We start from the raw sequence: 62,253 nt of genomic DNA, 5'->3' as shown, positions 1-62,253 counted from the left end.
CTAGTCCCCTGTCGGACAGCCTATAGCCCAGAAAATCCACCTCCGTCACGTCGAATTGGCACTTCTCCAGTTTGGCGTAGAGCCTGTGTTCCCGTAGCCTCTGCAGGACTTCCTTAACGTCGCTCTCGTGAGCCTCCGGCGATTCCGAGAAGATCAGAATGTCGTCGAGGAAACATACGCACTTCTTGTAGAGGAGTCCCGCTAGCACATGATGCATAAAAGCTTGGAAAAAGTGGGAGCCATTTTGGAGACCAAACGGCATAACTCTGTATTCGTAAGTGCCCAACGGTGTGAACATGGCCGTCTTCCACTCATCACCCTCTTGCACGCGTATGAGGGCAAAAAAATGCACTTGGGCAAAAAAAATGAGAGGCACAAATACAAGATGGGTGACACCTGGCTTGAGAGCAGTACATGTGAAAAGGATCTAGGAGTCTTGGTTGACCACAAACTTGACATGAGCCAACAGTGTGACGCGGCAGCTAAAAAAGCCAATGCAATTCTGGGCTGCATCAATAGGAGTATAGCATCTAGATCAAGGGAAGTAATAGTGCCACTGTATTCTGCTCTGGTCAGACCACACCTGGAGTACTGTGTCCAGTTCTGGGCACCACAATTCAAGAAGGACACTGACAAACTGGAACGTGTCCAGAAGAGGGCAACCAAAATGGTCAAAGGCCTGGAAACGATGCCTTATGAGGAACGGCTAAGGGAGCTGGGCATGTTTAGCCTGGAGAAGAGGAGGTTAAGGGGTGATATGATAGTCATGTTCAAATATATAAAAGGATGTCACATAGAGGAGGGAGAAAGGTTGTTTTCTACTGCTCCAGAGAAGCGGACACGGAGCAATGGATCCAAACTACAAGAAAGAAGATTCCACCTAAACATTAGGAAGAACTTCCTGACAGTAAGAGCTGTTCGACAGTGGAATTTGCTGCCAAGGAGTGTGGTGGAGTCTCCTACTTTGGAGGTCTTTAAGCAGAGGCTTGACAACCATATGTCAGGAGTGCTCTGATGGTGTTTCCTGCTTGGCAGGGGGTTGGACTCGATGGCCCTTGTGGTCTCTTCCAACTCTATGATTCTATGATTCTATGATTCTATGATTCTATGAGATTGTATGCGCCGCGGAGATCCAACTTGGTGAAGATCTTCCCTTTCCGCACCGTCCCGAGCAGGTCGTCAATCTTGGGCATGGGGAAGGCTGCAGGCTTTGTTTTCGAGTTTATGAAGCGATAGTCTACGATCAGCCTTTTTTGGGGCGTGTCCTTCTTCTTCACGAAAAACACAGGACTGCCCCCTACAGGCTTCGATTCTCGGATGAATCCCCGCTGCAGGTTGTGAGCTATGAACTCCTTGAGCTCCTGCAGCTCGTCCTCGGACATGGAATACAGCTTCGCAGTCAGTAGCATTGTCTCCGGCAAGAAGTCAATTGCGCAGTCGTAGGGCCGGTGGGGTGGCAACTGGTCAGCCTCCTTCTCGCAGAAGACCTCCAAAAACCCCTTGTACTTGAGGGGTACAGCTTGCGCCATGCTGAGTCTCAGCTGCTGCCCTTCCTCCGGGCCCTCCTCCTCTTGACCGGTCTGGATGCAATGCTGCGCGCAGTATGACGAGCCGAAGGTGAGCTGCCGCTGGTACCACGCCATGGTTGGGCTGTGCCTATCCAGCCAACTCATGCCTAACACTATAGGCGTGTCTGACAGGCGGGTGACGTTGAAACTGATGATTTCTCGGTGATTGCCAATCTGCATCACCATGGGTGGCGTCTGTTGCACCACCTGCCCACCCAGCAACTTCCTGCCATCCACCGTGACGACGTTCAAAGGCAGCGTGGCTGGTAGGAGCTCTATGCGATGCTGCTTGACGAAGTGCACCCCCACGAAGTCTGCATTGCTCCCACTGTCAATTGTAATGGGGACTTCTAGGGTGCGTCCATTAGGTAGTTGGAGAGTTGCAGTGAGCTGCACCACTGGCTTAGGTGGCAGGGGGTCTGTAGGCTGCAAAGGCGCTGGGGACTGCCCTACTGACTTGCCTGGCTGTGCCCCAGCATTTCTGCTTCCAGCCAGGCATTGTCGTTTCCCTGAAATTGCTCTTCATGTTGTGCTGCTGCAGTTACTGTTGCTAAGGCTGCAGTGTGCTGCCGGAGCCTCTGGGGACACTCTTTGGCCATGTGCGTCCCACTGTCACAGATGTAACACTTCCTGTTCCCTCTAGGAGGCTTTGTCTTGACTGCTCCGGACGCTGGGGCTCCAGCCGCTGACTGGGCCTTTGCACTCCCCAGTTCCATCGGTTCCTCCCCTGCCTGCAGCTGAGGTGAGGGACGCGTACGTCCTGGATCTCTGGGAAAGAGAAGAGGCACTCTAGACGGTGCGTGAAGCTGGCTACCCCCCTCATCGCGCCAAGGGCGTTCTTCATGGCGTACTCCAATGGCAAGCGCCCGCTGCACCACGTCTGCCAGGGTTTTAGGTCTGTCCCCCCTTGCCAGTTCGTCTTTCACAGGGCCAGAGAGCCCCTCCCAAAACAAGTCTCTGACTGCCAGAGAATCTTTCTCCCATCGCAGCACATTCAGCAAGGCGAAAAAGCGAGCATGGTACTGACGTACGGAAGCCTTGCCTTGCCTTAAACCATGCATCTGCTGGCGTGCCACATCCACATCCACGCTAGACTGAAAGCAAGCGTCCATGCATTTGATAAATTCATCAGAGTTCCTTCGAGCAGGGCAATCCTCGCGCCACAGATTGCGCAGCCAAGCCCTTGCTTCCCCATGCAAGTGGGACACAATGAAACCCACCTTCTCCTCCTCATCTTTAAAGTCGTCGCGAAGCAAGTGCAACGCATATACTACGTCTGCTTTAAAACTGGGGTACTGCTTCAGGTTCCCATCGAAGTGGGCTACCAAGTTGCCTCCTCTTCTGCTCAGTGCTACTCCTGCAGCCTTGGCCCCCGGGAACCCCACCTGGCATGCATGATCCCACCTGGCTTGCAGATCCTGGAACCGCTTTTCCGCCTCTTCCCCCCTCTTCTGGGAGACCACTACCTCAGTGGTAAGCTGGGAGACTGCGTTGCGTAGCTCAGCTATCTGATGCTCCATACTCATGGCTGCCAAACTTCGTGAGCTTTGCAAAAAAAAATTTGCGTATCTTTGGGAGGGGACTTACTGTCAGGGCTGCCTCAGGTCTCAGCTCACAAAAGACCAACGCCATGCTCTTCTTATATACAAGGATGTTTATTGCAGTTCATTATCGGTTCCACAACCGAGGCGCGCAGCCCCGCGTCTCTTAGGCTAGACGTTTGAAGTCCCCTCTGAATCAGTCCCGCCCCTACACCAGCTTAAGAGGCTTGTGCTAGTCCACCTCTTCCTGTCTTTCCTTTTCCGCAGGGTCTTTCTCCCCCCTGGGTTCCTTCCCTCCTGCTCTCTCCTGAAGCGGATTCCTCAGATGCCTGTTCCCCCCTCCTTCGTGCTTTGGGGCCAGGCTCCTCCTCCGGGCTCTCTCCATTTCCGCGCGCCTCCACATTTGAACTTGGCGCGCGTTCGCTACCCCTGACCTTCCTCTTGACACTTACACTACTCCCTGTACTACTCTCCACCTCTTCCGGCAGGACGTAATGCCCCGATCTCCTTCCCCTGTCTCCATCCTGCTCTGCTCCGTGTGTCACACTGGGAACTCCACTCTCTTCACTTCGTTCCTGCTGGGAAGCCGGCCCCGATCTCCCACTCCTACTCGGGGTTTCCCTGCTGCTTCCCTGCTCCTGGCAGGTCCCCCCTGTGACCCCCCTTGGCCTGACTAGGGGCGCCCCCTTCTGGGAATCCTCCGATTCACTTGAGAGACTCATGGAAGACCTCAAGTCATTGTCATCCTCTTCCTCACTGTCCTGGGATTCTTCCCCATCACTCTCCGTCTCCCCCCTCACCTGTGCCTCTGTCTCTGAACCCCTGACACTTACCTTCACCCTAACCCCAATCCTAACTCTAACCGTAACACTAACCGTAACCCTAACCCTAACCCTAACCCAAACCCTAACCAAGATGCTAACCCTAAAGAAAGCGCTAACCCTAACCCTAACCCTAACCCTAACCAAAACACTAACCCTAGCCCTAGCCCTAACCCTAACCCTAACCCTAAACCTAAACCTAAACCTAAACCTAAACCTAACCCTAACCCTAACCCTAACCCTAACCCTAACACCAACCCTAACCCAAACCCTAACCCTAACCCTAACCCGAACGCTAACCTTAACCCTAACCCTAATCCCAATCCTAACCCTAACCCTAACCGTAACACTAACAATAATCCTAACCCTAACCATAACCCTAGCCGAAACCCTAACCCTAATCCTAACCCTAACCCTAACCCTAACCGTAACCCTAACCCTAACCCTAACCAAAATGCTAACCCAAAACAAAAGGCTAATCCTAACTGCAACCCTAACCCTAACCCTAACCCTAACCCCAACCCCAACCCTAAGCCTAACCCTAACCCTAACCCCAATCCTAACCCTAACCCTAACCGTAACACTAACAGTAACCCTAACCCTAAGTGAAAGGCTAAACCTAACCATAAAACTAACCATAACCCTAACGATAACCCTAGCCCCAATCTTCACCCTAACCCTAACCCTAACCGAAACGCTAACCCAAACCGAAACGCTAACCCAAACCGAAATGCTAACCCGAACCCGAACCCCATTCCTAACCGTAACCCTAACCGTAACATAACCCTAACCCTAACCCTCACCCTAACCCCAATCCTAACCCTAACCCTAACACTAACCGTAACACTAACCCTAACCAAGACGCTAACCCTAACCAAAGCGCTAACCCTAACCCTAACCCTAACCGAAACGCTAAACCTATCCCTATCCCTATCCCTAACCCTAACCCTAACGCTAACCCTAACACCAACCCTAACCCAAACCCTAACCCTCACCGAAACGCTAACCCTAACCCTAACACCAACCCTAACCCTGACCGTAACCGTAACCCTAACCCCAACCCCAACCCCAACCCTAACCCTAACCCCAACTCTAACCCCAATCCTAACCCTAACCCTAACTGTAACACTAACCGTAACCCTAACCCTAACCCTAGCCCCAATCTTAACCCTAACCCTAACCGAAACGCTAACCCAAACCAAAACGCTAACCCAAACCAAAACGCTAACCCTAACCCTAACCCCATTCCTAACCCTAGCCCTAACCGTAACATAACCCTAAGCCTAACCCTAAACCTAACCCTAACCCTAATCCTAATCGTAACCCTAACCCTAACCCTAACCCTCAACCTAACCCTAACCCTAACCCTAACCGTAGCCGTAACCGTAACCCTAACCCTAAAAGAAACCCTAACCCTAACCCTAACCGTACCCTAACCCTAACCCTAACCCTAACCCTAACCCTAACCCTAACCTGAATCCTTACCTTCACCCTAACCCCAATCCTAACCCTAACCCTAACCGTAACACTAACAGTAACCCTAACCCTAGCCCCAATCTTAACCCTAACCCTAACCCTAACCCTAACCGAAACGCTAACCCAAACCGAAACGCTAACCCAAACCAAAACGCTAACCCTAACCCTAACCCTAACGCTAACGCTAACCCTAACACCAACCCAAACCCTAACCCTAACCCGAACGCTAACCTTAACCCTAACCCTAATCCCAATCCTAACCCTAACCCTAACCGTAACACTAACCGTAATCCTAACCCTAACCATAACCCTAACCGAAGCCCTAACCCTAATCCTAACCCTAACCCTAACCGTAACCCTAACCCTAACCCTAACCAAAACGCTAACCCTAAACAAAAGGCTAATCCTAACTGCAACCCTAACCCTAACCCTAACCCCAACCCCAACCCTAAGCCTAACCCTAACCCTAACCCTAACCCCAATCCTAACCCTAACCCTAACCGTAACACTAACAGTAACCCTAACCCTAAGTGAAAGGCTAAACCTAACCATAAAACTAACCATAACCCTAACCCTAACCCTAGCCCCAATCTTCACCCTAACCCTAACCCTAACCGAAACGCTAACCCAAACCGAAACGCTAACCCAAACCGAAATGCTAACCCGAACCCGAACCCCATTCCTAACCCTAACCCTAACCGTAACATAACCCTAACCCTAACCCTAACCCTAACCCCAATCCTAACCCTAACCCTAACACTAACCGTAACACTAACCCTAACCCTAACCCTAACCAAGACGCTAACCCTAACCAAAGCGCTAACCCTAACCCTAACCCTAACCGAAACGCTAAACCTATCCCTATCCCTATCCCTATCCCTAACCCTAACCCTAACCCTAACCCTAACGCTAACCCTAACACCAACCCTAACCCAAACCCTAACCCTAACCGAAACGCTAACCCTAACCCTAACACCAACCCTAACCCTGACCGTAACCGTAACCCTAACCCCAACCCCAACCCTAACCCTAACCCCAACTCTAACCCCAATCCTAACCCTAACTGTAACACTAACCGTAACCCTAACCCTAACCCTAGCCCCAATCTTAACCCTAACCCTAACCGAAACGCTAACCCAAACCAAAACGCTAACCCAAACCAAAATGCTAACCCTAACCCTAACCCCATTCCTAACCCTAGCCCTGTTGTTGTTTAGTCGTTTAGTCGTGTCCGACTCTTCGTGACCCCATGGACCAGAGCACGCCAGGCACTTCTGTCCTCCACTGCCTCCCGCAGTTTGATCAAACTCATGCTAGTAGCTTCAAGAACACCATCCAACCATCTCATTCTCTGTCGTCCCCTTCTCCTTGTGCCCTCCATCTTTCCCAACATCAGGGTCTTTTCCAGGGAGTCCTCTCTTCTCATGAGGTGGCCAAAGTATTGGAGCCTCAGCTTCACGATCTGTCCTTCCAGTGAGCACTCAGGGCTGATTTCCTTCAGAATGGAGAGGTTTGATCTTCTTGCAGTCCATGGGACTCTCAAGAGTCTCCTCCAGCACCATAATTCAAAAGCATCAATTCTTCGGCGATCACTTCCATACATCACTACTGGGAAAACCATGGCTTTTACTTTCCGGACCTTTGTTGGCAAGGTGATGTCTCTGCTTTTTAAGATGTTGTCTAGGTTTGCCATCGCCTTTCTCCCAAGGAGCAGGCGTCTTTTAATTTCGTGACTGCTGTCACCATCTGCACTGATCATGGAGCCCAAGAAAGTAAAATCTCTCACTGCCTCCATTTCTTCCCCATCTATTTGCCAGGAGGTGATGGGCCCAGTGGCCATGATCTTCGTTTTTTTGATGTTGAGCTTCAGACCATATTTTGCGCTCTCCTCTTTCACCCTCATTAAAAGGTTCTTTAATTCCTCTTCACTTTCTGCCATCAAGGTTGTGTCATCTGCATATCTGAGGTTGTTGATATTTCTTCCGGCAATCTTAATTCCGGCTTGGGATTCATCCAGCCCAGCCTTTCGCATGATGAATTCTGCATATAAGTTAAATAAGCAGGGAGACAATATACAGCCTTGCTGTACTCCTTTCCCAATTTGGAACCAATCAGTTGTTCCATATCCAGTTCTAACTGTAGCTTCTTGTCCCACATAGAGATTTCGCAGGAGACAGATGAGGTGATCAGGCACTCCCATTTCTTTAAGAACTTGCCATAGTTTGCTGTGGTCAACACAGTCAAAGGCTTTTGCATAGTCAATGAAGCAGAAGTAGATGTCTTTCTGGAACTCTCTAGCTTTCTCCATAATCCAGCGCATGTTTGCAATTTGGTCTCTGGTTCCTCTGCCTCTTCTAAATCCAGCTTGCACTTCTGGGAGTTCTCGGTCCACATACTGCTTGAGCCTTCCTTGTAGAATTTTAAGCATAACCTTGCTAGCATGTGAAATGAGTGAAATTGTGCGGTAGTTGGAACATTCTTTGGCACTGCCTTTCTTTGGGATTGGAATGTAGACTGATCTTCTCCAATCCTCTGGCCATTGCTGAGTTTTCCAAATTTGCTGGCATATTGAGTGTAGGACCTTAACAGCATCATCTTTTAAAATTTTAAACATGAAGGGGACCCTAGCCCTAACCGTAACATAACCCTAAGCCTAACCCTAAACCTAACCCTAACCCTAATCCTAACCCTAACCCTAACCCTAACCCTCAACCTAACCCTAACCCTAACCCTAACCGTAGCCGTAGCCGTAACCGTAACCCTAACCGTAACCCTAACCCTAACCCTAACCGTACCCTAACCCTAACCCTAACCCTAACCCTAACCCGAATCCTTACCTTCACCCTAACCCCAATCCTAACCCTAACCCTAACCGTAACACTAACAGTAACCCTAACCCTAGCCCCAATCTTAACCCTAACCCTAACCCTAACCCTAACCGAAACGCTAACCCAAACCGAAACGCTAACCCAAACCAAAACGCTAACCCTAACCCTAACCCTAACCCTAACCCTAACGCTAACGCTAACCCTAACACCAACCCTAACCCTAACCCTAACCCTAACCCTAACCAAAACGCTAACCCTAACCCTAACCCTAACACTTACCCTAACCCTAACCCTAACACCAACCCTAACCCTAACCCTAACCCTAACCCTAACCCCAACCCCAACCTTAACCCTAACCCTAACCCTAAACCCAATCCTAACCCTAACCCTAACCGTAACACTAACCGTAACCCTAACCCTAAGCGAAAGGCTAAACCTAACCATAAAACTAACCATAACGCTAACCCTAACCCTAGCCCGTCTTAACCCTAACCCTAACCGAAACTCTAACCCAAACCGAAACGCTAACCCAAACCGAAACGCTAACCCTAACCCTAACCCTAACCCCATTCCTAACCCTAACCCTAACAGTAACATAACCCTAACCCTAACCCTCACCCTAACCCCAATCCTAATCCTAACCCTAACACTAACCGTAACACTACCCCTAACCCCAACCAAGACGCTAACCCTAACCAAAGCGCTAACCCTAACCCTAACCCTATCCCCAACCCCAATCCTAACCCTAACCCTAACCGTAACACTAACAGTAACCATAACCCTAGCCCCAATCTTAACCCTAACCCTAACCGAAACGCTAACCCAAACCAAAACGCTAACCCTAACCCTAACCCCATTCCTAACCCTAACCCTAACCGTAACATAACCCTAAGCCTAACCCCAAACCTAACCCTAACCCTAATCCTAACCCTAACCCTAACCCTAACCCTCAACCTAAACCTAACCCTAACCGTAGCCGTAACCGTAGCCGTAACTGTAACCCTAACCGTAACACTAACCCTAACCCTAAAAGAAACGCTAACCCTCACCCTAACCCCAATCCTAACCCTAACCGTAACCCTAACCCTAACCCTAACCAAGACGCTAACCCTAACCAAAGCGCTAACCCTAACCCTAACCCTAACCCTAACTGAAACACTAACCCTAACCCTAACCCTAACCGTAGCCGTAACCGTAACCCTAACCGTAACCCTAACCCTAAAAGAAACGCTAACCCTAACCCTAACCGTAACCCTAACCCTAACCCTAACCCGAATCCTTACCCTTACCCTAACCCCAATCCTAACCCTAACCCTAACCGTAACACTAACCGTAACCCTAACCCTAACCCTAACCAAGACGCTAACCCTAACCAAAGCGCTAACCCTAACCCTAACCCTAACCGAAACGCTAAACCTAACCCTAACCCTTACCCTAACCCTAACCCTAACTCTAACCCTAACCGAAACGCTAACCATAACCCTAACCCTAACCCTGACACCAACCCGAACCCTAACCCTAACCCTAACCTCTTCCCTTCCATCTGTACACTGAATGTGTGGAAGGAGACTTGGGCTGAACTCCCTGGCCCCACCTTCAGTCCCTGTGTGTCATAATTTCATAGAATTGGAAGGGAACCCAAGGGTCCTCTAGTCCAACCGCCTGCAATGTTGGAAGCCTGTCCACAGCCATTCCTGGGTGGGCTTGAACCTCCACTGGCCGGTTGTGCCTCAGGAGAGCCATGGAAAGTGGGAAGGAGACACCTGTACACCTCCATCTGTACATACATAGGTTCTTCCATACACCTGAGAACAGAGATGTGACCCAGCCATTCTACTTCTCCTGGGTTTCTTTCGGAGGAAGGGCAGGATATAAATAGATATATAATAGAGTAGAATTTGTTTGGCCTCCATTTTCTTGCAACCATTATCATGGCTCCTGTGGAATAATGGTTCCCTTCTTTCACACATTTGAAACAAATAATTAGAAAAATTCTTTCTAGTCATCTGAGAAACTTTTATGCAATGCTCAACTATTCTTTTTCATGCAGTAAGGTTGGGTTTTGATGCAGTGCTACTAAATATGCAAAAAGTGGCCATTCCCAACATACCTCTAATGTGTCGTCCACAGCTACAAACCCACAAACATTTATCTGAGAGTAAATCCCTATTTGACTTATATGCAGAATTCATCATGCAAAAGGCTGGGCTGGATGAATCCCAAGCCGGAATTAAGATTGCCGGAAGAAATATCAACAACCTCAGATATGCAGATGACACAATCTTGATGGCAGAAAGTGAGGAGGAATTAAAGAACCTTTTAATGAGGGTGAAAGAGGAGAGCGCAAAATATGGTCTGAAGCTCAACATAAAAAAAACTAAGATCATGGCCACTGGGGCCATCACCTCCTGGCAAATAGAAGGGGAAGAAATGGAAGCAGTGAGAGATTTTACTTTCTTGGGCTCCATGATCACTGCAGATGGTGACAGCAGTCACGAAATTAAAAGACGCCTGCTTCTTGGGAGAAAAGCAATGACAAACCTAGACAGCATTTTAAAAGCAGAGACATCACCTTGCCAACAAAGGTCCGTATAGTTAAAGCTATGGTTTTCCCAGTAGTGATGTATGGAAGTGAGAGCTGGACCATAAAGAAGGCTGATCACCGAAGAATTGATGCTTTTGAATTATGGTGCTGGAGGAGACTCTTGAGAGTCCCATGGACTGCAAGAAGATCAAACCTATCCATTCTTAAGGAAATCAGCCCTGAGAGCTCACTGGAAGGACAGATCGTGAAGCTGAGACTCCAATACTTTGGCCACCTCGTGAGAAGAGAAGACTCCCTGGGAAAGACCCTGATGTTGGGAAAGATGGAGGGCACAAGGAGAAGGGGACGACAGAGGACAAGATGGTTGGACAGTGTTCTCGAAGCTACCAGCATAAGTTTGACCAAGCTGCGGGAGGCAGTGGAAGATAGGAGTGCCTGGCGTGCTCTGGTTCAGGGGGTCACGAAGAGTCGGACACAACTAAATGACTAAACAACAACAACAAAATCCCTCTGAACTCAATGGCACTTCCAAGCAGACATGACTGGGTCTGCACTGTGATGAATGTTTCCTGAAGTTTGACAGTGAAGGGCATCATTTTATATAAGCAGTTTATATAACTGGTTAATCTCGACTTGAGGTGTGATTATTGCTTATTGAAAACTAAATCTGCTAACTTCAGAGGAGTATTTTAAAACAGCTGCTAGCTCTGTAGTTCATTCCTCTTCAGTCCCTTTCTTTAAATACTGATAAGACGAAGGCCTGAAAAGAGCTTCAGAAAGAGATGATCCCAAAGGACTCCAGATGCTAACCAGTACTTCTGTGGAAATATTGGAAAGGCCCACTGAAGAGGAGCAGTTATGGCACAGCCCATTATTTGCCCAGCAACAGGAAAGAGACAAAGGGAGGCCAGAATAGTTTGTGGCTCAAAGACTTAACAGATTTATTGTTGTACCACATGCATTTGCCAGTAGAATCCACTTCAACTGAATAAAGTGGCATTTCGTTTTTTTTTTTTTTTTAAAACAAAGGTTGCAACACAGATAAGCTCCTGCGTTTTTAAGAGCCAGGCTAGATGCATTTGTTTGTTGATTCATGAGTCTGTCCCCAAGGGGGTTGGACTGGATGACCTTCGGGGTCCCTTCCAATGCAACAATTCTATGTTTCACAAGTACATGCAACAATACTTGGAGACTTAATAATTAATAATAAGGCTGTCTGACTTCCAGGAGCAACATGGGACCAAGGACCTGTGGTGGCTATTTGTGTTTTTGAGAAAATGGCTTACTGTGTTTTGGTGCTCTGGACAACTGCTGCATAGCATACTATTGCATAACAGACTCCCTCGGGAGATTGTGTACTCACCTTCCTTGGAGGTTTTTAAGCAGAGGTTGGATGACCATCAGTCATGGAAGCTTTAGCTGAGATTCCTGCATTGCAGGGGGTGGACTAGATGACCCTCGGGAACCCCTTCTGTGGTAAATGTAGCATAAATAAATAGTTACAGATGGTTAAGGTATTTTTAAAAAAAGAAAAAGAAGTATTGTTCAAATGCAGCACAAAGCTAATAAATAAATGGTAAAGTTCTTTTAGTAAGTTGCAGCGTCTGCACTTCCCGGAAGGTTCTACCACAGCAAAGAGCTGCACGTGTGAAGGGAGCTGAGCCCTCCCCTCCTTCAAGGGCCCTGAAAACCTGCCAACCCAGGCAGCCACCCCAGCACCCTGCACAAAGGCCAAATGAAAGACACACCCAACGAGTAACATTACATCCCGATCTGATTAGATGCTTAGCCTAAAATGGAAACATCAGAAACTCATCTTGCCATCGTCCTGGGGGTCCATGAAGGTATGTAAGCAGTGCTTTTTTCTTAAGGATAAACAGTTACCAGCATCTTTTTTTTCCCCTAGAAGAAACATACTGGTTAAAAGTGCAGCACTTACTGTAACAACTTCATGTTGCACCTTTTTTTCTAGAAGAAACACACTGGGTGTAGAGAGGTAGGGAGGTGGGAGCGGTAAAAAAAATGCTTGTCAAGAGAGACAGTGAACTGAAAATTTGGGGCCTGATAAAATGAGCTGGTGGAAAGAGAGAAGCAATATGCAAAGAAATATATATATACATTTCGTTCTCTTTATTTGAAACCACATGGTTTTCTGCAAAAGGCAGAACTGCTACAGGACATTGCAAGAGAATTCATGTTCAGCGCTTTCTACAGAGCAAGCGGTCGCCATGGAGACAGCAGTCATGCACCAGTACTGGAGCTATGGGAGACATGATTACTTTCAGAATCGGCCTATGAGAAAGGAGAGACACATCTGCCAGCATCTTGTCATGTATGTCAAGATGCCATATACTAAGGCTATAGTCAGAGGCTCTGATATGTTTTTATTGTGCTGCTTGATTATGACATTTTAATCATTTGGTTGGTTATAGTAGAAAGGTGAGGGTAAAGGACCTCTGGACGGTTAAGTCCAGTCAAAGGCAACTATGGCGGAAGCCACAGGACACGGAAACGCCATTTAACCTTCCCACCACAACTGTACCTTTTTATCTACTTGCACTGGCATGCTTTCGAACTGCTAGATGATGATGATGATAATGATGATTAGATTAGCAGAAGCTGGGACAGAGCAACGGAAACTCACCCTGTCGCATGGATTTGAATGGCCAACCTTCCGATCGGCAAGCCCAAGAGGCTCAGTGGTTTAGACCACAGCGCCACCCATTCCCCTGAGTTATAGTAGTATTGAGGGGGTTTAGTAATAAAATTTGTATTTGTTTCAAAATTTTGAAGCATGGGGAAAGTCACCAACCAAGCCAGTGGTGGGCATGCTGTTGCTCTGACCTTGACCATCCAAAAAAACAAGTAGCTCTCCTTGATTTAAAAAGCCTGTTAGGCTATTACAGTGAGACACGTTTCTGCATAAAATGTAGTTTGGGTCTTAATCTGGAGCAAAGATGACCGGAACCTGCCAAGCCTGCTTTTGTTCAAGGCCCTGTTTATACTTGGATTTGCCAAGCTGTTCGAAACTTGACAGCTACCCTATTTAGAACTTTAATCTAAATAAAACCTGGGCCATGAGTCAGTTTTGTAGTGTGGAAACTTGAAAGTCTGCATGTTCTCACACTGGAATATATCACTGTATCATTTTGTCAAAAGTCTCTTACATGCTTAATGTTTTAAAACAAGCAGTGCCCTGAGGATAAACAGTGGATTCTGCCCCAAATGTTAATTTCTGGGCAAGTGCTAAATCTATACCCAGAGCTCTCAATTGCATGAATATTGTGCAAAGCTGCTCTTTGATTTCACAAACTGGCAGTTGTCCAGCTTGCACATACAAATGTCATCCCTCTTCCTGTAAAACTGTAACAGTATTTCAGTGGAGATTTACTTCAGCAAGCTTAGAAAACATAGACACACATTTGGACACATCACGCCACGTGGAGGTCAGCATTAAACTGAAAAACCAAAACACACTTGGCACATATGTGGCCAAACTATATCCTGCCTTAATAAGGTTCTATGTGGCAAATTTCATACAACAGTCAGCATCCAAACCGTCAGCATCCAAAATAGACCAAAAAAAGGAGGGAGGAAAATCTCAATACCTGTATGCAGTATAGAATTTTAGTAGCAAACAAGTCCAATGAGTTTTCGCCTACATCAATTTTAGCCCTTGATCAGGAGTCAAAATGCAAAGTTGAAACTAAAGGTTAACTGAAGCATAATTTATAGTAAGCTTCTTCTAAGGCATACAAAGTAAAGTGATGGATGGACAAGGTGTTACAGAAAATCTCATGCTGGTGTATACACCATACTCTTAAAGTATACACCCAAAAAACCAGGGGAACCGTAGTTTACCCCCATGGTGCTACAATTCCCAGCACTATTAACAACCTACAGTTTGCATGGTTCTTGGGGGGGGATGTGTTTTGAACGTATAGTGTGCATGGAAAATCAAAGAGAGAGAGATAAAAATGAGGAGCTGCATTTCAAATTGATACGACATATATATTAGATCTGAAAGAACACCCTGTTGCTATTTGATGCTTATGAATGCATCTTCACAGCCTTGCCCAGTCTGACAGGTTGCCATGGAAACAGCAGTGTCAGCATCCAGCAGTCCATTTGTAAATGGACGGCTCCATGTTCCGTATCTCTAAAGTTGAGTGTGTGCTTGTGTAGGTGCTGAAATAAATTGTTTTAGATTTATCAAGAGTTTCACCTGATAACAAGCAACTGAAGATAAAACAGCAGTAAAGAAAGATAAAATGATACTCCCCAGAAAATGTTACTTGGCCCAGAACAAAACACCCCAAACACAGAGCAGAGGCAGCTCAGGACAATCTGCTGCCTTGGGCAAAGCTCAAGATGGTGCCTTCTCCTAAGGCACAGACAGAAGCCAATTTGACTGGTAGTTTAATCTTCAATACTGGTAAAAGGACTGCATCCAGAGGACAGCAGGCTAATGCAAGGGGTACAGGCCAGACAACATGGCACTCACATGGCATTGTCCCTCCCTGCACCTCAGCACCTGTCACCTGAGGCAACTGCCTCCCTCTGCCTCATCGTAGGGCTGGCCCAGAAGAAAGGTATTAGTTTGGTCTTAGGAAACACAATCAGCTGGTTTGATTTCACTCCTCAATATACAGCTTTACAATGCAGAGAAATAATGTTTGGTTTCATTTCAGTACACACCTGCCATATCTCCTTCAAGCCCTACCCATTCCTCCATGCAAATTGATGCTAGCATATCCTTAAAGTCCTTCAGTGAGGGAAGCTGTTAGCCGTCCTATGCATTACACAGCAGAATGAGGCCGTTGTCTGAGGAATTCCTGACTGTACCACTTCAGGTGGCAGCAGGTGAGTCCCTCTTCCTGATCTGCTACCCTCTGACTCACCTAGCTGCTCCTCACTTCTGGGCTGGCCTCATCCTCAAGTGCAGGGCAGGCCCAATATATTTTGGCACCTGAGGCAAACCACCAAATGCTGCTCTCCGCCTGCCAGGGAAGAAGGGCTTGGTAAAGGCCAACATCAGGAGCAAAGGTGGAATAAAGATCTGCTGCATCAGGACCTGCGGTCCCTGTGGATCCTGCCATCTGAGGCAGTTGCCTCACCTTGCCTCATGTGTGGGCCGGTCCAGCTCAAGGGTGCAGCAGCAAAGAAGAAGGCAGGCCTGGCTCCACCGGCAGGCCTCTGCTAATTGCTTCTCTTTCTGCCTTGTGCTGGACCTACACGGACCTGTTTAACCTTATTAGAATGATATTAGATATGTTTTTCTAAAATATCACAGGGCCTACTTGTAAATTAAAACTGTTTCTTTGTTTTCTCCATCAAAACAGTTTCCCTGCTGATGGTTGCTGGTTGCTCTGCAGGGCCCTCTGGTGTCACATTTTAATAATGCATTACGAAGGTTAAAAGTAAGATGTCATGTAACCCAAAGGGTTCTCATCAATGGTTCCTCTTCATCCTGGAGAAGAGTGACTGGTAGGGTGCCACAGGGTTCTGTCTTGGGCCCGGTCTTATTCAACATCTTTATCAACGACTTGGATGATGGACTCAAGGGCATCCTGATCAAATTTGCAGATGACACCTGTCAGCGCTGCCTCAGGTCCCAGCTCACAGAGGACCAACGCCAGTTGCTCTTTATAAACAAAAGTCTTTATTGTGGTTCATTGTTGGTTTGACACCCATGGCGCGCAGCGCTACGTCTGAGTCCTTAGACCGGCGAAGCTCCGTCTGACTCCTCCCCCCCTTGCACCAGTTCAAGACCCGAGCCTTGCTCCACCTCTTCCTCTCCTCCTTTTGCTCCTTTCTCCTCTGGGTCCTCCTGTCCTCTGGGGTTACCTCTTTCCTACTTTCTTCGGAGGCGGATTCTTCTGACTCCTCCCCACCCTTCCGGCGGGCTTTAGGACCTGGCTCCCAATCCGGGTTTTCTGCTGGCCCGCGCGCCTCCACATTTGAACTTGGCGCGCGCGCCCAGCCGCCTACTTTCCTCCTAACGGCTACACTGCTCCCCTCACTGCTTTCTCCTTCAGGGAGGCTGGCCCGACCTGCTCTTCCCTCCGCCCCTCCACTCTCTGACGGAGGCGTGGTCAGTCCAGCCTCACTCTCTCCTCCTGCAGGAGGCTCTTGTTTTAATCCTTGGGCTTCTTCCCCCCCGCTACGCTCTGGTGGGGAAGCTACCCCTGATTTCCAGCTGCCGCTTGGAGACTCCCCACTAGCCCCCCTTGCCCTGCCTCTGGGGGCCCCCTTCTGGGAATCCTCTGATTCGCTGGAGAGACTCATGGAATCTCTCTGATCACTGGCATACCCTCCTGAGCTCCCCTCAGATTGTTCCCCTTCGCTCTCCATCTCCTCCTTCCCCTATGGCTCAGCCCCTGAGCCCATGACAACACCAAACTGGGAGGGGTGGCTAACACCCCAGAGGACAGGATCACACTTCAAAACGACCTTGACCAATCGGAACTGGGCCAAAACAAACAAGATGAATTTTAACAGGGAGAAATGTAAAGTATTGCACTTGGGCAAAAAAAATGAGAGGCACAAATACAAGATGGGGGACACCTGGCTTGAGAGCAGTACATGTGAAAAGGATCTAGGAGTCTTGGTTGACGACAAACTTGACATGAGCCAACAGTGTGACGCGGCAGCTAAAAAAGCCAATGCAATTCTGGGCTGCATCAATAGGAGTATAGCATCTAGATGAAGGAAAGTAATAGTGCCACTGTATTCTGCTCTGGTCAGACCTCACCTGGAGTACTGTGTCCAGTTCTGGGCACCACAGTTCAAGAAGGATACTGACAAACTGGAACGTGTCCAGAGGAGGGCAACCAAAATGGTCAAAGGCCTGGAAACGATGCCTTATGAGGAACGGCTAAGGGAGCTGGGCATGTTTAGCCTGGAGAAGAGGAGGTTAAGGGGTGATATGATAGCCATGTTCAAATATATAAAAGGATGTCACATAGAGGAGGGAGAAAGATTCCACCTAAACATTAAGAAGAACTTCCTGACAGTAAGAGCTGTTTGACAGTGGAATTTGCTGCCAAGGAGTGTGGTGGAGTCTCCTTCTTTGGAGGTCTTTAAGCAGAGGCTTGACAACCATATGTCAGGAGTGCTCTGATGGTGTTTCCTGCTTGGCAGGGGGTTGGACTCGATGGCCCTTGTGGTCTCTTCCAACTCTATGATTCTATGATTCTATGATCTACGTTGTGAAAACCGTTGTTGTTGTTTAGTTGTTTAGTCGTGTCCAACTCTTTGTGACCCCATGGACTAGAGCACGCCAGGCACTCCTGTCTTCCACTGCCTCCCGCAGTTTGGTCAGACTCATGTTTGTAGCTTCGAGAACACTGTCCAACCATCTCGTCCTCTGTCGTCCCCTTCTCCTTGTGCCCTCAATCTTTCCCAACATCAGTGTCTTTTCCAGGGAGTCTTCTCTTCTCATGAGGTGGCCAAAGTATTGGAGCCTCAGCTTCACGATCTGTCCTTCCAGTGAGCACTCAGGGCTAATTTCCTTAAGAATGGATGCATTTGATCTTGTTGCAGTCCATGGGACTCTCAAGAGTCTCCTCCAGCACCATAATTCAAAAGCATCAATTCTTCGACAATCAGCCTTCTTTATGGTCCAGCTCTCACTTCCATACATCACTACCGGAAAAAACCATGGCTTTAACTATACGGACCTTTGTTGGTAAGGTGATGTTTCTGCCTTTTCTTTTTTCTTTTCTTTTTCTTTTTGCTTTTTAAGATGCTGTCTAGGTGACAACCGTTACTTAATGTTTAAAACCATGAGTGTCGATCTGCCCTTTCAAATAGGAGCCTTGTTGTGAAATGTGATTGCTAAGAGATGACCAAGAGGAGCCAGTGAAGATGCCAGACTAAGGACCTGACCAAACCACAGAACCATCTGTCTTCAAGTTTAGTAAACGTACAAACCACTTTTTAAGAAAACATTCTTTGCAAAGCAGTGCATAACAACCAAACCAACCAACTTACGCACATCTTTAAAATAAGACCTGCATTTCATAATCATATATATATATATATATATAATCAGCAGAAAAATCGATCAACCCAGCAAAGACTATAAGCCACTTAAAGTTCCATCTGCACTCAAGGGAAACTGACTATAAATGTGTTATCTGACTTGAATGGTTTTGAATATAACTTTTTAATGAAAAGTTGATAATTTTTTATTCTGATGTTTATTCTTTGTCTACTTATGGATTAATTAATTTAGGGCAAATGCCCCTGTTATTGCTGGTAAACAATATAATTACAATTATAATTACATAGCAGTATATGCACAAATCAGACTTCCCAGTTTTAGTTTTTAAAAGGTGAGCCTCCCCCTCAGTAATAGGTTTATTGTATCATTTCTAAAGCTTCAGGAAAACCATGGTATGTGGGGCCAGCTTATATAATAGAATCAAGCCCCTCAGTGTTTTTTGGGCCAATCCATTTTTTGAAAGACAACAAGTTTACATATGGAACAAATGGATGGCAGATAGAATTTGTTAACACAAAATACGTATGGACTTTTCGAAATATAGAAAAGTATTCACATTCAGATACCAATACAAATAAAACAAACTGCTTGACATCTTCCCTAGGCTCTCATGGTACCCAGTTCAACGGCTACTGAACTTCTTTTGCAAATCTTGGCTGCCAGGCAACCGAAAATTTGATGAGGCAACGTGAGAAGCTTCAGAAGCATGATGTATATTAAAGAGTTGGTCTCTTCTGCCAGAAACACTATTTGGCAAGCTGCAGGATTCCTTCTGTGTGATCATTCTGAGACCTGTTTGACTAAAAGAAGCTGTTAGATGAGAAACAGAAATAGCAACTGGTGTTAATAGCTGCTGGTAAGCAGGCTGCATTGCAGCTGCTTTGCATGAAGGATGGCGAAAGGGGAGGTGGAGAATAAGACACAGAACCATGCGATACCTGCTGGCAGTCCAGTGGTACGAGGAGAGCCAGAGGGGAATCTGTAAATGCCTTTCCTACCGTCAGCTTTGACGCAAGAAACTGTGACAAGAGAAGGGGTGTTGAAATATACTCAGAGTCGCAAAGTGATTTCATGCTCTTTATTCAGCTCATAGTGGTGAGGAGGAATGAATGAAAGTCCCCTCACAGTATCTGCTTTATATACATTATTTACACAATGGGCTGCACATGATTGGCTAATTCCGGAATTCTACTGTAAGCCAATCAGGTTGTGGATTCACTTCTATCTGGAGCAGGATTGGGTGGTTCCTGCCAACCAATCATACTGCTGCATTGTTCTAGGACTAATCAGACTGCTTCAGTTTGGATCCTATTCAACTCAGTACATAACACCCCTCCCCTCTAAGTTCCAGTCCTGCCCGGGATGTCGCATTCATAGTCCCCAAGGTATGCCGGCGGCCTACGTGTACGTTGCGGCCTGGGGTGTTCCCTGGTCCGGGCTCCAGGTTCTGGCTCGTGTTCCAAGGATGCTGGCTGTGATGGGGCTGTTTGGTCTGGTGCAACCGGCTCGCTCAGTCGTGGTTCTGGTTCCGGTGTCCTTTCGGCCTCACGGGTCCTCTCTGTATTTACTGATTCTGCCTCTCCTGCTGGCCCCTCCTGCTCTATGGGCCTCACTGCCCCGCTGTTCCCTTGGGTCTCTTCTGACCTGTCCTCTTCCTGGTTTTCTCCCGGGAATCGTCGGCGTATCTGGTCGCAGTGGCGGCGCCAGCATTGCCCCCCATCCGTTAGCACCTCGTACGACACTGGCCCAGTGAACCTGGTGACTGTGGCGGGTACCCATGCTGGGCCTGCCCCAAAATTCTTTGCGTACACTGGGTCCTGGGCCTCGAAGGTCCGGGGGTTCCTGCCTTCCCCCACCACTACCTCATCCTGAGCTCTATCGGGGTGAAGGCGGTCCAATCTGATTGCAAGGCGCCGACCCATTAGTAGTTCAGCGGGGCTCCGGCCAGTTGTTGAGCTGGGGGTGCTGTGCTGTGCTAGAAGGAATGTGGCAAGGCAGTACTCCCAGTCCCCTTGCGTCATGCGGCGAAGGGTGTCCTTGGTGGTCCGCACCATGCGTTCTGCTTGGCCATTGGTGGCAGGGTGGAACGGCGCCGAACGGATGTGGCGGATGGCGTTCTGTGCTGTGAAGGTTTGGAATTCTCCTGACGTAAATGCAGTCCCGTTGTCTGAGACGAGAGTGTCAGGGAGCCCGTGGGTTGCAAACAGCCTGCGTAGTACCCGGATGGCTGCGGACGTGGAAGTGGACGGTACCAGTGCGACTTCCAGCCATTTGGTGTAGGAGTCCACCACTACGAAGAATGTTTTCCCCTGAAAGGGGCCAGCGAAATCCACATGCAGGCGTGACCATGGTGCTCGGACGGACTCCCAGGATTGGACTGGGGCCCTTGGGGGATCTGGGCGGGATTCTTGGCAGGCCTGGCAGTGTTTGACCCAGGCCTCTATCTCTCAATCGATCCCCGGCCACCACACATAACTCCTGGCAAGGGCCTTCATTCTTACTACCCCTGGATGTGTCTCGTGTAGGGCTGTGAGGACCCTTTTGCAGAGGGGCTGGGGAACAACGACTCTGCTTCCCCATAACAGGCACCCCTTGTGGGCCGACAGTTCATGTTTGCGGGTTGTGTAGCCGGCGAATTCTGGCCCTGGACTGCTGCTGGGCCATCCCCTCCACACCCAGTACAGGACCCGGGAGATGACCCTATCTTTCTTGGAATGGTGTGCAACTTCTTGTGCCTGAATGGGGCGGTCGGGAAGCAGCTCCAGGCTCATAACCTCTTGTGCAGGTGCTGGGTCGGGGCCTGTTTCCGGTAGTGGTAGCCTGCTGAGGGCGTCCGCATGGCCCATCACCTTCCCAGGGCGGTGAATCAGTGCATACTGGTAGCTGGCAAGGAAAATTGACCACCTGAGGACGCGAGGAGACAGCACTTGGGGGGTCTGCTTTTCGGGGGCAAACAAGGCAAGCAACGGCTTGTGGTCAGTCACCACGGTGAAGGGCCGCCCGTACAAGAAATCATGGAATTTTTTTACTCCCTTCACGATTGCCAGACCCTCCTTGTCGATTTGCGAGTAGTTCCGCTTGGTTGCGTTGAGTGTCTGGGAAAAGTACGCCACCGGTACCTCTCTTCCATCTGGGAGTTGGTGCCCCAGGACAGCGCCAATGCCATAGGGTGAGGCGTCGCATGCTAGCACCACCGGCAGCCTCTCGTCGAAGTGTGCCAAGACAGAGTTTGAGACAAGCAAGTCCTTGACTGCCTGGAATGCGGCCTCCTGGCGCTGGCCCCACCCCCAAGGGGCCCGCTTGTCCAGGAGTCTGTGTAGGGGCTCCAAGACCGCCGCCTTGTGGGGAAGGAAGGAATGGTAAAAGTTCAATAGTCCCAAGAAGGCCTGAAGTTCAGTCTTGCTCTTGGGCGCTGGGGCATCACAAATGGCCCGTACCTTGTCCCCAGTTGGGTGGACCCCTTCTGCGTCCACCATAAATCCCAGAAAGTCCACCTGAGGCACTCCTAGTAGACATTTTTCCCGCTTCACCTTGAGACCCGCTGTCTGGAAATGGTGCAGAACGGTGCGGAGGCGGTCCTCAAACTCCTCTGGTGTGGGCCCGGCAATCAACACATCATCGAAGAAGGGGGTGACGCCAGGAATTCCTTTAAGGAGAGAGTCTATTAGATTCTGGAATATGCCTGGTGCCACGCTGACCCCGAATTGCAGCCGCTTTACCCTGAACGCTCCTCTATGCGTCACAATCGTCTGTGCCTCTGCTGTGGCCTCATCTACTGGCAGCTGTTTATATGCTTGGGCCAAGTCCAGCTTGCCAAAAAAATTCGACCCAGCCAGGGTGGCAAGGACATGGCTGACCACTGGCACTGGGTATGCGTGGGCCGTGAGGGCCTTGTTTATGGTACATTTGTAGTCTGCGCAGATGCTGACCAAACCATTAGGCTTGACAGGTGTGACGATTGGGGTTTCCCAGGGGGCATTAGGCACCGGCTCCAGTACTCCTCGCTCCACGAGTCGGTCCAATTCCTTGTCTATATGGGGTTTCAAGGCGAACGGGACCCGGCGGGCCTTGAGCCTGACCGGTCGTACTGCGGGGTCAAGCTGTAGCGCATTGGGGGGCCCGTATACTGTCCCAATTCCCCATCGGAAACCCCTGGAAATTCCTTGCATATGGCGTCCACGTCCACTTGTAAGCTAGTGTGGTTCACCCCGGTGACAGCTAGCCCCAGTGGTCCAAACCATGCCAATCCCAGTAAGCTAATGTAGGGGCCCTTGACCACAAGCAAGTCCAGTTGCCACGTCCGCCCTCGGTATTGCACCCTGAAGGTCCCCACGCCCATTGTGGGGACCTTACGTTTCTGGAAGTCCCGTAGGGTGAATGGGGCCGGCCTGAGTTTGGGACCCCCAGTAGGACACAGTTTCCTTAAGGTCCTTGCCGAGATTATGGATAGAGTTGAACCCGTGTCAAGCTCCATGCGGCATGGGGCCCCCTCTATCTGTACCTCTACATAAATTTTCTCTACCTTGGGGTGGGGCAACTGGTATACCTGGCAGTCCGTGAGCTCTGTCGAGTTGCCTTGGTGCGTTGGGCCCCGGGACCTAGGGCTCTTGGGTTGGTCATTTTATGCCTGTTGTTGGGTGGGCCGAGCCCGACACACCCGGGCAATGTGTCCCGATTTTCTGCACTGCCTGCATTCTGCGTTGCGGAAACGGCAGGTCCTCCTCTCGTGACTCTCCCCGCAGCTTGCGCAGTTTCCTCCTTCTCGTCGAGGCAGCTGTGGTCTGTGCGCTGCTTGAGTGTGCTGCTGTACTCGGTGCACCTCCTCCCTGTCGGATCCTGAGTCGCTGGTGAGGTCTTCGTGGTGGACCCTTGGTTGGGACGACAAGCTCGGCCATGCCTCTTGCGTCAACCTCTCGGCAGCTTCCGTTGCCAGGGCCTCCTCCAGAGCGACCTGGAACGTTAGGTCCTTCTTAGCTAGAGGCGTCGTTGCAGCTTCTCATCCTTCAGGCCACCGACGAGGCGGTCACGAAGCATGTTCTCCAGTTCTGAGAAGTTGCAGAACCGGGCGGCTTGGCGGAGAGAGGTCACAAACCCAGTTATGGTTTCCCCAGGGGCTTGTCGCTTTGCGTAGAAGGCATTTCGACGAGCCACCACTGAGGGCTGCGGCGAAAAGTGCCCCTTCAGCTGTTCCATTATTGTTTTGTATGGAACAGTAGCGACGTCTTCAGGTGCAAGAAGAGCCCGGGCGATTTCAAACGTCTCCTCTCCACAGACGCTGAAGAATATCGCCCTCTTCTTGGCATCTTCTTCGTTGGTGACCCCTTTGGCTTCTAGGAGGAAGGTGAAACGGGAGGCGTACTGTCAGAGCTGCCACCCAGTCCCAGCTCACATAGGACCAAGTCCGCCAGCGTTCACTTTATAAGAGTCTTTATTAAGTTACAGGTTTCATTTCCGAACTGCAACGTGCAGCTCTACACCTTCTGCCCTAGGTCGGCGAAGACCCGTCTGAGTCCCCGCCTCTTGCACACCAGCTTAATACCCTAGCCTTGCTCCACCTCCTTCGCCTCTCCCTACGTCTCTGGGTCCTTCTGCCCCCCTGGGCCTCCTCCCTTCTACTCTCCTCTGACGCTGACCCCCCTGATCCTTCTGCCTCCTTGCGGCGGGCTTTAGGACCTGGCTCACTCTCCGGGCTGCTTACTGCTCCAGCTTCCGCTGCATTTGAACTTGGCGCGCGCGCCCAACTCTCTACTTTCCTCTTAACCGTTGCCTCGCTCTCTGAGGAGGGCGTGACCACCCCTGACTCGTGCCCTCCCTCCTGCTGACAGCCTCCGGAACCCGATGCCTGGCTACCTTCCTCCCTGCTGCTCTCAGTCTTGAGCGTGGGTCCCGACTTCCAGCTGCTGCCGCCCTCAGTTATGAGCGTGGGTCCCGACTTCCAGCTGCTGCTCTCTGAATCTCCTCTGTTCCCTTCCTCCTGGGGTGTCCCCCCGGATCCCCCCCTTGCTCTGCTCACTGGGGCTCCCTTTTGGGAGTCCTCTGACTCACTGCTTAGGCTTGGAGATCTCGGGTCGTCATCATCACTCATTTTCCCTTCGGATTCCTCCCCCTCGCTCTCTGCTTCCTCCCTTCTCTGCGTCTCTGCTCCTGAACCCCTGACATCCATCCCCCCCTCGAAGCCCCCCCTTCCCCCCTCCCCGCTTTCAGGTGTGGGTGCTGGGTGCTCCATCATCACGGGAGGGAATGCCGGATACAGTTCGCTCCCCGTGGGTGGCCGCCAACTGAAGACCTCCGAGTCTTCCTCCTCGCGGTCGCCGACGTTGACCTGTTCCGCTTCCATCTCTGTACCGCCGTGCTCGAACCCAAGGTCCTCCCCGAACACGTCCATGTCAGTCTCTGCGTCGGTCGCTCGACCTGGCATCTCCAGCCACTTCCGGCGCCATTGCTCCTCCGGTCGATCGTCCCACCAATACGAGGTGTCTGACGCCGAACCCGCCGGCGATCCTTCTGGGGAACGGGTGCTCAGTGCTGGTTCCCCGTCCGAGTCGAATCCATGGAACGTGCTGGAAGAAAGTGTGGGCGTGAACAGCCAGTCGTCGAAGAAGCTCGCTGGCATGGGTCTGTGTGGGAAAAGGGCATGAAACTCGTCCTTGAGCAGGGGTTCCTCCAAAGCGTAGTCTGGCACCCAGCTATTGGCGCTGGCCCGGGTGCCCTCTCTGGCTAGGAGGTATTCGACTCCCTCTTCTCCCCATCTGGAGTCCAAAATCTCCGTGACCTCGTTGATGGGGTCTTGCTGCGTCACCCCTCGCGTCTCCGTCCGCTCCCGGAACGGACTCGGTGCCGTCCCTGGCTCCTGGAATCTGTGAGGTGCCTTGTAGGGAGTGAGCACCGACCTGTGGAACACCGGATGCATTCTGGAACCCTCCGGCAGCGCCAGTCGGAAGGCTACCGGGTTGATCTGTGCTTCGACTTGGTACGGACCAATTTGCTTGTGCCCCAACTTCTTCTTGGCTAGTGACCTGGTCGGCACTGCGTGGGCTGCCAACCAGACCCAGTCTCCCACTTGGATCTCTTCGCCAACCCGCCTGTGCTTGTCAGCTTGCACCTTGTAGGCGTGCTTAGCTAGCTCCAGCTGCCGTCTGAGTTGATCGTGTACCGCCTGCAACTCTGACGCGAACGCGTCCGCCGTCTTTGGTTCTCCGTCCCCCACTCTCTCCCGTCCCGGGAAGGTTCTGGGATTCCTCCCATTGTTGGCGAAGAACGGCGTCACCCCTGTGGACACGTGCTTCGTGTTGTTGTAAGCGAACTCGGCGAGCGGCAGGTAATCCACCCAGGTCGCAGGTTGTTGATTGGCATAGCATCTCAGGTACTGCTGCATGATGGCATTGACCCTCTCTGCTTGCCCGTTGGTCTGCGGGTGTCTTGCTGATGCCAGATCGACCTTGACATTTAGAAAACTCATCAGCTTCTGCCAGAAATTCGAGACGAACTGGCGCCCGCGGTCGGACAGGATAGACCGCGGCAGACCATGCACTTTGAACACGTGATCTATGAACAGTTTGGCGGTTTGTTCCGCCGTGGCCACCTTCGCACACGGAATGAAATGTGCCATCTTGGTGAACAAGTCCACCACCACTAGTACAGCTGTCTTGCCTCTCGAGCTGGGTAGATCCGTAACAAAGTCCAGGGCCACTCTCTCCCACGGTTCAAACGGCGTTTGCAGCGGTTCCAGCAGTCCCGCCGGTGGTTTGTGCACCGGTTTGGCCCTCTGGCAGGTGTCGCACCTCGCAACGTAGTCCGCGACTTCCCCTCTCAGTCTGGGCCACCAAAAGTCCCTTGCGACTAATTCCACCGTTTTTTCCGTGCCAAAGTGCCCGGCCGTGGGTGCGTCGTGCAGCTGCTGCAGTACCCTGGCGCGAAGTTCGTCTCCCGGCACGTAGATGGCCCCTTTACGTAAGAGCAAGCCGTCTCGTATCTGGAACTCGTCGCCCTTCGCCGTGCCCTTGTGCACCTCTGCCATCTTCGCCCGCGCGAAGGAGTCGTCCTGCAACGCCCGCCGCACCGCATCCAGGTCTACTGTGGCTGAAGCGCACGCCCACGCTGTTGGCGCGAAGATGTGCATGGCTGCCGCTGGCGTCGCCTCTTCGAGGTATTGCGGTTTGCGGGACAGTGCATCCGCCATGACGTTGGTGTCGCCTGGGACGTACTCTATTCGGAAATTGAAGTCAGCAAAGAACTCCGCCCAACGTATCTGCCTCTGGTTCAGGAACTGAGCCGTGCGCCAGTGCTCCAGATTCTTGTGATCCGTGCAGACCTGCACCGTGTGCTTGGCGCCGATCAGGAAGTGCCTCCACGCCTTGAAAGCTGCATGAATGGCCAGCAACTCCCTGTCCCAGATGGTGTAGTTCTGCTCCGACTTGCTGAGCTTTCTGGAGTAGAACGCTCCCGGCCTCCAGACCCCCTGTGGGTCCCTTTGCAGCAGGACAGCTCCCACTGCTCTATCGGACGCGTCTGTCTCTACCCGCATCGGTTTGCTGGGGTCGATATGCAGCAGTTGCTCTTCCGACGCGAAGAGACGCTTGAGTGCCTGAAAGGACTGCTCCGCCTGCTCCGTCCAGATGAATTTCTTTTTCTTGGAGCTTAGCGTGTCCGTAATAGCCGCCGTCTGCATCGCGAACCCCTTGATAAACTTGCGATAGAAGTTGGCGAAGCCGACAAACCGCTGGACCTCCTTCCGATTGCGCGGGCTCTTCCAATCCAACACCGCACGAACCTTGGCGCTGTCCATGGCTAGCCCCTTGTCCGACAACTTGTAACCCAAGAAATCCACCTCCGTCGTGTCGAACTGGCACTTCTCCAGTTTGGCGTACAGTCTATGCTGCTGCAGCCTCTTCAGCACCTCCCGAACATCTTGGTCATGGGCTTGCTGCGAGTCGGAGAATATCAGGATGTCATCCAGAAAGCAGACGCACTTCTTGTAAAGGAGTCCCGCCAACACATGATGCATGAAAGCTTGGAAACAGTGAGAACCGTTTTGCAATCCAAACGGCATCACTCTGTATTCGTAGGTGCCCAGAGGCGTGAACATGGCTGTCTTCCACTCATCGCCCTCCCTCATGCGGATGAGATTGTACGCACCTCGCAGGTCCAACTTGGTGAACACGCGTCCCTTGCGCACCGTCGCTAGCAGGTCGTCAATCCTGGGCATGGGGAAATCAGAAGGCTTGGTCATCTTGTTTAAGAGGCGAAAATCCACCACCAGTCTTTTCTGGGGCGTGTCCTTCTTCTTCACGAAGAAAACAGGACTGCCCCCTACTGCCCTGGACTCCCGGATGAAACCGCGCTGCAAATTGTGATCTATGAACTGTTTGAGTTCCTGTAATTCGTCCTCAGACATGGAATACAGCTTCCCTTTCGGCAGCGTCGCCCCTGGTAGGAGGTCAATCTTGCAGTCATATTGCCTGTGCGGTGGTAGCTTGTCAGCCTCTTTCTCACAGAAGACCTCCAGAAAGTCCGCGTATTTGTGGGGGACTGCTTGCAACGTTCCCAACTGCAGTTGTGATTCCTCCTCCTCTCCCTCCTGTCTGGGCAGGATGCAGTGTTCTGCGCAATAAGAGGAGCCGAAGATCAGCTGTCTCTGGTACCAAGCCAGTGTCGGACTGTGCCTGTCCAGCCAACTCATGCCCAACACAATGGGCGTGTCCGACAGTTGGGTGACATTAAAACTGATGACTTCCCTGTGGTTGCCAAGGCGCATCACCAGCGGTGGCGTTTGCTTCACCACCTGCCCCCCTAGCAACTCTCTGCCATCCACTGTGACGACTTGCAGGGGCAGAGTGGCAGGCAGTAGCTGTATAGTGTGCTGCTCCACAAAATCCTGCGCTATAAAGTCTGCGTTGCTTCCAGAATCCACAGAAAGCGGCACTTCGATAGTGACGCCATCGGGTAGCTGGAGAGATGCTGTGAGCTGCACTACTGGTTTGGGTGGGAGGGGGTCCGTGGGTTGCAAGATCGCTGGGGACTGCTTCACTGATGCGTCTGGCTAGGCCCCAGTGCCTCTGTCTCCAGCCAGACATCGTCGTTTCCCTGCTGTGGTTCCCCTTGCTGCGTTGCTGCAGTCACCATTGCTGAGGCTGCAGTGTGCTTGTGGAGCCTCCGGGGACACTCTTTCGCCAAATGGCCTGGATCCTCGCAGATGTAACACTTCCTGTTCCCTCTAGGAGGCTTCGCTTTCACTGCTGTCGGTGCTTGGGCTCTGGCTGCTGACTGAGCCCTTGCACCTCCAACCTCCATCGGTTCCCCTCCCCCTCCTGGCGGAGGTGTGGATTGCGCACGCGCTGCTTCTCTTGGAACGAAAGAGAAACTTCTCGCTGCTTCGCGCCCTCCACGTCCTTCATCTTTGCACCAGGGACGTTCTTCCAGCCTCACCCCCACAGTCAGCGCCCTTTGGACCACCTCCTGCGTGCTTCGGGGCCTCTCCCCCCTTGCAATTTCATCCTTGACCGCTGAGCTTAGACCCTCCCAGAACAGGTCTCTGACAGGGGGCGAATCCCGGTCCCACTCTAAGGCACTGACCAGCGCAAAAAAGCGGGCGTGGTACTGCCGGACGCTTGCCCTCCCTTGTTTCAGTCCATGAATCTCCCGTCGGGCAAGATCCACATCAATAGTAGACAAAAAACACGCATCCATCGCTTTGATAAAGGCATCTGCATTCTGAAGCGCCGGATCTTTATCCCTCCACAAATTGCGTAGCCACGCTTTAGCATCCCCATGCAAATGGGATAGTATGAACCCCACTTTCTCTTCCTCATCTCTAAAGTCTTTTGCCAGCAGTTGCAGTGCGCACATTACGTCTGCTCGAAAATTGGGGTACTGTTGTAAATTCCCATCGAAGTGAGCCACAAGCCCTCCTGCTCTCCGTGCCAACCCAACCCCCTCCGGTCTGGGTCCTGGCTGCCCGTGTTTAACCCATGCTTCAAACCTGGCGTGGAGATCTCTGTAGGCGGCTGCCGCATCCTCCTCCCTCTCCTTGGATGCCAGTACCTCCGCGTTCAATTGGGTAACTGCCTGTTGCAGCGCTGCAACTTTCTCTGCTTCCGTCATCTCTGCTAACCGTCGTGAGCTTGCTCCCAAACACCGATCCCCTCCTCCAGCTGCCTCTCTCTCCGCTGCGAGATATCAGGTGTCCGAAGCTTTTAAGAGACGGGTCTTACTGTCAGAGCTGCCACCCAGTCCCAGCTCACATAGGACCAAGTCCGCCAGCGTTCACTTTATAAGAGTCTTTATTAAGTTACAGGTTTCATTTCCGAACTGCAACGTGCAGCTCTACACCTTCTGCCCTAGGTCGGCGAAGACCCGTCTGAGTCCCCGCCTCTTGCACACCAGCTTAATACCCTAGCCTTGCTCCACCTCCTTCGCCTCTCCCTACGTCTCTGGGTCCTTCTGCCCCCCTGGGCCTCCTCCCTTCTACTCTCCTCTGACGCTGACCCCCCTGATCCTTCTGCCTCCTTGCGGCGGGCTTTAGGACCTGGCTCACTCTCCGGGCTGCTTACTGCTCCAGCTTCCGCTGCATTTGAACTTGGCGCGCGCGCCCAACTCTCTACTTTCCTCTTAACCGTTGCCTCGCTCTCTGAGGAGGGCGTGACCACCCCTGACTCGTGCCCTCCCTCCTGCTGACAGCCTCCGGAACCCGATGCCTGGCTACCTTCCTCCCTGCTGCTCTCAGTCTTGAGCGTGGGTCCCGACTTCCAGCTGCTGCCGCCCTCAGTTATGAGCGTGGGTCCCGACTTCCAGCTGCTGCTCTCTGAATCTCCTCTGTTCCCTTCCTCCTGGGGTGTCCCCCCGGATCCCCCCCTTGCTCTGCTCACTGGGGCTCCCTTTTGGGAGTCCTCTGACTCACTGCTTAGGCTTGGAGATCTCGGGTCGTCATCATCACTCATTTTCCCTTCGGATTCCTCCCCCTCGCTCTCTGCTTCCTCCCTTCTCTGCGTCTCTGCTCCTGAACCCCTGACACGTACGCTTCCCAGTCTCCAGATGCTGGGTTGAATGGCGAGAAGCTGCTGTTGGCTGCCATTCTGAGTTCCTTGTGTCCCGGAGCTGAAGCCTGGATACACGGTGCGAGGCAGCGGTGCGGCAGGTGGCGGTGGTGCGGTGCTGTGTGTGGTGGTCAGCTCAGCGGGATCCCACCTTCGTCGCCAGTGAAATATACTCAGAGTCGCAAAGTGATTTCATGCTCTTTATTCAGCTCATAGTGGTGAGGAGGAATGAATGAAAGTCCCCTCACAGTATATGCTTTATATACATTACTTACACAATGGGCTGCACATGATTGGCTAATTCCGGAATTCTACTGTAAGCCAATCAGGTTGTGGATTCACTTCTATCTGGAGCAGGATTGGGTGGTTCCTGCCAACCAATCATACTGTTGCATTGTTCTAGGACTAATCAGACTGCTTCAGTTTGGATCCTATTCAACTCAGTACATAACAGGTGTCTATTCACCAAGCTCTGATTCCAAAGTGGGCTCTCGTGATTTGATCTGGGCGAGTTATGACCCAGATGGGATTAGGAGTCTACTTCAGAATTGGCGGTCCCTTTAAGAGCTGGTCTGAAGGCTGTGGCCTTGTCTCCGTTTCTGTACAATTTCCCCTGAGAGTGTTGGGATGTCACCAGGATGTGCTAATGACATCTAGCTCTCTTTATCTGACACACCTAAATCAGGAGGGGCTGGGGCTGTTTCAAACTGGTGTCTGTGCAGCTTCTGTTTGGTAGGGAGTGCCACACCATCTAGATATCTGTGTTATGCCTGATTTGAAGCTTGCAAAATCAAAAGTTGTTTATTCAGTAATAATTTTAAATATGTACCTGGTTAACATTAAAACAATTATACAAACAAATCCATAAATTAGCCAACAATGGAACAAATACAGGGAGCTAATCTGGACCAATAATCCTCCCCTCCAAACCAGTAACAAACCCACACAAGCCAATACGGCCTCAAACTAGTACTCTTTGCAGGTTTCTGACTTAGCCACACTGCCACTTGTCATGAGCCGATAAGTTTTCTGCTTGCCTCGTTGTCAGGGAACTGCCATCGGCTCAGGGGGGAGAGGGGGAAAGCCGGATGGATTACAGAGAGCCCCCAAAGATCGTGGGAAGCAGCTCCTCCTCAGCAGAGGAGGGTAACCACGCCTCCAGTGGAGAGGAGTTTCAGGGCTCGGAGGAGGCGAGGCAGTGCCAGGACACCTTGCCTGAGCAAAGCGGGGAGGAGAGAGGTCCTCCATTACCCATGCCCTTCTTCACGCCGAGAGGGGAGGCGCAGACTGGGTGTCAAGAAACTACTTTCCTGGGGAAGGTTTAAGGACCGGCCACTCATGGATTCTGCCAGTGAATGAGCCAGCCACGGGAGAGTGGTGCTCTGGACAGATAAGTTTATTTTGGCATCAAAAGCAAGGCTTCACAGCCGAGCAGGGAGGCATTTGCCTGCTTGCTCTCAAGCAACCCCTTGGAACCCTTACATCCGTGCTTTCCAGGTATGAGTCCAAGCTGCGTTTCATTTGTCCCAGGAAAACCTGCTGTTTAGCACTAAACTGGAACAAATGTCAATCTGCAGAAAACACAACAGGCACAAGAGATTGAATGGAAGATAAAACAAATTGTCAGAGCTGCTTCAAGATCCTAGCTCACAGAGGATCACGCTAGCCAGCGGTTACTTAGTAAAAGTCTTTATTGAATTACAGTTTCCATTCTCAAGCTGCTGCGTGCAACTCTACGTCTTATGGGTTAGACCGGCGAAGCTCCGTCTGAGTCTCCGCCCCCTGTACACCAGCTAAGTACCCTAGCCTTACTCCACCTTTTCCGCCTGACCGTTCTTCTCTGGGTCCCTCTGCCCCCCGTGGTCTCTTCCTTTCTGGACGCTTCTGACGCTGACCCCCCGGACCCTTCTGTCTCCTTGCGTCGGGCTTTAGGACCTGGCTCCCTTTCCGAGCTGCTTACTGCTCCACCTTCCTGTGTATTTGAACTTGGCGCGCGCGCCCAACCTTCCACTTGCCGCCTGACCGTTTCCTCGCTCCCCGATGGAGGTGTGGCCACTCCTGACTCATGCCCTCCCTCCTGCTGCGAGCTGCCAGAGCTCGGTACCTGGCGCCCTTCCTCTCCACTACGTTCTGTTGGTGATGCTGGCCCCGATTTCCAACTGCTGCTCTCTGAGCCCCCTCTGGACCCTTCTTCCTGGGGTGTCCCCCTAAGCTCCCCCCTTGCTCTGGCCACTGGCGCTCCTTCCTGTGAATCTTCTGATTCACTGGAAAGACTCGGAGATCTCGGGTCGTCGTCATCACTCATCTTTTCTTCTGCCTCCTCCCCCTCGCTCTCTGTTTCCTCCCTTGCCCTCGCCTCTGCTCCTGAACCCCTGACACAAATGAAACAAAAGACATTTGAATCGGCGGATAAATGCGGCAAACTTCTGGCATGGCAATTGAAGAAAAGACAGAAATTAAATACAGTTACAAACCTAGAAGTGGATGGAAAGAACATATCTAAACCTAACGAGATCAGAAACTGCTTTTTGAGTTATTTTAAAAAACTTTATTCTCAAGGACCACAAAATCAAGAGGATATAGACAGATTCCTTGATAAATATGGATTACAAAAGATCTCTCATCAAAGCAAGGTGGATCTAAACCAGAGAATAACAGAACAAGAGATAGAGGGTGCCATTCAAGACATGCAACTGGGCAAATCTCCAGGGCCAGATGGATTGACTTCCAGATATTACAAATCTCTGAAGGAGTGGCTGGTTCATCCGTTAAAGGAAGTCTGTAATGAGATCTTAGAGGGGAAAAGGGCACCAGAATCGTGGAAAGAAGCGTATATTTCACTCATACCAAAGACAGAAACTGAAAAGACTCAACTCAAGAACTACCGCCCAATATCATTACTTAATGTGGATTACAAAATTTTTGCAGACATTTTGGCAAAAAGGTTTAAAAGAGTGTTGATGGAGAAGATTCATAAGGACCAAGCAGGCTTTCTCCCAAAAAGGCACCTATCAGACAATGTAAGGAATATAATAGACATTTTGGAATTGCTAGAGGTGAAAATTAACACTAAAGCAGTGCTGATTTTTGTGGATGCGGAGAAAGCCTTTGATAACATTTCTTGGAGTTTTATGAAAAAGAATCTTCACGGGATGGGGGTAGGCCAAGGATTTGAGAATGGTCTGGGTGCGATATACTCTGAACAAAAAGCTAAGTTAATTGTAAATAATGTGGTAACTGAGGAACTCAGGATAGAAAAAGGAACACGACAGGGATGCCCTATTTCCCCACTGCTTTTTATTTCAGTTCTGGAGGTGTTGCTGAACATGATTAGAAATGACCAGCAGGTTAAAGGTGTACAGGTCAGAGATAAACACTATAAGTTAAGGGCATTTGCAGATGACTTAGTATTGACCTTACAAGAGCCTGACACTAGCACGAAAAGGGTGTTGGAGATAATCCAGCAATTCGGCCAGGTAGCTGGATTTAAATTGAACAAACAAAAAACGAAAGTCTTAGAAAAAAAACTTAACAGCCATGGAGAAGGAGAAATTTCAAGAAGAGACAGGACTGACATTGGTTAAGAAGGTGAAATATCTAGGGGTTTATTTGACATCAAAAAATCTGAACTTGTATAAGGACAACTATGAAAAATGTTGGTTAGAAATTAAAAAAGATCTAGAAATATGGTCAAATTTGAAATTGTCAATGTTAGGCCGAATTGCAGTGATAAAGATGAATGTATTGCCTAGAATGTTATTTTTGTTCCAAACTTTGCAGATTCTCGACAAGATGGACTGTTTCAAGAGGTGGCAGAAAGATATTTCGAAGTTTGTCTGGCAGGGCAAAAAGCCCAGAATTAAATTTAAAATACTGACAGATGCTAAAGAAAGAGGGGGATTTGCCCTGCCGGACTTAAAATTGTACTATGAAGCAGCAGCATTTTGCTGGCTGAAAGAGTGGATGCTCCTCGAGAACACAGACATTTTGGATTTGGAAGGTTTTAATAACGCATTTGGTTGGCATGCATATCTATGGTATGATAAAATTAAGGTGCATAGGGCCTTTAAAAACCATATTGTTAGAAAAGCATTGTTCAATGTCTGGATAAGATATAAAGATCTGTTGGAAAACAAAACCCCTAGATGGATCTCACCCGTGGAGGCTAAGGCAGTGAAGAAACTCAATATGGAGGTCGGATGGCCGAAGTATTGGGAAATCTTGGAACAGGAGGGAGATAAATTGAAATTACAAAGCTATGAGAAAATGAAACCTAAAGTATTTCCAAATAATGGAGATCTTTAAACAGGACAGGAAAATTGGCTTCCAGGTGGAAAAATCAAAATTAGAAACTGAACTGTTAGAACCCAATTTTAAGAACTTGTCAAGAATGTATAATTTGCTGTTGAAATGGAATACACAAGATGAAATAGTTAAATTGGCTATGATTAAGTGGGCACAGGATATTGGTCATAACATCATGTCTGCTGACTGGGAATGGTTGTGGAACACCAGTATTAAATTTACGGCATGTAATGCCTTAAAGGAAAATATTATGAAAATGGTTTACAGGTGGTACATGACCCCAGTCAAGCTAGCAAAAATTTATCATTTGCCTGATAATAAGTGTTGGAAATGTAAAGAAACTGAAGGTACTTTCTATCACCTTTGGTGGACATGCCTGAAGATTAAGGCTTTCTGGGAAATGATATATAATGAAATGAAAAAGGTACTTAAATGTACTTTTCTTAAAAAACCAGAGGCCTTTCTCTTGGGCATTGTCGGCCAAGTGGTGTCAAAGAGAGACAGAACTTTCTTTATGTATGCTACAACAGCAGCAAGAATACTCATCGCAAAATATTGGAAGACACAAGATCTACCCACCTTGGAAGAATGGCAGATGAAAGTGATGGACTATATGACACTAGCTGAGATGACTGGCAGAATCCGCGATCGGGGAAAGGAGACGGCGGAAGAAGAATGGAAGAAATTTAAGACTTACCTTAAGGACTATTATAAACTTGCTGAATGTTAGAATGTCGAGGTTTGAGTAAGAAAGGGTTACAGCGAAATAAGATTAGATGAAGAAAAGAGTAAGAGGACAGAGGACTGACAGATGTATTTAGAGTTGCTAAAAACTTTTTGGACATTGGGATGCAGAAAGGGGAGGTACGGGGAAGTCGGAGAAACACGGTTTATGAAAAAAGGTTATGAAACTATACGTGTTTGTATGTCTTTTTATATGTTTGTATTGTCCTAAAAAATCTGTAAAACCAATAAAAAATTTTATAAAAAAAAGAGAGTTGAGACTGACGCATCTGACAGAGCGGTGGGGGTCGTCCTTTTACAGGAAGACCCGCAGGGGAACTGGAGGCCCTGCGCTTTCTACTCCCGGAAGCTCAGCAAGTCGGAACAGAACTACACCATCTGGGACAGGGAGTTGCTGGCCATCCACGCGGCTTTCAAGGCGTGGAGGCACTTCCTCATCGGAGCCAAGCACACCGTGCAGGTCCGCACGGACCACAAGAACCTAGAGTACTGGCGCACGGCGAAGCTACAGAGCCAGAGGCACATACGCTGAGCAGAGTTCTTTGCGGACTTCGATTTCAGGATTGAGTACATCCCAGGCGACAACAATGTCATAGCAGATGCGCTCTCCAGGAAACCGCAGTATCTCGAGGCATGGGCGTGCACTTCAGCCGCCGTGGACCTGGAGGCGGTGCGTCGCGCGCTGCAGACGGATCCGTTCGCACAGTCCAAGATGGAAGAGGTGCGGAGAGGCACAGCGAGGGACGACGAGTTCCAGATACGCGACGGCCTGCTAACCCGTAAAGGTGCTCTCTACGTTCCGGGAGACGATCTCCGCGCGAAGGTTCTGCAGCAGTTGCACGACGCACCCAGCGCTGGCCACTTCGGCAAGGAAAAGACGGCGAAATTAGTGGCCAGAGACTTTTGGTGGCCCCAGATGCGAGGGGAGGTCGCGGACTACGTCGCCAGGTGTGACACTTGCCAAAGGTCCAAGCCAGTGCACCAGAAACCAGCCGGGACTGCTGGAACCGTTGGAGACACCACTGCAACCGTGGGAGAGGGTGGCGCTGGACTTTGTCACTGATCTGCCCAGTTCGCGAGGCAAGACGGCGGTGCTTGTGGTTGTAGACCTGTTCACTAAGATGGCGCATTTCATTCCTTGCGCGAAGGTGGCGACTGCGGAGCAGACCGCCAAACTGTTCATAGACCACGTGTTCAGGGTGCACGGCTTGCCGCGATCCATCCTGTCCGACCGCGGTCGCCAGTTCGTTTCCAGTTTTTGGCAGAAGTTCCTGGGTATCCTGAACGTCAAGATCAACTTAGCGTCGGCGAGACACCCGCAGACCAACGGCCAAGCGGAAAGGGTCAACGCCATCATGCAGCAGTACCTGCGCTGTTACGCCAATCAGAAGCCTGCGACTTGGGTGGACTACTTGCCGATGGCCGAGTTTGCCTACAACAACACGAAGCACGCATCCACGGGGGTGACGCCGTTCTTTGCCAACAATGGGCGGCATCCCAGAACCTTTCCGGGAGTGGAGACGACGGTGCAGGGAGCGACGCAGGGAGCGGAGCATTTGGCCGCAGAATTGCAGGAGGTCCACGAGGAGCTCCGACGGCACTTAGAGCTGGCTAAACACGCATACAAGGTGCAGGCAGACAGGCACAGGAGGGCAGGGGAAGACATACAGGTGGGGGACTGGATATGGTTGGCAGCCCAGGCGGCGCCTACCAAGTCGTTAGCCAAGAAGAAGCTAGGACACAGACAGCTGGGGCCATACCAAGTTGAGGCCAAGATCAACCCCGTAGCTTATCGGTTGACCCTCCCAGAAGGTTCCCAAATGCACCCGGTCTTTCATAGGTCGGTGCTTACGCCCTACAAAGCCCCACACAGGTTTCAGGAGCCAGGGACGGCACCGGACCCACGCAGGGAGTCCCCAAGGGGGGGGGGAGTCACCGAAGGCCGAGACACTCAACGAGGTCACAGAAATTCTGGACTCGAGATGGGGGGAGGAGGGAGTAGAATACCTCCTCGCCAGAGAGGGTACCCCGGCCAGTGCCAACAGTTGGGTGCCGAGCTATGCTCTGGAGGAGCCCCTTCTTAAGGACGAGTTCCATGCACTCTTCCCACACAGGCCCATGCCAGCGGAATTTTTCGACAACTGGCTTTTTACGCCTACACTTTCAGGCAGCACCTTCCGGGGGTTCTCCTCAGCAGAGGAGACCACGCCAGAATCGAGTCCTCCAAGGGGATCATGCTCGGGGGTGGACACGGATCGCTCTTACTGGTGGGATGACCAACCAGAGGATGAGTGGCGCAGGAGATTGCTGAGGGGGCCCTGGCAAACAGCAACGTCCGAAGAGACAGGGGGAGGGGAGGACATGGACGTGTTAGGAGAGGACCTTGGTTTCGAGCACACGTGCAATGAGCTGGAAGCAGAGACGATTGACGTCGACGAACTGTATCCAAGATCTACCCCAGCGACTGAGGAGCTTCCGGAACCTGCACCCGAGCAGCGGGAGGGGGGAAGGGGGGCTTCGAGGGGGGGATGGATGTCAGGGGTACAGGGACAGAGGCACAGGGAAGGCAGGAAATGGAGAGCGATGGAGAGGAATCCCAGGAGAGCGAGGAAGAGGATAGCAATGACGCAGGGGATTCCATGAGTCTCTCCAGCGAATCAGAGGATTCCCAGAAAGGGGCGCCTGTGGTAAGGGCAAGGGGAGCCCCGGGGGGAAAGTGTCAGGAGCGGGGGGCCAGCAGGGGACCCCAAAGCGGCAGCTGGGAATCAGGGCCAGCCTCCCCACCAGAGCGCAGCGAGGGAGGGGGAGGTTCCAGTGTGTCAGAGGGAGCAGCTCCGGCGGCAGAGAAAGGGGAGGGATCAGAGCAAGCCGTTCTCCCGGAAGGGGATGAAAGCAGTGAGGGGAGTAGCATAACTGTCAAAAGGAAGGCCAGAAGTTGGGCGCGCGCGCCAAGTTCAAATGAGGAGGCGCGCGGGAGAACAGGGAGTCCGGAGGAGGAGGGGCCAGGACCCAAAGCCCGCAGGAGGGGGCAGGAGCAGTCTGGAGACTCCGCTTCAGGAGAAAGCAGGAGGGAAGGAACCCCGACGGGCAGAAAGACCCTGCGGAAAAGGAAAGAGAGAAAAAGGTGGGGCAGCATTAGCTTATTAAACTGGTGTAGGGGAGGGACCGATTCAGAGGGGACTACTAATGTCTAGGAGAAAGAGACGCGGGGCTGCACGCCTCGGTTGTGGAACCAGTAATGAACTGCAATAAACATCCTTGTATATAAGAAGAGCTTGGCATTGGTCTTTTGTGAGCTGAGACCTGAGGCAGCCCTGACAGCGTTCGTTGCAATTCCGCAGTAAACAGCAGGTTTTCCCAGGGGAGAGCAGCAGGAGAAATGGAAATGTGGAAGAGCCCTGAAACTCCCATCATCCCCAACCATTTGCCCTGCTGGCTGGCGCTGATAAGAGTTGTTCAGAAATACTGAAAGGGAGGAAGGAGTAGCTGGGGGTGAATAAGACTGGCCTTGATTAGTGCCAGCCTCACTATAGCCTCCATCCAGACTGTAGGGATCACTGTCACCCAACAAGCAGAGCTGAGCAGCCAGGTAGGTGTGGACAAGACTGGCCTTCTCTCTCCAAGGCTCTTCTCCACTCTCCACATCCACAGGACTGAAAAATATCCACCAAAAAAGCACTTCAGCACACAAAAGGATATTTCGGATACCAGCTTGTCCCAATGGTCCTGCAGGATCCCACTTAGAGCTCCGACATTATCAAAGTGCCACAAATACTTTGGGGTCAAAAAGATCAATGAATCAAGTACTTCTGCCAATGTGATAAAGAGCAACGTTTCTCTATGAATATCATACAAAAGAGCCTCACAGTTGATTCCTCAATACCTATGGAAACCTATGAAAAAGTCTGAATGTATTAATGGGATTAATTGGAAGATTAATCAGTAAGGTTGTAAAGTGTAGCTTTACAATGTGGATTTTTAATTGGATTTTAATTTCAACATCCCCTGTGAAAGGTTCCTCATACCAAGACATAAAGCCAAGGCTTTTTGTTCTATCAGCAGTAATCTAATGGATCGAGGGCTGGAACAGAGTTCTTGGAATACCGTTTTTCTTAGAATTTCTCATATCTGATGCAAAGAGGCAAAGTAGTGGTCTCTCTTTCTCCAGCCCCAGAGGATACACAGAGATGAAGGCAGGGAAATGGCACCTGTTGCAACGAGCAACAGTTTCGTGCTTTATACTCTGACCATACATGGCTTCAAATCTCACATCAGAGCACTCATCACATGGGCAGGGGCACAAAAATGGCTATCAATCTCCAGGGTATTTTTTTTTAGTTTGAGGTTGGCCACAAAACTGTGCAGCAAGAAAGCTAATAATGTGCAGTTGGAAAAATGGAGGTGAGGGGAACTAGGCACCTTAGGTGTATGTGTTTATTAAGCACTTAAGTGACAGGCAGTGTCAGGGACAGTATGTACACCAAATGTGTAAAAATAGAATGTGCTCCGTTTCCATACCAAGGGTATGTTCACATTTCCACTTACTCCCCATCCAGTGCTCTCCTACGGGTGGTTTTTGAAGCTGTGCTCACATGATGTTAGCCACAACCATAAAACCTGCTTCTATGTGCAGTTATTTACAGAGTCAGGTCTTTTCAAAGTAAATCTCCACAATGCACTCCTGACATCTTCTGGACTATCTCTGAAGTCAGTCCTCAGGGAATGTGCAGGCGACCTTGGAACGGACAGCTCACGGAAGAACCCCGACCAAACCCAAGAGGAGGCGTGTAGTGGTGATAGGGGATTCCCTACTGAGGGGAACAGAAGCAGTGATCTGTGGGCCTGACAAGATGTCTCGGGAAGTGTGCTGTCTCCCCGGGGCTAAGATCCAAGATGTAACTGAACGACTGCAAGGAATCATAAAACCCACTGACAAATACCCCTTCCTCTTGGTTCATGTGGGAACCAATGACACTGCAAGCAATAGCCTCCAGAAGATCAAAAGAGACTACGAGGCTCTCGGCAGGAAATTGAAGCAACTAAATGCACAAATTGTCATCTCGTCTGTCCTCCCAGTTGAACGACGTGGCCCAGGGAGAGAGGGGAAAATAGTGGAAGTGAACAGCTGGCTTCGCAAATGGTGTAAACAGGAACGGTTTGGATTCTTAGATCACGGACTGCAGTTTCTTGAAGATGGACTTCTGGCAAGTGATGGGCTGCACCTCACAACGGTTGGGAGAAATGTTTTTGCCAAAAATCTCAGAAACCTCATCAGGAGGGCTTTAAACTGACTAATGTGGGGGAGGGAGACAGTGCTCCTGAAGGTAGGAGCCTATCAATTAATGAAGATGATCATCCAAATGTCATAGACCAAATGGAGAAAACAGCACACGGACCTAGTGGTGGGAGGAAAAAATCCTTAAATAAGAGACACGGGGGAATGATTAATGGACTTCAATGTCTGTACACTAATGCGCAAAGCATGGGAAATAAACAAGATGAGCTTGAGCTCTTGGTACAGCAAACTAAATATGACATAATAGGCATCACTGAAACCTGGTGGGATAAGTCCCACGATTGGAATGTAATAATGGGGGGATACAATCTATTTCAGAGAAACAGACCAGACAAGAAAGGAGGAGGAGTGGCGTTATATGTCAGGGATGTGTATACCTGTGAAGAGATCCAAGATTTAGATCCTCAAAGCCAAAGTGAGAGCATTTGGGTCAAAATTGAGGGAGAGAAGAATAACAGAGACCTCATTGTGGGAGTTTACTATAGATCCCCAAGCCAAACGGAGGACATAGATGATGCCTTCCTGGAACAGATGGCCAAGCATGCAAAAGGAAGGGAGATAGTAGTAATGGGGGACTTCAATTACCCGGATATTTGTTGGACGTCAAACTCAGCCAAGAGCATAAGGTCAAACAGATTCCTCACTGGCCTTGCAGACAACTTCATTGTCCAGAAAGTGGGAGAAGCAACAAGAGGAACAGCCATTTTAGATCTGGTCCTAACCAATGTTGATGACCTGGTTAGTGGGGTAGAAGTGGAAGGATCATTAGGCGCGAGTGATCATGCTCTTCTGAAGTTTACTATACAGCGGAAAGGAGCAGCCAAGCATACTAGGACTCAATTTCTTGACTTTAAGAAAGCCGACTTCATAAAACTTAGGGAAGTGCTGGGTGAGATCCCATGGACAACAATACTAAAAGGAAAGGGAGTTCATGATGGCTGGGAGTTTGTTAAGAGGGAGATACTAAAAGCACAACGTCAGGCAATACCAATGAGACGGAAACATGGAAGGTGCCTAAAGAAGCCAGGGTGGCTATCTAAAGAACTTTTAACTGAATTAAGATTAAAAAAGGATGTGTACAAAAAATGGAAAAGGGGGGAAACCACCAAAGAGGAATTCAAACAAAAAGCCAGCACATGTAGACACAAAGTCAGAAAAGCTAAAGCACAGAATGAACTCAGGCTTGCTAGAGAGGTTAAAAGCAACAAAAAAGGCTTTTATGGGTATGTTCGTAGCAAAAGGAAGAACAAAGAAACTGTGGGGTCACTCAGAGGAGAAGATGGTGAAATGCAAACAGGGGACACAGAAAGGGCTGAACTACTCAATGCCTTCTTTGCCTCAGTCTTCTCCGATAAAGAAAACAATGCCCGACCTGAAGAATTTGGAGCAAATGATTCAGCAAAGGAAACACAGCCCAGAATAACTAAGGAGATAGTACAAGAATATTTGGCTAGTTTAGATGTATTCAAGTCTCCAGGGCCAGATGAACTGCATCCAAGAGTATTAAAAGAACTGGCAGATGTGATCTCAGAACCACTGGCAGTCATCTTTGAGAATTCCTGGAGAACAGGCGAAGTCCCGGCAGACTGGAGGAGGGCAAATGTTGTCCCTATTTTCAAAAAGGGGAAAAGAGAGGACCCAAATAATTACCGCCCAGTCAGTCTGACATCAATAGCAGGGAAGATTCTGGAGCAGATCATTAGGCAAACAGTCTGTGAGCACCTAGAAAGGAATGCTGTGATCACCAATAGTCAGCATGGATTTCTGAAAAATAAGTCATGTCAGACTAACCTGATCTCGTTTTTTGACAGAATTACAAGCCTGGTAGATGAAGGGAACGCAGTGGATGTAGCCTACCTTGATTTCAGCAAGGCATTTGACAAGGTGCCCCATGATATTCTTGTAAAGAAGCTGGTAAAATGCGGTCTTGACTATGCTACCACTCAGTGGATTTGTAACTGGCTGACTGACCGAACCCAAAGGGTGCTCATCAATGGTTCCTCTTCATCCTGGAGAAGAGTGACTAGTGGGGTGCCACAGGGTTCTGTCTTGGGCCCGGTCTTATTCAACATCTTTATCAACGACTTGGATGATGGACTCAAGGGCATCCTGATCAAATTTGCAGATGACACCAAACTGGGAGGGGTGGCTAACACCCCAGAGGACAGGATCACACTTCAAAACGACCTTGACAGATTAGAGAACTGGGCAAAAATAAACAAGATGAATTTTAACAGGGAGAAATGTAAAGTATTGCACTTGGGCAAAAAAAATGAGAGGCACAAATACAAGATGGGTGACACCTGGCTTGAGAGCAGTACATGTGAAAAGGATCTAGGAGTCTTGGTTGACCACAAACTTGACATGAGCCAACAGTGTGACGCGGCAGCTAAAAAAGCCAATGCAATTCTGGGCTGCATCAATAGGAGTATAGCATCTAGATCAAGGGAAGTAATAGTGCCACTGTATTCTGCTCTGGTCAGACCACACCTGGAGTACTGTGTCCAGTTCTGGGCACCACAATTCAAGAAGGACACTGACAAACTGGAACGTGTCCAGAGGAGGGCAACCAAAATGGTCAAAGGCCTGGAAACGATGCCTTATGAGGAACGGCTAAGGGAGCTGGGCATGTTTAGCCTGGAGAAGAGGAGGTTAAGGGGTGATATGATAGCCATGTTCAAATATATAAAAGGATGTCACATGGAGGAGGGAGAAAGGTTGTTTTCTGCTGCTCCGGAGAAGCGGACACGGAGCAATGGATCCAAACTACAAGAAAGAAGATTCCACCTAAACATTAGGAAGAACTTTCTGACAGTGAGAGCTGTTCGACAGTGGAATTTGCTGCCAAGGAGTGTGGTGGAGTCTCCTACTTTGGAGGTCTTTAAGCAGAGGCTTGACAACCATATGTCAGGAGTGCTCTGATGGTGTTTCCTGCTTGGCAGGGGGTTGGACTCGATGGCCCTTGTGGTCTCTTCCAACTCTATGATTCTATGATTCTATGATTCTATGAAATTACAATGTGCATCTTTGTACTTGGAAGTCCAGGGCAGTTTCTGCTCTGCATCAATGCTGTTAACTGCAGGCTGTAATTTGGAAGAAAACTCAAGTGTACTTCCCTAACAGTGCCACTTTTAAGCTTGACATGTGGAAACAACCCAAATTTCCTTTCAGAATCTTTAACAGGGGTTGTCAGTTGGGGGGGGGGAGGGCAGGATTTAATACATTATTGTAATAATAATAGCACATCCGTTTTCTAAAGAACTAGTTTTTGAGATTTATTTGCACATGGCAACTTCAGCCCTGCTACTTGATTAAGCATTGAGATTCACAACATTCAGGAGCAGTAAGGCTGCTGCTGTCCTGCTAAAGGTGGGGCTCCTCCCAAGCAAAAATAAAAAAGGTTAGTGACTCCTCAATGGAATTTTTTTCTAGATGGAAGAGTCAGTAGCTTCTATGGCTCTGAAGATAAAGAGAACTCTAGTTTGTTCTGCAAACAGAAGGCTAAAATAAACATGAGGAAGTAACTAAGTTGAAAATTGGTAGTGAAGCAGCAGCAACATCTCCTGGGTGCCTCCTGCACTCTTATTTCTTTCCATGGCAAATAAACCTTGCAGTCACTTTGGTTAACTTTGCCTTAAGCCCTCAGAATGGCCAGGCTTCACCTCGAGCAAATTGCTCTGAGTTTTAGGGCTTTTCGGTTTTTCCTATGGAAGACTGGAGGCTTTGTACCATGATCATTCTTATCAATCCTGCACATTAGGATTATATTGCTTAACTCTGGTGTTTTCAAAGCTTTAGAATACTTTGTTGGCTTCTGTCTGTCTCAAGAAACAATGGAGTGTGCCTCCAGGGGTGAAGTCAAACCGTTGCGTGAGCAACACCAAAATGACTTCCCCAGGACACAAGTCTGGGCAGTGTGTGTGGAGGTCCTACGCTGCCCCGACAACATGACCCCCATTCTCAGCCCCACAGATGTGATCCAAAGGAAAGCAGAGCAATACGTTTGGCACCATCTTGGCTGCAGTAATTGCTGGAAGGAGGCATACAAGGTGCCATCCAGCTGCCTTAGGGACTCTGTTCCACATCTGTGTAGGGTTTACTCCTTAGCATTTTCTTCTCCTGAAGATATCCCACAAAGCAGCAGGGGGTTAGGATTAAAGTTTTCCTTCTCCTAAATGGGCTACTTTCCCAAGTGGACTCTCACTTCCCTCTGCAGCATGTGCAGAAACTGCCTTCTGGACCATTGGACCCAATCCACTGGAGCCTGTCTTCGCATGCAGACGGAAGTCCCAACTCACCAAGATTAGGGTTGCTAAGGACTTGTAAAATGGTCACCATCCCTCTGCAGCCAGAGGGTATGCAAAGACATGCACCTTCTTGCTCCCATGAGAGCTGCTAAAATGGAAGATGCTGGATTTGTATCCAGAGTAGGGATGCTGTCCCACTTTGGTTGTCAGTTTGCTGAACTGCCAGCTGATTATGGTCTGCTGCACTTCTCACTTCATTATATTTTGCTATTCCCATTTCAGTCTCACTCATCGTCAAATATAATGTTGTTGTTTTCAAAAAACCCTGCCCAATGAGTGTCTGATTCTATCTTAATTGTCCATCAAGCAGGCATATTGCCTCATGCTTTCGTAGGCCTGAGGAGATGGTTCCTCCTTCTGCTTGCAGTTGAATCCACACACACCAGCTACTGTGGAAGGTGAAAAACTGAACCCAATTTAACTTCAAACTTTGAGTGCTGTTATTGATCTTCTAGTTACCCTGTCTGAAGTTAACCACCCCAAACTGATGGCTCCACGATTGCCACAGCAGCAGACTTTTTATGATTTTGAGACCTTCCTTCCTCTCCCCACGCCACCACAGTCAGTTTTTCAGTGAGATGCTTTTCATATTTATTGTGAAGCAAATAAGTAAGGCACATATCAATGTTACCCTACCAGATCTTTCCTTTCTCTCGTCTGCGTGTGCAGAGCAGTGGCAGCTTCTCGGCTCTCCCAGCTCCATCTCGGATCGGCGACTGAGGGTGGAACCATGCAGCTCTTCCTTCTTGCTCAGAATCTGCACACCCTTGAGGTGTCTGGCAAGAAACAGCAGCTCACCATAACGCCCATGTTGAGCCCTTGGAGGACATTGTGCCTGAGGATCAGGTGGCCCTCCTTGATAAGACACCCCCCCCGGGTAGATGATGGGCAGTGTGGCATCAGTGAGGTCACAACTCTAGAGGTTGCTGCATGCATGCTGGGTGGTAAGGGCCATGAATCCCTGACTCGTGCTCCCGAAGAATTGATGCTTTTGAATTATGGTGCTGGAGGAGACTCTTGAGAGTCCCATGGACTGCAAGAAGATCAAACCTATCCATTCTTAAGGAAATCAGCCCTGACGTTGAGGCTCCAATACTTTGGCCACCTCATGAGAAGAAATGACTCCCTGGAAAAGACCCTGGTGTTGGGAAAGATTTAGGGCACAAGGCAAAGGAGACGACCTCCCACTTTCCGTTTGACCGTTTCTTCTCTCTCCGATGGAGGTGTGGCCACTCCTGACTCATGTCCTCCCCCCTGCGGCGAGCCGCCTGATCCCGATGCCTGGCGCCCTTCTTCCCCACTGCGCTCTGTTGGGGATGTTGGCCCCGATTTCCAACTGCTGCTCTCTGAACCCCCTTTTGTCCCTTCTTCCTGGGGTGTCCCCCTAAGCTCCCCCCTTGCTCTGGTCACTGGCGCTCCTTTCTGTGAATCTTCCGATTCACTGGAAAGACTCGGAGATCTCGGGTCGTCGTCATCGCTCATCTTTCCTTCGGACTCCTCCCCTTCACTCTTTGTTTCCTCCCTTGCCCTCGCCTCTGCTCCTGAACCCCTGACATCCATCCCCCCCTCGAAGCCCCCCTTTCCCCCTCCCCTCCTTCAGGTGTGGGTGCTGGGTGCTCCATCGTCATGGGGACGAATGCCGGATACAGTTCGCTTCCTGTGGCGGGCATCCAGCTGAAGACTTCCGGTTCTTCCTCCCTGCGTTCGTCGACGACGGTCACCTCCTCTTCCATCTCTGTGCCGCCGTGCTCGAACCCAAGATCCTCCCCGAACACGTCCACGTCAGTCTCTGCGTCGGTCGCTCCCGGGTCCGTCGCTCGAACTGGACCCTCCAGCCACTTCCTGCGCCACTGCTCCTCTGGTCGATCATCCCACCAATACGAGGGTTCTGAGGCAGATCCCGAGGGTGACCCCTCCGGGGAACGCGTTTCCAGTGTCGGTTCCTCGTCCGAGTCGAACCCCATGAACGTGCTGGCGGAAAGCGTGGGTGTGAAAAGCCAGTCGTCGAAAAACTCGGCTGGCATGGGCCTGTGCGGGAAGAGGGCATGAAACTCTTCTTTGAGCAGAGGTTCCTCCAAAGCGTAGCCTGGCACCCAGCTGTTGGCACTGGCTGGGGTGCCCTCTCTGGCGAGAAGGTATTCTACCCCCTCTTCCCCCCATCTAGAGTCCAAAATCTCTGTGACCTCGTTGAGGGGCTCTTCCTGCGGTACTCCCCCCTGCTCGGTCCCCCTCTGGAGCGGACTCGGTGCCGTTCCCGGTTCCTGAAATCTGTGAGGAGCCTTGTAGGGAGTGAGCACCGATCTGTGAAACACCGGATGCATCCTGGATCCCTCCGGAAGTGTCAGCCGGAAGGCCACCGGGTTGACCTGTGCCTCGACTTGGTAGGGCCCCAGTTGCTTATGCCCAAGCTTCTTCTTTGCCAATGATCTGGCCGGCACTGCGTGGGCTGCCAACCAGACCCAGTCTCCCACTTGGATCTCTTCGCCGACCCGCCTGTGTTTGTCCGCTTGCACCTTGTATGCATGCTTAGCTAGCTCCAGCTACCGCCTGAGCTGATCGTGGACCTCCTGCAACTCCGACGCGAACGCGTCTGCTGCCTGTGGCTCCCCCTCCCCCATTCTTTCCAGTCCCGGGAAGGTTCTGGGGTGCCTTCCATTGTTGGCCAAGAACGGCGTCACCCCTGTGGACACGTGCTTCGTGTTGTTGTAGGCGAACTCGGCGAGAGGCAGGTAATCCACCCACGTTGTAGGTTGTTGGTTTGCATAACATCTCAGGTACTGCTGCATGATGGCATTGACTCGCTCCGCTTGGCCATTGGTCTGCGGGTGTCTCGCCAACGCCAGGTTGAACTTGACGTTCAGGAAGCCCATCAGCTTCTGCCAGAAGTTCGAGATGAACTGTCGCCCCCGGTCGGACAGTATAGACCGCGGCAGACCGTGAACCTTGAACACGTGATCTATGAACAGTTTAGCGGTTTGTTCCGCCGTGGCCACCTTCGCACACGGAATGAAATGCGCCGTCTTGGTGAACAAGTCCACCACCACGAGCACCGCTGTCTTACCCCTCGAGCTGGGTAGATCCGTGACAAAGTCCAGGGCCACTCTCTCCCATGATTCGGATGGGGTTTGCAGCGGTTCCAGCAGTCCGGCCGGCGGTCTGTGCACTGGTTTGGCCCTCTGGCAGGTGTCGCACCTCGCCATGTAGTCCGCGACTTCCCCTCGCATTCTGGGCCACCAGAAGTCTCTAGCGACTAATTCCATCGTCTTCTCCTTGCCAAAGTGCCTGGCAGTGGGCGCGTCGTGCAGCTGCTGCAGTACCTTGGCGCGAAGTTCGTCTCCCGGTACGTAGATGGCCCCTTTACGGATGAGCAATCCATCGCGCACCTGGAACTCGTCGGTCGCCGCCGTGCCCCTGTGCACCTCTGCCATCTTTGCTTGTGCAAAGGAGTCATCCTGCAACGTGCGCCTTACCGCATCCAGGTCAACTGTTGCCGAAGCGCACGCCCACACTGTCGGTGCGAAGATGTGCATGGCCGCCGCTGGCGTCGCCTCCTCCAGATACTGCGGTTTACGGGATAGGGCATCCGCCATGACGTTGGTGTCTCCCGGGACATACTCTATGCGGAAGTCGAAGTTCGCAAAGAACTCAGCCCAACGTATCTGCCTCTGGTTCAGGAACTGCGCCGTGCGCCAGTGCTCCAGATTCTTGTGGTCCGTGCAGACCTGCACCGTGTGCTTGGCGCCGATCAGGAAGTGCCTCCACGCCTTGAATGCTGCATGAATGGCAAGCAACTCCCTGTCCCAGATGGTGTAGTTCTGTTCAGATTTGCTGAGCTTCCTGGAGTAAAACGCTCCCGGCCTCCAAGCCCCCTGCGGGTCTCGCTGCAACAGGACTGCTCCCACGGCTCTGTCTGAAGCGTCTGTCTCCACCCTCATCGGCCTGCTGGGGTTGACATGCAGCAGCTGCTCTTCCGACGCGAAGAGACGCTTGAGTGCCTGAAAGGACTGCTCCACCTGTTCCGTCCAGATGAACTTCTTCTTCTTGGAACTGAGCGTGTCTGTGATGGCCGCCGTTTGCATCGCAAACCCCTGATAAACTTGCGATAGAAGTTCGCAAAGCCGACAAACCGCTGCACCTCCTTCCGGTTGCACGGGCTTTTCCAATCCAACACCGCGCGAACCTTGGCGCTGTCCATGGCGAGCCCCTTGTCTGACAACTTGTAGCCCAGGAAATCCACCTCCGTCACGTCGAACTGGCACTTTTCCAGCTTGGCGTACAGCCTATGCTGCTGTAGCCTGCTCAGCACTTCCTTGACGTCTCTGTCGTGATCCTGTTGCGATTCAGAAAATATCAGGATGTCATCCAAGAAGCAGACACACGTCTTGTAGAGGAGCCCTGCTAACACGTGATGCATGAAAGCTTGAAAACAGTGGGAGCCATTTTGTAGTCCAAAAGGCATAACTCTGTATTCGTAGGTGCCTAGGGGCGTGAACATGGCTGTCTTCCACTCATCTCCTTCCCGCATGCGAATGAGGTTGTACGCCCCTCGCAGGTCCAACTTGGTGAACACGCGGCCCTTGCGTACCGTCGCGAGGAGGTCGTCGATCCTGGGCATGGGGAAGTCCGGTGGCTTGGTCATGCTGTTCAAGGTCCGATAGTCCACTACAAGCCTTTTTTGGGGCGTGTCCTTCTTCTTAACAAAAAATACAGGACTGCCCCCCCACTGCCTTGGACTCTCGGATGAAACCGCGCTCCAAATTATGATCTATGAACTCTTTGAGTTCCTGTAGTTCGTCCTCAGACATGGAATACAGCTTCCCTTTTGGTAGCGCCGCCCCTGGCAGTAGGTCAATTTTGCAGTCATATGGTCTGTGGGGGGGTAGCCTGTCCGCCTCCTTCTCGCAGAAAACCTCTAAAAATCCTGCGTATTTGTGGGGGATTGCTTGCAGCGTCCCCAGCTGCAGCTGTGCCTCCTCCTCCTCTCCCTCCTGCCGGGGCAGAATGCAGTGTTCAGCGCAATATGATGAGCCAAAGACCAGCTGCCGCTGGTACCAAGCCAACGTCGGACTGTGCCTGTCCAGCCAACTCATGCCCAAGACAATAGGCATGTCCGACAGTCTGGTGACATTAAAACTGATGACTTCCCTGTGATTTCCAAGTCGCATCACCATTGGTGGCGTTTGCTTCACCACCTGCCCCCCTAGCAGCTCCCTGCCATCCACTGTGACGACCTGCAGGGGCAGCGTGGCAGGCAGCAGCTGTATAGCGTGTTTATCGACAAAGTCCTGCCCTATAAAGTCCGCATTGCTTCCTGAGTCAACGGTGATTGGCACGTCCAGAGTGAGGCCATTGGGTAGCTGAAGCGATGCAGTGAGCTGCACTACTGGTTTGGGCGGGAGGGGGTCTGTGGGCTGCAAAATCTCTGGGGACTGCTTCACTGACTCGTCTGGCTGGGCCCCAGTGCCTCTGTCTCCAGCCAGACTCTGTCGTTTCCCTGCTGTGAGTCTCCGTGCTGAGTAGCTGCAGTCACCGTTGCAGAGGCTGCATTGAGTTTGTGGATCCTCTGGGGACACTCTTTCGCCATGAGTTGAGGACTTTCGCAGATGTAACATTTCCGGTTCCCTCTAGGAGGCTTCGCTTTGACTGCTCCCGGCGCTAGGGCTCTGGTTGCTGACTGAGCCCTAGCACCGCCAACCTCCATAGGTTCCGCTCCCCCTCCTGGCGGAGGCGTGGATTGCGCACGCGCTGCTTCTCTTGCTCATCTTGCAGTTGCAGCGCACACTGTACATCTGCTCGGAAGTTGGGGTACTGTTGTAAATTCCCATCGAAGTGAGATACTAGACCGCCTGCTCTTCTCCCCAACCCAATTCCCTCCGGTTTGGGTGTCAGTTGCCCTTGCTTCGTAAGCATTTCCAACCTGACCTGGAGATCCTTGTAGGCGGCGGCTGCTTCCCCCTCTCTCTTCCTGGATGCGAGTACCTTGGCATTCAGTTGCCTCACTGCTTCTTGCAGATCCGCTATCTGCTGTTCGGCAGTCATCTTGTCTGCCGTTCGTGAGCTCGTGAGTAGGCACCAGTCTTCACCCCTTTCTACTAGGTTTTAGGTGCCAAGATTCTTGGAGACGGAACTTACTGTCAGAGCTGCTTCCAGATCCGAGCTCACAGAGGATCACGCTAGCCAGCATTCACTGTATAAAAAGTCTTTATTGATTTACAGTTTCCATTTTCAAGCTGTAGCGTGCAAAAGTTCTGCAGCAGTTGCACGACGCACCCAGCGCTGGCCACTTCGGCAAGGAAAAGATGACGGAATTAGTGGCCAGAGACTTTTGGTGGCCCCAGATGCGAGGGGAGGTCGCGGATTACGTCGCCAGGTGTGACACTTGCCAAAGGTCCAAGCCAGTGCACCAGAAGCCAGCAGGACTGCTGGAACCGTTGGAGACGCCACTGCAACCGTGGGAGAGGGTGGCGCTGGACTTTGTCACTGATTTGCCCAGTTCGCGAGGCAAGACGGCGGTGCTTGTGGTTGTGGACCTGTTCACCAAAATGGCACATTTCATTCCTTGCGCAAGGGTGGCGACAGCGGAACAGACCGCCAAACTCTTCATCGACCACGTGTTCAAGGTGCATGGGTTGCCACGGTCCATTCTGTCCGACAGGGGGCGCCAGTTTGTTTCTAGTTTCTGGCGGAAGCTCCTAGGGATCCTGCACGTCAAACTCAACCTGTCGTCGGCGAGACATCCGCAGACCAACGGCCAAGCAGAGAGGGTCAACGCGATCATGCAGCAGTACCTGAGATGTTACGCCAATCAGCGACCCGCAGCTTGGGTGGATACCTGCCAATGGCTGAGTTTGCCTACAACAACACGAAGCACGCGTCGACGGGGGTGACGCCGTTCTTCGCTAACAATGGACGGCATCCTAGAACCTTCCCTGGGCTCGTAACGACGGGGGAGGGGGCGCCGCACGGGGCCGACCATTTCGCAGCGGAATTGCAAGAGGTGCACGACGAGTTACGGAGACATTTAGAGCTAGCTAAACAAGCCTATAAGGTGCAGGCGGACAAACACAGGAGGGAGGGGGAAGACATCCAGGTGGGAGACTGGTTATGGTTAGCTGCTGCAGCGGTGCCGGCCAAGTCGTTAGCTAAAAAGAAGCTAGGACACAGGCAACTAGGGCCGTACCAAGTTGAGGCCAGGATCAATCCCGTAGCGTTTCGACTGGCCCTCCCCGAGGGTTCCAGAATGCACCCGGTCTTTCATAGGTCGGTGCTCACCCCCTACAAGGTCCCACACAGATTTCAGGAGTCAGGGACGGCACCGGAACCAAGCAGAGAGTCGCCCAAGAGGGGGAGGTCACCTAGGGCCGAACCAATCAACGAGGTCACAGAGATTCTGGACTCGAGATGGGGGGAAGAGGGAGTAGAATATTTTCTCGCCAGAGAAGGTGCCCCAGCCAGCGCCAACAGTTGGGTGCCGGACTACGCTTTGGACGAGCCCCTCCTCAAGGATGAGTTCCATGCCCTTTTCCCACACAGGCCCATGCCAGCACAGTTTTTCGACGATTGGCTTTTTACGCCCACACTTTCCGCCAGCACCTTCCGAGGGTTCTCCTCCGCAGAGGAGACGACGCCAGAGTCGAGCCCTCCAAGGGGATCGTGTTCGGGGGTGGACACCGACCCTTCTTACTGGTGGGACGACCAACCAGAAGAGGAGTGGCGCACGAGGTGGCGGATGGGGCCTTGGCAAGCAGACCCCACCCAGGCAACAGGGGGAGAGGAGAACGTGAACATGTTGGGAGAGGACCATGGGTTCGAGCACACATACACTGAACTGGAAGCAGAGGAGATCGACGTCGACGACCTGTGTCCGGCAGCGACCTCCGCAACAATGGAGCTCCCAGAACCTGCTCCCGAGCGTCGGGAGGGGGGAAGGGGGCTTTGAGGGGGGGATGGATGTCAGGGGTTCAGGGACAGAGGCACAGGTGAGGGGGGAGACGGAGAGTGATGGGGAAGAAACCCAGGACAGTGAGGAAGAGGATGACAATGACTTGAGGTCTTCCATGAGTCTCTCAAGTGAATCGGAGGATTCCCAGAAGGGGGCGCCCCTGGTCAAGCCAAGGGGGGTCACAGGGGGGACTTGCCAGGAGTAGGGAAGCAGCAGGGAAACCCCGAGTGGGAGTGGGAGATCGGGGTCAGCTTCCCAGGAGGAACGGAGTGAGAAGGGTGGAGTTCCCAGTGTGACACACGGAGCAAAGCTGGAAGGAGACAGGGGAAGGAGATCGGGGCAGGACGTCCTGCTGGAAGGGGCGGAGAGTAGTACAGGGAGTAGTGTAACTGTCAAAAGGAAGGTCAGGGGTAGCGAACGCGCGCCAAGTGAGGCCATTGGGTAGCTGAAGCGATGCAGTGAGCTGCACTACTGGTTTGGGCGGGAGGGGGTCTGTGGGCTGCAAAATCTCTGGGGACTGCTTCACTGACTCGTCTGGCTGGGCCCCAGTGCCTCTGTCTCCAGCCAGACTCCGTCGCTTCCCTGCTGTGAGTCTCCGTGCTGAGTAGCTGCAGTCACCGTTGCAGAGGCTGCATTGAGCTTGTGGATCCTCTGGGGACACTCTTTCGCCATGTGTTGAGGACTTTCGCAGATGTAACATTTCCGGTTCCCTCTAGGAGGCTTCGCTTTGACTGCTCCCGGCGCTAGGGCTCTGGTTGCTGACTGAGCCCTAGCACCGCCAACCTCCATAGGTTCCGCTCCCCCTCCTGGCGGAGGCGTGGATTGCGCACGCGCTGCTTCTCTGGGAACGAAGGAGAACCCTCTCGCTGGTTCGCGCCCTCCACGCCCTTCGTCCCTGCTCCATGGACGTTCCTCCAGCCGCACCCTCTAAACGACCTCCTGCGTGGTCCAGGGTCTCTCCCCCCTCGCAATTTCGTCTTTAACCGCTCCGCTCAAGCCTTCCCAAAACAGGTCTCTGACTGGAGCCGAATCTCTGTCCCATTCCAGGACACTGACCAGTGCAAAAAAGCGGGCATGATACTGCCTTACACTGGCCCTCCCCTGCTTCAGTCCGTGCACCTCTTTCCGGGCAAGATCCACGTCTATGCTTGATAAAAAGCACGCATCCATCGCTTTAAGGAAGGCATCCGCACTTTGGAGCGCCGGATCCTTATCTCTCCACAAATTGCGCAGCCATGCTTTAGCATCTCCATGCAAATGGGACATGATAAACCCCACCTTCTCTTGCTCATCTCTAAAGTCCTTGTCCAGCAGTTGCAGCGCACACTGTACATCTGCTCGGAAGTTGGTTGGCTCTTCTCCCCAACCCAATTCCCTCCGGTTTGGGTGTCAGTTGCCCTTGCTTCGTAAGCATTTCCAACCTGACCTGGAGATCCTTGTAGGCGGCGGCTGCTTCCCCCCCTCTCTTCCTGGATGCGAGTATCTCGGCATTCAGTTGCCTCACTGCTTCTTGCTGTTCGGCAGTCATCTTGTCTGCCGTTCGTGAGCTCGTGAGTAGGCACCAGTCTTCACCCCTTTCTACTAGGTTTTAGGTGCCAAGATTCTGTGAGACGGAGCTTACTGTCAGAGCTGCTTCCAGATCCGAGCTCACAGAGGATCACGCTAGCCAGCATTCACTGTATAAAAGTCTTTATTGATTTACAGTTTCCATTTTCAAGCTGTAGCGCGCAACTCTACGTCTTATAAGCTAGACCGGCGAAGCTCCGTCTGAGTCTCCGCCTCCTGTACACCAACTTAATACCCTAGCCTTACTCCACCTTTTCCTCCTGACCGTTCTTCTCTGGGTCCCTCTGCCCCCCGTGGTCTCTTCCTTCCGGGACTCTTCTGACGCTGACCCCCCGGACCCTTCTGTCTCCTTGCGGCGGGCTTTAGGACCTGGGTCCCTTTCCGGGCTGCTTACTGTGGCGCCTTCCTGTGCATTTGAACTTGGCACGCGCCCAACCTCCCACTTTCCGTTTGACCGTTTCTTCTCTCTCCGATGGAGGTGTGGCCACTCCTGACTCATGTCCTCCCCCCTGCGGCGAGCCGCCTGATCCCGATGCCTGGCGCCCTTCTTCCCCACTGCGCTCTGTTGGGGATGTTGGCCCCGATTTCCAACTGCTGCTCTCTGAACCCCCTTTTGTCCCTTCTTCCTGGGGTGTCCCCCTAAGCTCCCCCCTTGCTCTGGTCACTGGCGCTCCTTTCTGTGAATCTTCCGATTCACAGGAAAGACTTGAAGATCTCGGGTCGTCGTCATCGCTCATCTTTCCTTCGGACTCCTCCCCTTCACTCTCTGTTTCCTCCCTTGCCCTCGCCTCTGCTCCTGAACCCCTGACACTAACTAAACTTTGATTCTCATCCTGATTGTGTTAGTATGCATGTTGGGAAGCATGGCGACTTGCCAAATCATCACTTTTATAAACAACAGGTTACCATAGGATTTATAGGGGTTCATATTATCACATTCATTATGGCCCTTTGGGCCACTACCACACCGGCACGGCCAAGGTCACTGGGGAGAGTCTTGGCGGCTTCCCCCGCTGACTCCCGGTTCCCCTCCAGTGGTAGCAGACTGGAGGCCAGCCAGCCAGGCAGCGCAGTTGGAGCTGGCTGTTTTCAGGAGCTCCATGCTGCTGTGACGCCCACTATCTTGCCTCGCCAGAAGTCCATGAGCCTTTTTTAAAAAATACCTCAGATCGCAGCAAAAATGTAAAGTCATTTTAAGAGTGGTAAAATGAGAAACTGCAGAAAGTTGTGCCATTCACAAGGGTGGGTGTGTTTACCCTCCCCCTGATTAGATTACCCAAGCCTTTTTTGCCTGCACATGTCCTAGGTGAATTAGGGAGCTATTATTGAAATCACAACATCATTGTGGATACACACACTCCATTGCCAGAAATGCCCCGTCTATTTTGATCTGTTTTCAAATGGACACAGGCCGCATTAACACCACATACTATACAATTTTAAACAGTCATGGTTTCCCCTGAAGAATTATGCAATCTTTAGTTTGTTAAGACTGCTGGGAGGGACCCCTTTCAGAATTAGAATTCCCAGAATGGTTTTACACTGTTATGTACTAAGCTTGGGTTGTCTAATGACTCAGAGCTCTCAGAAATCTTTGGGAGAAGCCATGACTTTTGGCGTCATAGAGCTTTAAATGTATGAGTGTGAATGTGGCCTTACTGCAGGGCAATGCAGAATCAAACTGCAAATAAGCTTTTGTTTTTGGAATGAAGCTAGTTTCTCAAGAAACACTTTTCAGGGGCAAAACAATGTGCAACGGATCTCAGTTGTGTGTGGATTGCATAGAAAGCACAAGTGCTCAGTTCACTTTGATTCTAGAATGAAAAGTCTGTATCCAACCCCTCTCTGCCTCCCACATTGTATGGGGGGAGGGGCTCATTTAATTTCACTGCACACAGGTGGTGTAGTGACAATAAAGGTTTGTTTGTTTGTTTGTTTGTTTATTATTACTACTACTACTACTACTACTACTACTACTACTACTGCTACAGGCAGTGCCACAGGTGGTTAATGGCATGCTTCAGCCTGACAATAGAATCCTGGAAGAAGCACTGCAGGATGTGGCAAGCAGTCTCAGAGACATGGCCAGGGTGTTGAAGAAAATGCATGGTAAGCTTGATATTTCCCACTTTCATTCACAAACTATTGCTCAGCCATTCATAGCACAAGGACAGAAAAGGTAGAAAGCTGGAGAAAATAGCATAAAAGTGATATGCACTCTAAAATGGGAGTAGCAAATGCCCTCCAGATGTTGTTGGACACAACTCTCATCATCCCTGACTATTGCCCATGTTGGGTGGGGTTGATAGGAAATTGAGTCCAAAGACCCCTGAAGAACCACAGGCTGGCTATCTAAAAGACAACAGTTGTATGTGTAGACTAAGATTGTGCAGAAATATGGAAAAGTCTCATGATGTGATCCTGACAACAGAATTCAACTTCCTGAGCATATTACTGCCCTGTGAAAAAGAAAGTGCAGATTCAGCTACTCAAAGTAGTTCCACTGAAATGAATGAACCTAAGTTAGTAATGGGTTTGCTCTGAGTAGAACTAGCACTGGATAGGATCAGCACGGGAAACCCAATGAAGCCACTGAGGGTTGCCTGCTTGGCAGTGACCTGTCCACATGACTTTCTTGGTGAAACGTTCATTTGTGGAATGCCCTCCATTGTGAGGTGTGTCAGTCTCCCTCATTATTAGCTTTTAGGAGAAATTTTAAAACACTCCTGTTTACCCAAGCATTTGAGAGCTGAAAGTCCTGCCCCTGGCACCCCTGAAATTTTTAATTTGAGAATAAGAGCAGTTTTTTGGCAGTTTTAGAATATTGTTTTCAACTGTTTCAAGAAATCTCACTAGTCTTGTTTTGGTATTGATGTGTTTTCTGCATGGACTCCTTTGGAGAAAGGGTGTAATATAAATTTAATAAAATAAATAAATAAACTGACTTCACCAGTTTTGGAAATGTGAAATTTATTTTTGATCCAGTTTTGTTTTTGTTTTTATGCTTCACTTCCTAGATTACATGGATCCTGCAATATTCTACGGCACAGGTGTCAAACACAAGGCCCGCGGGCCGAATCTGGCCCGCCAGACCTTGTCATGTGGCCCGTGTAGCTGCCGTTCTCGCTGCTGTTCTCGCCCGTCCAGTGCACCATCGCCTGGTTGTGCGCCGCGTCGCCTTTCAGCGCGAAGGAGGTGGTGAGCAGAGAGGCCGCCTCCGGAGGTCCCCCACCGGCGCGGCCCCCGCAGGCCGCCTGGCTCATCCCACGGGCTGCCGCGTCCCTGGCGGCGGCTCTGGTCCGTTCGGCGCACCGCCCAAGAGGCGCCCAGCGCGAGCAGCAGCAGCAAGCGGAGCGGAGCTGCCCGGCCGGACGCTCCTCCGTGCGTTCCAGCAGCTGCTGCTGGCACCATGCTCGGCCTCCGCTGCGCCGCCGTCGCCGGGCAGGGATGTGAGTCTGGCAGGCGAGGCGCGGAGGACGGGAGGGAGCGAGCCGAGATGGAGGCGGGAGCGCGGCGCGGACGCGCGGCTTGGGAAACAACGTCCCAGCAGGGCTTCCACTCCCAGGCGAGGCGCAGCGCCGCCCTCTGCCGGCGGGCCCTACCGAGCCCCAGAGCCCGGCCGGCCGCCTTCCCCGACGGCTGCTGGCAGCAGGGCTGCAGCGGGCGCGCCGGAGCAAGTGGACGGGAGCCCGGCGCCTGGGCAAGTGAACGTCCCCCTCAGCCTCGGCTTACCTCGGCCCGTCGTGGAAATGTGCTTCCTCCACCAGTGCCAGATTTGGGGCCGTGTGGGCGCCTCACCCGCCCTGAGCCAAGGGAGCACAAAATAATAACGATGCCTATTTATTCTATGGGGGGGCACCAAATTTTGTCCTCACTCAGGGTGGGTGCCATATTACCAAAGTCGGCCCCTGCCCCCCCCCCAATGGGATTTGAAATCCAGGGATTTGAAATCCAATAAATTCCTAGGAGTGCCCGTGTCCGTACTGAGTAAGCCCCTCAGCCCCTAAAAGCGGACGATACCAACTTTTCAACATTGTGATAGTGATGTTGTGATATGGTAGTGTTGAAAAGCAGAGGGAGGAACAAGCAGCATTGGCCCCCGTCAGAAACTGGGGTGCAACCGGCACAACTCCCCCCCCCACCAGCGCCTGGCACAGGGAGGAGGCAGCAACAGGCGGAGAAGGAAGAGAAGGCGCAGACAAGCCCCAGCCACAAGACACAGTCCAGTAAAGGTGCCCTCAGACTGGGCCTGCACAATGTTATGATACATCACCACAGGGGCAGACTTTAGTAATCTTTCATAACAGGGGTGTCAGCCTGAATAAAATATTGAGGGGGGACAGGTAGGCCCCACCTCACATCATCATCATCATCATCATCATCATCATAATTTATTACTGGTCAAAGACCAACTCGAACCTCACATCATTTATCACATGCCACACACACCCCATTTAAATGTAAAAGCCCATCAACTTCAGGGGTCTCAGCCTGCTCAAATATTTTAGGCTGATACAACCGGCCCTTTGAGGGTGACCAAACTGCTGATGCGGCCCCCGATGAATTTGAGTTTGACACCCCTGTTCTACGGTGTGATACAGATCTTCTTTTCTGGGTAAGTACAGCATGTATGCTTTTTGCTCTCTAAACGTTTTCCAAGTAGGAGTAGAGGGACAAGCAGGGGTACACTCTTGAGAAAATCCGCGCTCTAGAAACAGCCACACATGCTGCTCTTATTTCTTTATGCATTTGATTCCATTTATGCATCATTTCCTGTAAAATAAGTTGAGGTGAGTCCACAGTGAAAACATCAAGGATAACTTTTTATTTCATTTATGAATTGCTTCCCACAAGGCATCTTGAAATTATTTAAAATGCAATAAAAGCATATGCAAAACAATTGTATGCATTGTATAAAAGCAGCTAAAACATTAAAAACATTAAAACAACAAAATAAAAAAATTCCTTCCAGTAGCACCTTAAAGACCAACTAAGTTAGTTCTTGGTATGAGCTTTCGTGTGCATGCACACTTCTTCAGATACACACACGAAAGCTCATACCAAGAACTAACTTAGTTGGTCTTTAAGGTGCTACTGGAAGGAATTTTTTTATTTTGACTATGGCAGACCAACACGGCTACCTATCTACTATTAAAACAACAACATATACATAAAATCGATTCTAATCCATTACAGATGGATTGCCTCAGTCTTCTCCGATAAAGAAAACAATGCCCGACCTGAAGAATTTGGAGCAAATGATTCAGCAAAGGAAACACAGCCCAGAATAACTAAGGAGATAGTACAAGAATACTTGGCTAGTTTAGATGTATTCAAGTCTCCAGGGCCAGATGAACTGCATCCAAGAGTATTAAAAGAACTGGCAGATGTGATCTCAGAACCACTGGCAGTCATCTTTGAGAATTCCTGGAGAACAGGCGAAGTCCCGGCAGACTGGAGGAGGGCAAATGTTGTCCCTATTTTCAAAAAGGGGAAAAGAGAGGACCCAAATAATTACCGCCCAGTCAGTCTGACATCAATACCAGGGAAGATTCTGGAGCAGATCATTAAGCAAACAGTCTGTGAGCATCTAGAAAGGAATGCTGTGATCATAGAATCATAGAATCATAGAGTTGGAAGAGACCACAAGGGCCATCGAGTCCAACCCCCTGCCAAGCAGGAAACACCATCAGAGCACTCCTGACATATGGTTGTCAAGCCTCTGCTTAAAGACCTCCAAAGTAGGAGACTCCACCACACTCCTTGGCAGCAAATTCCACTGTCGAACAGCTCATTAAGCAGAGGCTTGACAACTATATGTCAGGAGTGCTCTGATGGTGTTTCCTGCTTGGCAGGGGGTTGGACTCGATGGCCCTTGTGGTCTCTTCCAACTCTATAATTCTATGATTCTATGAGATACTAACTGGGATAAAAAATCTCAACCTAAAAGGCTTGTTGAAAGAGGAATGTCTTTAACAGGCCCCAAAAGACTGGTAAATGCCACCGGACTCTTCCTCTTCCCTGCTAGAAAGGGGAGTGGAAAATTTCATACCAATGGCCTTAGTGACTCCAAACATCCAAATCACTGAATTTATTTATTTTTAAATTTATTTTTATTAATTTTCCATTAAGAACCTCCAATTTATAACAAATCAAATCATAATCCAATTCAAAAATTAAAATTAAATTAAAAAACAACCAAATTACAATCTGAATTGTTAATTATTAAATTTCACATGGACTTCCCATATTCTGGACCTCTGAAGAACTCATCTCAGATAGTTATATTTCTTCCCTCTTGTTGTTTTCATATTTTCCACATTCTGATCGTAAACTCTCAAAGTCTTCAGTCCCTGGCTGATCGATTCTCAGTCATGTTAAACAATCATATATCCAAAATAAAAAAATTCCTTCCTGTAGCACCTTAAAGACCAACTAAGTTAGTTCTTGGTATAAGCTTTCGTGTGCATGCACACTTCTTCAGAAGAAGAAGTGTATCTGAAGAAGTGTGCATGCACACGAAAGCTTATACCAAGAACTAACTTAGTTGGTCTTTAAGGTGCTACAGGAAGGATTTTTTTTATTTTGACTATGGCAGACCAACACGGCTACCCATCTGTAACTGGAATCATATATCCAGTTTAATTTATGTATGCGTATTTCCTGCTGCCCGCCTGCCACCCACCCTCTCCATCCATGGCTGCACCAGGTTTACCTCAGCGTGCAGACAGCGAGGCTCTGGATTGGCTGCAGGAACTTCCTGCAGCCAATCTGAAGCCGTGCCAGTGTCGCTGCCCTGCTTCCCCATAACAGGCACCCCTTGTGGGCCGACAGTTCATGTTTGTGGGTTGTGTAGCCGGCAAATTCTGGCCTGGGGCTGCTGCTGGGCCATCCCCTCCACACCCAGTCCAGGACCCGGGAAATGACCCTATCTTTCTTGGAATGGTGTGCAACTTCTTGTGCCTGAATGGGGCGGTCAGGAAGCAGCTCCAGGCTCATAACCTCTTGTGCAGGTGCTGGGTCGGGGCCTGTTTCCGGTAGTGGTAGCCTGCTGAGGGCGTCCGCATGGCCCATCGCCTTCCCAGGGCGGTAAATCATTGCATACTGGTAGCTGGCAAGGAAAATTGACCACCTGAGGACACGAGGAGACAGCACTTGGGGGGGTCTGCTTTTCGGGGGCAAACAAGCCAAGCAACGGCTTATGGTCAGTCACCACGGTAAAGGGCCACCCGTACAAGAAATCATGGAATTTTTTTACTCCCTTCACGATTGCC

The 62,253-nt window shown here is 50.7% G+C and overlaps 1 long non-coding RNA gene across 1 annotated transcript; it reads left to right on the top strand.

The window, feature by feature from the left end:
- The first annotated feature begins 13,027 nt into the window (after positions 1-13,027).
- Positions 13,028-16,185, top strand: LOC309530038. Its single transcript, XR_014218602.1, has 3 exons — positions 13,028-13,111; positions 15,471-15,642; positions 16,122-16,185. It is a non-coding gene; the product is annotated as an uncharacterized lncRNA (long non-coding RNA).
- The last annotated feature ends 46,068 nt before the right edge of the window (positions 16,186-62,253 follow it).

Source organism: Podarcis vaucheri, assembly GCF_965113315.1.
Source record: "Podarcis vaucheri genome assembly, chromosome: 3".
Taxonomy (NCBI): domain Eukaryota; kingdom Metazoa; phylum Chordata; class Lepidosauria; order Squamata; family Lacertidae; genus Podarcis; species Podarcis vaucheri.
This window is presented reverse-complemented; position numbering and strand designations above follow the sequence as displayed.